At 31.9% G+C, this 55,513-nt stretch overlaps 7 protein-coding genes across 12 annotated transcripts; 4 read left to right on the forward strand and 3 right to left on the reverse strand.

The window, feature by feature from the left end:
• Window positions 1-1,405: 1,405 nt before the first annotated feature.
• On the forward strand, window positions 1,406-7,285 carry LOC107012615. 4 transcript variants are annotated; one of them, XR_003577545.1, is made up of 3 exons: window positions 1,407-3,944; window positions 5,129-6,277; window positions 6,423-6,538. XR_003577545.1 is itself a non-coding variant. In XM_027915865.1 (2 exons), the coding sequence occupies exons 1-2, from the start codon at window positions 1,736-1,738 to the stop codon at window positions 6,566-6,568; spliced, it is 2,355 nt and encodes a 784-aa protein (XP_027771666.1). In that variant the 5' UTR covers window positions 1,406-1,735; the 3' UTR covers window positions 6,569-7,285. The 4 variants fall into 4 exon arrangements, 3 of the variants coding, with proteins under 3 accessions (XP_027771666.1, XP_027771667.1, XP_015067979.1); XM_027915865.1 differs by lacking the exon at window positions 5,129-6,277 and having other exon boundaries at window positions 1,406-3,944; window positions 6,423-7,285; XM_027915866.1 differs by lacking the exons at window positions 5,129-6,277; window positions 6,423-6,538 and adding an exon at window positions 4,385-4,578.
• Window positions 7,286-10,506: 3,221 nt separating this feature from the next.
• Window positions 10,507-16,342, reverse strand: LOC107012133 (protein PPLZ12). Its single transcript, XM_015211876.2, has 5 exons — window positions 15,972-16,342; window positions 14,904-15,024; window positions 14,706-14,797; window positions 11,687-11,783; window positions 10,507-11,173 (listed from the first exon to the last, which is right to left on the reverse strand). The coding sequence occupies exons 1-5, from the start codon at window positions 16,164-16,166 to the stop codon at window positions 10,806-10,808; spliced, it is 873 nt and encodes a 290-aa protein (XP_015067362.1). The 5' UTR covers window positions 16,167-16,342; the 3' UTR covers window positions 10,507-10,805.
• Window positions 16,343-19,329: 2,987 nt separating this feature from the next.
• LOC107013093 (protein FATTY ACID EXPORT 3, chloroplastic-like) lies at window positions 19,330-20,997 on the reverse strand. The gene is made up of 2 exons (XM_027915251.1): window positions 20,899-20,997; window positions 19,330-19,770 (listed from the first exon to the last, which is right to left on the reverse strand). The coding sequence occupies exons 1-2, from the start codon at window positions 20,995-20,997 to the stop codon at window positions 19,330-19,332; spliced, it is 540 nt and encodes a 179-aa protein (XP_027771052.1).
• Window positions 20,998-27,528: 6,531 nt separating this feature from the next.
• On the forward strand, window positions 27,529-29,759 carry LOC107014797 (2-alkenal reductase (NADP(+)-dependent)-like). The gene is made up of 5 exons (XM_015214882.2): window positions 27,529-27,821; window positions 27,936-28,113; window positions 28,743-28,909; window positions 29,008-29,090; window positions 29,179-29,759. The coding sequence occupies exons 1-5, from the start codon at window positions 27,603-27,605 to the stop codon at window positions 29,555-29,557; spliced, it is 1,026 nt and encodes a 341-aa protein (XP_015070368.1). The 5' UTR covers window positions 27,529-27,602; the 3' UTR covers window positions 29,558-29,759.
• Window positions 29,760-31,242: 1,483 nt separating this feature from the next.
• LOC107012408 (rust resistance kinase Lr10) lies at window positions 31,243-36,151 on the forward strand. Of its 2 annotated transcripts, XR_003577499.1 has the most exons (5): window positions 31,243-32,146; window positions 32,947-32,967; window positions 33,170-33,202; window positions 33,344-34,573; window positions 35,943-36,151. XR_003577499.1 is itself a non-coding variant. In XM_015212247.2 (4 exons), exons 1-4 carry the CDS (start codon window positions 31,378-31,380, stop codon window positions 34,435-34,437), a joined length of 1,917 nt encoding a protein of 638 aa, XP_015067733.1. In that variant the 5' UTR covers window positions 31,243-31,377; the 3' UTR covers window positions 34,438-34,697. The 2 variants fall into 2 exon arrangements, 1 of the variants encoding a protein (XP_015067733.1); XM_015212247.2 differs by lacking the exon at window positions 35,943-36,151 and having other exon boundaries at window positions 33,344-34,697.
• A 3,990-nt stretch (window positions 36,152-40,141) lies between these two features.
• Window positions 40,142-42,784, forward strand: LOC107012856 (protein phosphatase 2C 51-like). Its single transcript, XM_015212807.2, has 3 exons — window positions 40,142-40,885; window positions 41,831-41,936; window positions 42,257-42,784. The coding sequence occupies exons 1-3, from the start codon at window positions 40,142-40,144 to the stop codon at window positions 42,598-42,600; spliced, it is 1,194 nt and encodes a 397-aa protein (XP_015068293.1). The 3' UTR covers window positions 42,601-42,784.
• A 166-nt stretch (window positions 42,785-42,950) lies between these two features.
• On the reverse strand, window positions 42,951-49,028 carry LOC107015092 (spermine synthase). 2 transcript variants are annotated; one of them, XM_015215260.2, is made up of 11 exons: window positions 48,762-49,028; window positions 48,425-48,667; window positions 48,286-48,330; window positions 47,465-47,541; window positions 47,240-47,362; window positions 45,053-45,157; window positions 44,899-44,971; window positions 44,639-44,710; window positions 43,998-44,190; window positions 43,712-43,841; window positions 42,951-43,333 (listed from the first exon to the last, which is right to left on the reverse strand). In XM_015215260.2, the coding sequence occupies exons 2-11, from the start codon at window positions 48,576-48,578 to the stop codon at window positions 43,235-43,237; spliced, it is 1,071 nt and encodes a 356-aa protein (XP_015070746.1). In that variant the 5' UTR covers window positions 48,579-48,667; window positions 48,762-49,028; the 3' UTR covers window positions 42,951-43,234. The 2 variants fall into 2 exon arrangements, with proteins under 2 accessions (XP_015070746.1, XP_015070747.1); XM_015215261.2 differs by having other exon boundaries at window positions 48,425-48,677.
• Window positions 49,029-55,513: the final 6,485 nt, after the last annotated feature.

Genomic DNA, 55,513 nt, shown 5'->3' on the forward strand with positions numbered 1-55,513 from the left:
TATACCACAATACAAGTCCATTTTGCATATAAAAAAGTACAAAAATATTAGGAAAAAATTTGTTGTATAATCCAAATTAGTATTACATAATCAAAATCAACCATATCATCACCAAGTCCAAATTACAAGATTTTCCCACAAAACACAATCTTTTATACACTATTTCTGACCCTAATCATAATTGAGTGCAAAAAAATAGAAATACAGTAAATACCTAAGCTGTCATTGGTGAATTTCATTTTTTTTATACATATAAATATAATAAAATTGGTCACAGTGTGTATCAGTCTCCAGTGTTGACCATAAGTGGAGGAGTCAATTTCCATTGGCTCAAACATTTTCTTGACCCCACCCTACTACTCTATGTTGACAAATTCTTTTAATTCCACTTAAACATCGTCTCTATTGAAAATCGATTAAATTTAAAAATTTAAAATTATTGGCTAAAATTATTTTTAAACTATATTTCAAATTTAAATTACACTCTTAAACTATTATTCTTAATATAAAACATTCTTTAAATATTTAAAAGTAAATAATTTTCATCCTACTACTTTAATTTATTAGAAAATTAACAGATCCACAAAAATAAAGTTATTCCTTTCTAATTATTATTCTTAGATACGCCAAAAATATTATCGTAAACTTTTTCAGTAATTGAGTTTAGCATTGTGAAAAATCTTTTAAATTGATTGTTTTTTCGTTTATTCTTCATGTAGTTTGATATTAAAAATATTATTAGTTGAAATATGTTTCTTCTCAATTGAATATGCTAGAAACGATGTTTGTTGAAAACTTTCGCTTGTAATAATGTAGAATGAAACTCAATTGCGTGACATAGTCAATATTTTGATTACTTCACTATCGAATTGATCCAAAAATTTATTTGATCTAAAAATACAATTTGACTATGAAAAAGTTAAGCTACAACTTCTTTCCGTTACTAAATGAGAAAGGAGCAGATCATGTACGTATACTCTCACAACTTCCAAACATTTTTTGTTTACGTTAGCAATAATGTCTAAGATTTTAAATATTTTTTTTCCAGAAACTTTTAATAGCAAGTAATGAAACTATGCGAAAAACTTTTGTTGATGGTCACAGATCAGCTCATGTTTTTTAGAATCCCTTATCTTTTTGACAATGTCTAACAAAATGATGAAAATTATTTATTTTTAAACACTTGAAGGATGTTTTCTGTTAAGAATGATACTTTAAAAATGAAGTTTAAATTTAAAATATAGTTGAATGATGTTTTTGGCCAAAAAACTCTTAAAAAAATAACAATAGATTATACCAACACTCAAATATTGAAAATGAATGAATACGTATCGCTCCGACGAAATCTATAAGAAAGGATTATTTAGGTAGATTTTTGGACACGCGCTTTTATGAGCACGTGGTACCAGGTTTAACACGCACCCCCCCTCTCTCTCTGCGCAGGTTGTCTTCTCAATTGTGAGCGACAAAAGTAGCATAATAAGACTCACTTTCTTTTTACTAACCAATACTACCATTCTTGCTCCCTTTTTTCCACAATTCTCCTGCAGATTCAGTTAAGCATTTTTACACACACATAATCTGCAATTTTACAGTCTCCGGTTGGATCGCCGGTTTCCGGTATGGAAACAATCGGCCGGAACCCACTTTGTTTTTCATCTAAAATTCTTTACACACAATTATAGTTAGATAATTGATAAACAAACCCAATATATATATATTTTTTTTGGTTGAAATGGCTGACATCAATGTTAACTCAGTGTTGACTTCGGGGGAAGATATGGCGGAGAAAGCATTGAGCAAGCGATATGAAGGGTTAGTTGCTGTCCGTACAAAAGCTATAAAAGGTAAAGGAGCTTGGTACTGGGCTCATCTGGAGCCTGTTTTGATTCAAAATCCGGAAACGAATCATCCAAAAGCAGTGAAACTTAAGTGCACTTTGTGTGATGCTGCGTTTTCGGCTTCAAATCCGTCACGGACTGCTACAGAGCATCTTAAAAGAGGTACTTGTCCCAATTTTGGGAGGCCCATTTCACAATTACCCCCTTTAGCTTCACCTACTTCGCAGAATAATCATCGCAAGAGAAGTTCACCACAAACTGGTACATGTTCATATTCGCAACAATTTGGAGTGGTGAACACTTCGCCGCGATTCTGCGGCGAAATGGGCTATTCACCACTCCAAACAGCTCAAGCAATTGTTACACATACGGGCTTGAATCAACAACATTTGATGTTGTCGGGTGGGAAAGAGGATTTGGATGCTTTAGCTATGTTGGAAGATAGTGTAAAGAGGCTTAAAAGTTTGAAAAGTTCACCTGGTCCAGCTTTGAATAAGGACCAGGTTGATTCAGCTTTCAATTTGCTGGCTGATTGGTTTTATGAGTCTTGTGGGACTGTGACACTTTCGAGTCTCGAGCATCCAAAATTCAAGGCTTTCCTTAGCCAAGTAGGCTTGCCTCAGGTGTCAAGAAAGGATTTTGTAGGAGAAAAACTTGATTCTAAGTTTGATGAAGCAAGAGTGGAGTCGGAAGCTAGGATTCGCGATGCAGCATTTTTTCAAGTTTCTTCAGATGGATGGGGGAGGGATATTTGTAAGTATGGGGAAGATACTGTGATTAAATTTATCATAAATCTTCCTAACGGTACTAATGTATTTCATAAGGCAGTGTATAAGGGCGGATTGGTGCCATCGGAGTATGCAGAGGAAGTTTTACGGGAAACTATTAAAGGGTTGTGTGGTAATGTTGTTCAAAGATGTGTGGGAATAGTTGGAGACAAGTATAAAAGTAAGGCATTGAGGAATTTGGAGTTACAAAATCATTGGATGGTGAATCTTTCATGCCAACTTCATGGATTTATTAGTTTGTTGAAGGACTTTGGTAGAGAGCTTCCACTTTTTAAAATTGTTACTGATAATTGCTTAAAAATTGCAAATCTTTTCAATAGCAAGTCCCAAATCAGAAATCATTTTAGGAAATTCAGGTCGCACGGTGTTGAGCTTGCAGGGTTGATTAGAGTTCCTTCAGCTGACTGCAATCTGTCTAAGAACTATGGTCCTGTTATTGCAATGTTGGAGGATATACTAAGTTATGCTCGAATACTGCAGTTAATAGTGCTGGATGATTCCTATAAGGTCTCATGCATAGAGGATCCTGTTGCTAAAGAAGTTGCTGAAATGATACAGGATGTTGGGTTTTGGAATGATGTGGAGGCTGTTCATTCACTAGTGAAGCTGATCAAGGAGATGACTGATGATATTGAGGTCCAGAGACCCTTAGTTGGTCAGTGTCTTCTTCTTTGGGAGGAGTTGAGAGCTAAAGTAAAGGACTGGTGTGCCAAATTTAGCATTGCTGAGGGACCTATTGAGAAGATAATCGATACACGGTTCAAGAAAAACTATCACCCTGCATGGTCAGCTGCATTTGTACTTGATCCATTATACTTAGTGAGGGATGCAAGTGGGAAGTATCTTCCACCATTTAAACGTCTCACACATGATCAAGAGAAGGACATAGACAAGCTAATAACACGGCTAGTACCACGGGAGGAAGCTCCCACTGCACTAATGGAGCTTATGAAATGGAGATCAGAAGGGCTCGACCCACTGTACGCTCAGGCTGTTCAAGTAAAGCAGCGAGATCCTGTAACAGGACGAATGAAAATTGCAAATCCTCAGAGTAGCAGGCTTGTATGGGAAACTTGCCTGAAAGAGTTCAAGTCGCTGGGGAAGGTTGCTGTTAGGCTTCTCTTCCTTCAGGCAACCTCATGTGGATTCAAATGTAATTGGTCCTTTATGAGATGGGTTTCTCTGCAAGGGCAATCGAGGGTTGGCATGGATAGAGCTCAAAGGATGATCTTCATTGCAGCTCACGCAAAACTTGAGAAACGGGATTTTTCCAGTGATGAGGAGAAGGATGCTGAGATGCTTACTACAGCAAATGGTGAGGATGACATGTTCAATGAAGTCTTTGTAGATGCACCCTCAGTTTAATTTATTTTCTTCATATCTCTTAACTCTTGTAGAATATTGATATTTAGGGTGTATAAATTCTTTTAATTTCACTTTTCTTGATTTGTTACTTCTAATAGACGGCTTTGGAGATATTGTTTGTAGACAATATGAGGAAACTGAGCATTGTAATTCTATCAATTGCCTATTGATGATATAATGACCTGTTATATGTGAAGCTAGAGGTACTTGGTCCTGAAGAAATATGCTCATGCTTGTTCGTAATCATAATATCTTACAGGCATAGAATGGTACTTTTTGTAATATCCTGCATAGTTTTTGTCTAATATCAAGTACTTTGGCAATGATTTGAGTCAAGTGTGTCCTAATTTATGTTCTAAAGCTGCATCTTGATGCTCATTCCATTTGCAGATAATGAGGGGAGTTTTGAAGTGCCTAACTTGTTCGAACGGCAGTGTCAGCAAAAAAATTTAGGAGGTTAACAAAAAAGTGAAAAAAGGCTTGTACTTTGTTTATAACTAGATCAGAATTTCACCATATTTATGTTCTACTTCACTTTTTAAGTCTTATCTGTGAATAGACTTACCTTGCCTGCTTTTAGTCAATTAAAATGTTACAGGAAAAAACAAAGGCAGAGACTAACTAATATTGTCACTTTTGTCGGCTGTCAGTTTATTTATTGACCTTAGCCCACGACATGTCAATATTTCTCATATTGAACCAGGTTCATTCATATAGGCGAGAGAACTTATAGCCATGCAATGCTTTCTCAGATGTAGTTGGCCAAAATACTAAAGCTTATCCCGAACTGTGTGTTTTGATTAATCTATACAAGAACTTGTGGATTCAGCTGTTATACTCCTTGCTCTTGCCATGTACTTTCTTAATTTCAACTTTGCTTTTGAATCTTCATCTGTTATCCAAAAGAAGTTGATATTCATGCTGATATTTGATCAAATGCAACATGAAGTTGATATCTCATTAAGTCAGCAATGTGAATTATCAGAACTTCGATATGTCACTTGGGAAATAGGGGGCAAGAACAAAGAACATTCGTAGTGTTTTGAGCTATTCATGGCTATCAAATCATTAACTTGTGCTTATTTTTATGCTTCTATTGGGTGGCTTTTAATACTTGTTATTGTACACATAAAGTTCGACCAAGTGGAAATGGGAAGCTACTTGAAGATGCGAGTGATATGAAGTACTAATTTCCATTGGTAAGAAATTTAAATGTTGGAAGACATGTGTGGAATAGTTGTCTGAATTTGTTGTCCTTTTCTCTAGTCAAGTTTCTCTTCATTAATTGTTGCATGAAAAATCGGGTAAGCATTTATGAGATCAGTCAACCTAAGAACAGTCCGGAAGCAGATCCTTGTAGCCAGAAGAATGACTCCAGAGCATCTGCTTTTAGAGTCCCACAGACGTTGCATCAAGAGGAAGGTTAGAGGGAAAGTTATTTGTTTCTTTCGATTTTCTAAAGTATTTAATTGTTTATTTTATTCCCATCAGCCAAGACTGTTTAAAAAGCTTTAGGCTAACTATTTCTTTAAGTATCATGACCATCTATCTACTCTCATACAAGGTGGTACTTTGTTGAAAATTTTACACCAGATTCTTAATTTGAAAGTTAAAAGTTTTTTCTTAGTGCTTGGTTATTTCACCTGATTGGAAAAAGCTACTTTGAGCAAACTGTAAGCAAGGGGCTGTCGGCATTATGGATTGCATATTATAGCTGAAAAGATTTTTCAACGAATTTCAACTGTCTTCTGGCTCTACTTTGCTGCCTATAACATTGACTACTAATATAATTTGGTATGTATGGAGGCATGATGTTTTTTTTTTTCATGTTGTCATTCACGTGCACCATTCATAATTACACTTCAGATAATAGGACTTCACTAAGTTTTGGTTCAAGTATTCGTCTTAAACTGGTAACTGTTATAACTGCTTATAGATTTCTAAGGAATACCTATAATTTATGACTTGCATGCTGATGTACTTGCTCCATAGCTGACTTAACAAATTCTGGTCTTGGAAACCTCTATGAAATGATTGTTAATATATAACTACGCTGAAATTGGATACATTAACCATCATTTGATTCCTTTTCTTGTGGCTGAATTCTTGACAATCTTAACATGACATAGTACCCTACAGGTAAAAATTTCCAATCTACGGGACATGTTTATGATTATTCTTTAACATCTTAGTGTGCAATAGTACAGGAGATGGTGAAAAAGTGGTGAGATGAAACATACAGAAGGTAGGGCACTGCTGCATATGGGTTGTATGATTTATTTGGTATGCAGTGCTCATTATTGTGTTAAAGTTTTGCTGCTTTTATTTTCGGAATCTTCAATCATTCCTTTTCTACAGTGTTAGCCTGTTTACATTCTATACAAAAAAAATTCTGTTGCAAATACAAATTAATTCCTTGATCTTTCAGGACAAAAAAATTGTACAGCATACACGAAAAAGAGAGGCGGGAAGGGCCAAAAAGAGGAAACGAAATTAAAAAGCCGATTTTTCTGGAGGATGATATTGTTACTGCTAGTTCACTTGTCTATAGAATTTGCTATAGGTATTAATTGATGGAGGGACACGAGGAATGTGCTGATAACGCTAACTACTAATAGACTGCTCAACCAACTAGAGGAATTGAAAAGGCCTTTTCACTCGTATGGTATGTTTTTCGATTTCATAGTTCATTGTTGGCATGTTCCTGTTTTTAAAAAAGGTTGAAACAGAATGATTATTATCAACAGGACACCAGTCTTTTTCTACCAGAATCTACACACTTTCAAATCTCCCTCATTATTACCATTCTCTCTTTTCATTCTTGCCCACTTCATACGAATCTCGATCAAATTATTAAAAGCAAGCTCCAATTACATATACTTCTTTTGCTGTTATTTCATTGACTTGAACTGCTTACTTATTCCGCCTCCTTTTACTTAGCTAGGGAATGATGAGTTCTTGTTTTCAACTCGAATATTAGCTCAACGTATTCTTATGACCTTGTGACATACCGTTGAGTCTACTCTATAGTTATGTTACCATCTTCCTTGTGATCCATTCACATTGGCTATAAGTTAGTAGTAAATATAGAGAGTGATAGATGAAAATGATATCTTGTTTTTCTTATTTTGGAATGAGCTTTGCTCCTGTTGCATTCTAATTGGTGGACAATCTCTTTCTTTGTATAGCTAGGGAGTCTCCTTTTGCACCTTATGTGTAGACTTTTGCCTCTGGCCCCTCACTGTATTTTTCTTCCAAAAGTATAAATTATAACCACAGTGTCTTAGATCAGTTTATTTACTTCGATTAATCTACCAGCTTTTTACTGTCTATCGCACTTCCATTATGTCTTTTCCTAGATTATTTTTGTTTTGAGCATGAGGTCTATCGGAAACAACCTCTCTGTATCATCTTTTGAGGTAAAAGTAAGGTCTGTGTACACACTACCCCCTTCCCAGACCCCTCTGTGCGGGATTACACTGAATATATTGTTGTTGATTGATCTACCGGATTGTCCCTCTGCTCAGAGGCGGATCTCTAGTGCCATATACAAGCTCATAGAAACCTATAGTAGCTTTTGACAAAACTTTATATATGTATTAACTCTACAAACCTAGTTACTATCGTATATTAACTTGATATCGATGTAGGTACCTTCAACTTTCTCTTATATGACACACAGGGTTTCGAGAAGAACCACACACAACCTACTCTAACACTATTGACTGATTTCATGACTCAAACCACAATCGAAAAATGAATAGCTAGAGAAATGGGTTTTCTCTTCATTATACCTAATCACATCACATATAATTAATGATACTAGAAGAAAACATGTGTAGAAAAATATCTGTCAATCACTTATTATTATTGTATTATATGAAATCAATAAATGTGGTCCTAGGGAGCATCTTATCGTTGTTATTTTTGTGGTCCAAACTCATTAACTTGTTACATACACACATACTTAAAGTTAATGGTGTTATTTCAAGATTATGGTTTAGTCATCTTAATCTACAACAGTGAAAAATACACATTATTTTGAGTAGACTTTTTATGCATTAATGATTCCCACTTGAGTTAAACACAAGCAGCCAACTACTAATACATCTGATTAGACATTAATTGGTAGATTACTTCTCCCACTCACCCTTCTACTTTTGTTAATCTATTTTTTATACCCCTCCCACCCACAATCTTAATTTTACACAAAAAGGAGCAAACAGAAAACAATAATATACTCGGTGTATTCTAACCGAGTACGATATCTTAGGAGGATAGAACGTAGCATATGCAACAAAAAGGTTATTTTTAATAGACCCTACGATCAAAACAAAAAAAAGACGTATGAAAGTACAGTAGCAGATTAAATTATAAGAAACACAAATATCAAGAAAATTGAAAAATAAGAAGCTGTAAATATACTACTATGACTACTTAGTTATAAGGACATTAATCGTATAGACTAATATAGACATACACTCTTCGACCTATTAATCTTTTACCATAATTCTGTATACTCTATACTTTTTTATTTAAGATTATGGTCTCGATAAATCATAATTGTGGTATGTTATGTCTAATTGACTCACTAATGAAATCTTTAATTTAAATTTAGATGGGAAGCAGTTTTGTTGTAATTCAGTACAGTTTAACCATTGTCTGCCAATAGAGGAATAAATGATTAGTGCCATCAAATCTCTACTTATTATTATTATTATTATTATTATTATTATTATTATTATTATTATTACAGTGCACTGTAATTATAACAAAACCCTAATGTAATTATTATAATTTGGTTTATATTCTTGTGGTTCTATTATTACATTACATATCTTGTACGGTGAATAAAGTGACCACATACCTAAAACATATTATCATTTTCTATTATTACAGTCTAAAAAGTAACGCATTATCTACCATCACTTTTGGGTCCACAATTATTTATTATTATTATTATTATTAACATACTTTTCTACACCTTTTTTTAAAAAAAAAAAAAAGAGAAAAGAAAAAATTCTCCCTTTTTCCTCCATTTGTATATAGTCTACTGTCTACATATGGAAATATTCAATTTCTTCCTCAATAGCAATTTGTTTATTCTTTCAACCATAATTAAATACACCTTAGTATTCCATTGGTGTTAGTTTAGCGCGATATTATGGAATTGTTTGATTGGAAATAAATTATTTTATTATGTATATGAGATAATTTATCCCTGTTACTAAGATATAATGGTGAGATAAATAACACCTTCAATCAAACGCAGAATAAAGTAATCCTGCATTTTATTTATGAATTTAAACGATAGTTCGAAAATACATTTTTATAATGATGTTATTAAAAATATTTATTAGCTAGGTATAAAACCCTTTAGAAAGATTATGTGGACTAGAAATTCTACTACTTCCTTGTCAGACATATCAAAGTTGGAGGCCAATGGAACTCATGATTTATTTAGACTCAATATTATCGTAATTATAGTCGAGGATTTTTTGAAAATAACTTTTTTATCTCAATGAGTAGGAATAAAATCAATATAAATACTATCCTTTGCGATTCTTATATATAAAATTACAACAAGTATATTACTGTTATTAAATATTATCATGCATTGAGTTGTCACCGCGCTTCCATCCCTAGGGGTACGGTTGCATTTTCAATTCTTTTTCGGAACTAATTCCTCAAAGCACATATTTTAACTTTTGATATAGTATTCATATTAATTGATGTATAAAATTTCGAATGAATTTTCATTTTAAAATATAGGTAATAATGTCTAGATGTAATAGCTGGCAGATCATGGTGAAGGTACTAAGGTCAAAATCAGCAACATTAATGAGCATTGACGTAGTTATGTCAAAAGAATATTAGAATTGATCCAGAAAAATTTAACAGCACTGGCTGTTACCTACTTTTTTTTTCATCCATCTAATTTTATTTTTAATTTGTTTGAAATTTCAAATATTAACCAAACCAAACTAAACTTATAACATGTTTTGACCAACCTGTTCATGTCACAAAACAAAATTGAATACTGTGTGTGGGCTTTTTTTGCAGAAACAAATATAGATTCTCATATCTAACGTATTTTTACCCTCTTACAAGATGTATAGTCACTAGGGATCGACAATTGAATAGATTGGATTAAATTTGGACGAATCATAATCGAGTCAAGACCATTCAACCCAAATTTACTTAGGTCAAAATGGATACGATAATAGATTACATTACAGGTCATGATCCAACCCAATTTAATTTTTACTAAACTTAATTATTTTATTTGTTTCTTTAAAACTATTTTAGTAGCTAATAAAATCATTTTTTTCTATATTACGACTATATACAATTTACCAAATCAAAAAAAAAGTTTTAAAAAATATTTTCATAAATTTTTTCAATGAGTCAATTCGAATTATATATCAACCAAATTCTTAATGGGTTGAAATGAATTGAACTAATTAATGAACGAGTTAATAATCCACCCGAACTTAAATGGATTGAGCGAGTTAAGTGGACTGAGTTTGATTTGGCCCTCTTAATAGTCACTGTAGCACCTGAAAGTGAATATACAAATTACAGACATTTTCTGATATTCCTCCATTTTCTATTATTTTTTTTTTAAAAAAAATACTTCTTTATTTTTATTTTTGCTATACAACATCAAACAATGTTGCCAATGTCAATGCTCATGGCTAAAGAGAAAACAAAAACAATCCAAACCAAAACTATCAAACTCCAATTGTTCTTATTGTGTAACCTTCTTGTGTACAACAGACACAGGCTTCTGACCGTTAAACGAGCAGAACTATTCAGCGTCCTTTGCGCAAGCTGCTTCCATCAAACCATTACGTATCTGATCACCAATGTCGCGAACATGGCCAGGACCATGTGGTATGAAAACGGTTGTGTTCTTTGAAGAGTTCCCAAGGTCTTTGATGGTGTCAAAATATTGGGTGATCATTATAAGATCCATTACTTCTTTGGCAGAGGTCCCTTCTACTTTATGTGAGAAGTTTAAGATGTTTTCTCTCAAACCATCGGTAATTGCCTGCCTCTGCCTGGCAACACCAACCCCACCTAAATACTTGGCTTCAGCCTCAGCTTCTGCTTTCTTAACTTGGAGAATTTTATCTGCTTCGCCTTTGTATACACTAGCAAGCTGCATCCTTTGAGCTATAACACAAAATAAGATAAAATAGTGTATAGTTCAGTAAACTGTCACACACCAGATGCATCCTCAATCGGCACCTTGCTCAAAGATATATTCCAAGTTCCAAAATGTTCATTAGAACTTACCGAGGAATACAACAGATCAGTACCATCAATGCTTTATTTGTACACTAAATCAGAAGTAGAAACTAAGAATTATCAATACTCTTTTCGTACGCTAATTCAGAGGTCAAAAAGCAGAAATTTGAAGTACAGTCCATGCTATTTGCATACGAATTCCCCTTCAAATTCAAAGCATGCACTTCATAACTATGCTAATTCAGAAGTAGAAACTAGAAACCAAGATCACCAACACTCTATTTGTACACAAAATTCAGAAGTAGGAAAAATAGAAACATAAATACCATCGACACTCTATTTGTATACCAATATAAATAAATTCCCCTTCAAATCTTAAATCACGCATTTCTTAAACAAGAAATTTTATTCATATGCAAAACTACAGCAGTTTCTTACCTGCATTTATCTCATTCATAGCTCTTCTCACAGAAGCATCAGGAATAATGTCAACCATCAGTATGTGCTCAATATTATATCCATATGCACCCATCACCTGATACATAAATAAACTGAATAAGAGACTCTTAAGAAAAAAATATTTCCTATTCGAAATGGAGAAAGTTCCAAATCCTAGTAAACTATGTAACAAATAACAATTATTCAAATGATTCCTAAAGCTTTCTTAGGGAACAATTTCATGATATAAACTCTCTCTATTCCCAGTTTCTCCTTTTTGATAAGTCGGATTGAGATGGTATTTTTTCGTTTTGCGTGTTCTTCTACTTCCCTTTTTTGGGGCAGTTTCTTTTTTGTTTATTGGGGGGACAACAAACAGCTTCCAGTAAGTTCTACCTCAAATTCTACTCGATCAGTAAAAATAACAAAAAATAAGGTAAAAATTTATGCTAGAACAAGGTCAAGAATTTTCACTGATATACTAAAGAAAAGAGAAGAAGGAACTAGAACACACACAAGACCAAAGCTGAGAAGTTTCGCAATAACATCCTCTTATTTTTGAGTAAGGCAACAGAGGAATCCTTGTTTACCTTGAGGAATTTCCCTCCCCTTTTTGCGGGGTGGGGTAGGGGATGGAAGAACACTGTGTAGAGGGTGCTGCCTCATTTTTACAATTCTACTTGATTAATAAAATTAAAGAAAGAAATACTCCCTCAGCTTCATTTTACTTGACCCCTATACAAAAATTGATGTTTCAATACACTTGTCCATTTAGCAAATCAAGAGAGTTATATTACTGATTCCCCATATCACCCTTAATATAAATAAGGCCAAAGTCATACGCGGCCACTCAAACTTGTCCCGATTATTCATTTAGACACCTCAACTAGACGTACTACCTATTGAACACTTCAACCATTCTGAATTTGAACCATTTGAACATTTTTTCGAGAATAAACAAAAAATAGAGGATGTGTGAAATATACTCGCGCTGACATGTCAATTGGACCAATCAAATAATGACATGTGTTATTTTTTAATCCAAAAAATTATTTAAACATTATATTATAAAGAAAAAAAATAAAAATTATTTTAAAGTAAAAAAAATGAAAAAAAAAAGTAAAACCTAAACTTCCCTGCCTTCAACGGGAACAAAACGTACATTTCTCCATTAATGGCTACCCTCCCCTCCCTGTACAGTTCCATCTTTAACCCGACAATTTTTTTTTTCATCAGCTTTTTTTTAATTATAATTTTTTACTTCATCTCGTTTTTTAGGTAGAGAAAGATGGGGAAAAGAATCTCTTCGAAAAATTTATAAATGAAACAAAATGCTAAGAATTTTGAAACCATTCAAATGGTGAGGGAAGAAGATAACCACTGATACTAAGAATATTGAAATCATTAGAATGATGGGGGAAGAAGATAACCACTGGTGTATGGGTATGGGGGTTGGGCTGGGGTGGGGTGGGATTGATAGAAATAGGGAAGAAGAAGAAGACAAAAATAGGGAAGAAGAAGAAGACAACTGTTCTTCTTCTTTTTTGTTAATTTTTTTAAAAAAAATTAACTTAAGGGTATAAATTAAGAGGAAAAAAAATAATATTATTTTTAATAAATTAACGCGCTCAAGGAAAGTGAATTACACGTTTTTTGCCATGTCAGCATTTTGTGTCTAATAGGAATGACTTTTGAACAAATAAAGTGTTCAATTGGCACAAGGATTAGTTGAGGTGTCTAAATGAATTATGCGGACAACTTTGAGTGGCTGGAGATGACTTAGGCCTATAAATAACTACATAAAGTAGTGTAGTCAAATTTAGAGTTCCAAAGCATCATTAATAAGGTTAGCTTAGTAAAATACACCTCTAATTAAGCTTTTTAAGGAGTGTGTCAGGTCAACAGGGGCTAAGTAATATGAAACGGGAAGGAGTACAATTTTTTCTCTTAGAGACATTTTAGGAAATACCAAAATAGTATTGATGACAGAAGACCAATACCAGTTTTTTCCCCTAATATACTGGAAGGAAGAGGAGCAGAAAAGTCAATTTCCTTCAATTAGTAGAAGATGACTACTTGAACATAAAATTTCCAATTTAAAAATTCTGAGAGTATCTTCTCAAAAAAGGTTTATTGATAATGGTCAATTAACCATATATGCTTCTAGATAATGGGAGGAATACTTTTTGAGAAAAAAGAAAAGAAATTAAGATGAGCCCTACAAAGTGAGGCAGGAAATGATCTTGAGTTAGAAGCAAGTGTTACAACATCCCCAAGAAGGGAGGGGCAATCTAATATCTAACGATCCAAAATCCCAGTCTTCCATTTAAAATTGATCAGAAGTTTTGCACTATATGGATGGAAGTTTTAGCTTTTGGAATAGAGAAGGAAATCAGTCGGACACAAGGAGAGATGGAAGATTGTCCCAGCAAGCATTTAATGGACTATCTGGATGGAAAGGAACCAGAGATGCTTTGAAAATAAGAGCTGCTCACTGCAGAAACTGAAGATGAACTGTCTGGTCCTTTTCTTTTTTTTGGTGTAAACATGAATATCCTCTTCTTGAGGATATTCCTAGTATTCTAGATAAATTGTGATGTAGCAGTAGTTTTCTCTTCCCTATATTTTGGCTGTAAGTATTACTGGAATACTTCCTGAGTATCCCTTTGTGTTCATAATACAAGTACCTTTCTCAAAAAAAAAGTGTTGCACTTTGCATGATAAAATCTCAATTAAGAAACGAACAAGTGAAACTTTTGGGGAGCTGAAGTCATCCAAATGATAGCTTTTCACTGAAAAATCCAGGCTCCAACAGTTTGAAACAAGATAAGATTTGTTTGAATTTCATACACAACATATGAACAAACAAACTATTAGTTTTTTTTCCCATTGCTTTTGTTACCCCTCACCATCCTACCAAATTCACTCTCTTTCCTATGGATCAGGTTGTGTTCTAAATTTTAAAATGGAGAAAGTGAGATTTCATTTCCCGGCTGCCCACACAAAGACACAAATTTACCTTCTCAAGTTCCTCCAAAACAGCCTTAGCAACTTCATCCTTTTGCTCAAAAAGCTCATCCAAATTCATTTTGGGGACATGGGCTCGAACAACTAGAAGAATCAAGAACATTGAACGAGATTAGCATCGTGCAAGTGGCATGAATAAACAAGAGCAAAAATAAACTCACAAGAAGTAAAACCAAAAAAAACAAATTACCATCAAATACATAAGCCTGAATCTGCTCTGTAGGATTTTGCAACTCATAGAAAGCATCATCAGCATTTTGCCTGATCACTCTATATTGGATTGAGCACAGCAATTGAACAAAGACATTATCCTGAACAATAGCAAATTAGTTAATTTTCTCCAGGTGAAGAAACATATTGGCCCATTTCTGTCCTAAACTGCTACTGAATTCTCAAAAAGATACCAGTAGCTTTAGGGCAACGTAGATTAGATCAAAGGGCCTCACAATCAAAAGCTTTTTAATATCATTCATCATATTATAGAAAACTACTATTAGCTCAGCATCAATTTTATGTCAATTTTGTCTACTTCAAGGAGCATCTTATGAAACATCTCACTAGGAGGCCTGGGGAAATGATGCTTTAACTTTCTTAAGATAATTAGTTGACCAATTAATGTCGTCAAGACATGCCTAGAGGTTTAACAGAACAGTCCATAGAAAGAGAGGATGACTCTGACTGCAGTTTCTATTCCAATCCAAACGAGTAAGAAGAAGAAAAAAAACGCTTAGCGTATTAATCTAATCTCCGACTTTCTTCAGCAATATACCACCTTATAAAACATAATATTACAGGCAAGTTTTAATTTTGAAACTCTAACAGGCTAAAGTTCATTCATTTCCACAGAATTGAATTTGCTACATACAGTCTAAATGTAATTTCACTAAACAACCATCTTGAGTTTTTTTCCCTCTCACAATCCAATATTTCTTAGCTTTATCCACTCATTGGATATCATCCTAATAGGAATTGAGCTTGGTCTGTAGAAGGTCAAATCTTTTTACAATGACTTCATATTCCTTTTAACTATACATTAAGCTACTTTATTCATAGATTTTGTTTTGTTTAATTGATGTCAACTCGTATCAGCATCATAATCATGTTGTCCAATTACACAAAATGTAACCAGAAACTATAAGAAAACTAAATTATTCAAAATTAACCGATCGATCATTCAATTTTTGCACACACACAATGGAAAACAGTATGAGGGTTTTACTTTTTAGGGACGTAATCGGAATAATAAATAGTAGTATACCTTGGTTTTGGTCTCAATTTTGACATCAAGAGAATTGATCCTGGTGGAGAGAGTTCCAGAGAGGCATTCTCCGGCCAAGGGATTCCAGAAATTGAGCCCTGGTTCTGCTAATCTGTCAAAACGTCCCCATTTTTCCACCACACCAACGCTCGCCTGTTCTATGCAGCCGCAGAATACACAGTTAACATTCCCCATAGCTTTTCTCTGTATCACAAATTTCCGAATTAGGGTTTAAGGAATTTGATGTTGCTGATGAATTCAGGAACTCAACGCCCTTTTTGTATGGACAAACGTATAGGCGACGACCGCCATTAATTTCACACAAACAAACTTGTTCGCACGAAATATCTTTTTTTTTTACAAAAAAAAAAAAATTGATTTTTCAGACTTTGGAGTATTAATAAATTTTAGTAAACTTTGATTCTTATGAAGTTGTCAATAGATATTAAAAAAATTCCATCATTACAGTCTATTAATTTTAAAAATAAAATGATAGGTTTCAAAATAAATTTATACTACTTATAGTATCTATACAGGGTGAAAAATGTAGAATTAGGGGTGTTCGTGGTTCGATTTGAATTCGTTATTTGTTAAAATTAAAATCAAACTAATTTAAGTCGGTTTTTTAAAATTTTAAAATCAAATCTAACAAAAATTAATAGTCGGTTTGGTTATTAGCGGTTTGTTCTGGTTTTCTGGTCTTTTTATTTTGAAAGTAGTAAATTTTTGAAGACATAAGTATCTTGGTAGACACAAACACCTAGTACATGAACAATCCACAGATAAGCTACTGTTGATTCAATTAAGCAATTAAACAATACTCAAACTATCATTACACGAACAAAGAAATTCAATTAAGAGAAGATGTAACTATCTTATGAAAAGTATTTGATAGATAAAGATTGAAGTAATGAATTTTGATGAACTTGACTTGGTCTTATGATTGTAATAGATGGGCTAAAATTCACGTGTTGGACTTAAGAAAATGATAAAGTTAAAGATTTTAATTACTTAAAATTTAAAAAAATATTTATATTTTATTTGTGAATAATATATAAATAATTATAAAATTTATATATATAACATATCGGTTCGACTTGATTATTTTTGCAGTAAATTTTTAAAAAAATCAAAACCAAATCAAATAATATCGATTTTTTAAATGTAAAACCAAACCTAATCAAATTAAATTAAATATCAATTTTTCAACCGCTTTAATTCGATTTGATTTTTTGATGATAATCGTGAATGATGATAATCGTGAATAACCATACGCAGAATGAGCACATAAATAATGTATATTTTACTTATTTTTGGATGATATTATCATCTATTTTTATTTTCATTTTATATCTACTACTAGGTAGGGATGACCCGTACAAGTACGGGCCCAACATTAAACAAATTTTCTGAGCTAAATGCATAAAATAAGTTCCTGGCTACTTTATTTACATTGAATGTGTATCATTTATGTAGTGGTACATATTTATCGCTTATCACCCTGGCAAAAAGTACCTGTAAAAAAAGAGAGAAATATATAGGTTCAAAGTTGAATATTTAGTTAAACATATATGTAACCTCAAGAATAAAAGAGCACAAAGTAGTCTAATTCAAATGATGAAATCTCAAATATTTAGTAAATGTAGAAGGGTCATTGTACACAAGTAACACAAGTCTTTTGTACACAATAATGCAGATTATAGATCACCTAGCATAGTGCAGCATATGTACAAAATCTTGAAGAAAAATTATTTTCATATCCTACATATCAATGAACACAACAAAATAATAACCTCTGTATTGCAGCTTTATACATATGGTTTGATAGTGTGGCTTATAGTAAATCAACCAGTATGCTGAACAATATATACCAACCATCCAAACAGTATGCAGACAAAACAAGAGAAGACACCCTTTACTATTACAAGTGAAATTTACAGTCAATAGAGCAAAATCTGATGAAACATCATGATGACATGGAAAAACTATATGATAAATAATAAATAAAGCTCTTTTGGTTAGTCTTATAGAGGAAAACAACTCATACTATCAAAATATACAAAAGCCATAAAGGATAAGTGAAGCTCAACATGACAAAGGATTCACACATGACATATATATTTAAATATATCCCCTGCTTATCCTAGTTATTAAGTCTAGCTAATTTTCTACTTCTTTTTCAATTTATTTGTCTTATTTTCTTTTAGTTTGCTTTAAAAATAATCACTTTTTTCTATTTAGCAATTCTTATGTCCAACATTCTGTCAGACATGTTAGGTGCATTATACACATCTTTAGTTTGTGACTACAAGATTTAAAAGTTATGTGTCGTGTCAAGTCAAACTAAGACAAACAATTAAAATGGAGGCAACAAATTTAAAAAATTCAGAAAGAAATGAGTGAAGAGAAAGTATTATACTGGTGCAGACATGTTCATCCCAAAGCAGAAAGACATTTTTGGCTTAAAAGGTTTTCTTCCATGAAAAAAATGAAACATATCTGCGTAACTTCAATTTTTACGACACCAAATCTATACAACAAGATTTACAAAAGTTCAGAGCCTAATTTCTAGACATGTTGGTAAATTATGCTTATCTATTGAGAACAATATTCTTACCACAAACAATAGAGTCACTACTTTAGCAATTAATTACGATATTTGATAATAAAATTACAAAGAAAAGAGAAAAGAATGAAAATAAACTCTCAGTACAAAATTCAACAGGAATGATACACACAGCAAGCAGCAAGACAAAAAATTGTTGTTCCACGAGGTACGACTAAAGTCAAGTGAAAGCATACCTTATGCCAAGCATCGTTTCCATATGACAATTACATGCCAAATTCACAAGCAATTAGTGACACCCTTTGCTGAAATTGGTAATAATAAACTAATACATTGAAGATGCACCAAATAAATCAGAATCTTCTTGTAGGAGTTGCATATATGTGTTAGAAAGAGCACATGTGGAGTGGAGAGTAAATGAGGATATATAGTCTCTCAAATGCTAACCTGCCTGTCCCTTTAAAGCTAGTGAAGTCGAATCTCCACTTCTCCATGATCGTAAACTTGAGACGCTTAAGGCCAAAAGAGCACCTCCAAGTACAACACCAAATCTAAGGGCAGCAGTGCTTCCACTTAGCATGAAGTACAAAAAGCCACCAGCAGAAAGAAGAGTTCCTACAGAGCATGACCAAGGCAGCGAAAAAGCTAAAGGCTTCAAGACATTGCATGCTTCATTCCAAAGAACTTAAAACTAATAGTAACCCAAATAAAATAATGAAACAACTTATAAAGACAAAATTTAAAAACTACATGTCGAACAGTCCCTTACTACCACATTTGGAATGATAACTTCTACATACCTTCAGGTATTCCCACATAGAAGTCTTGCACTTTCGACACGTCATTCAATTCATCTGCAGAGGAAACAAATGTTTCAACAATATCCTTCACTGGTTCAGGTGATTTCTCAGCAGCAGTGGTTAAATATTCTTTACTCTCCTCACTAATTTCCTTTGCAATTATAGTCCAATCTTCTCTTGCCTTATCCGCTTGAATTTTTAATTTCTCAGAAGTTTCTTTCAAAATGATCATAGCTTTATCGGAATACACCTCATACGCTTCTTGTGACACAGCTTGCACCTTCATCGCTTGTTCTTTGAAGGAAGCTAGGGTCTGTTTCCAGGCTTCTTCTTGCGCTTCAGCCTCCTCCTTAAGATCATTATTGTCCTTCTCCAATTCAACATCTGAAGGCTTCTGAAAATATGAAATCCTTGACTCATTAACATGAAAGAACTATGCCTAGCATCATAATGATCAATATAGATCAACAAACATAGTCATACACACCGATTAAACATACTACTACTCCCTCAATAAAATCCTAATTTGATTGGCTTGAGTTTAAGAGTGAAATATTGGAATCGGTTATCATATTAAGCTTGCTTGGAAGTATTTGGACAAATAGCTTGAGATGTTAAAAAAAGTGGAATAGTTATACAAACATATGCCGCATCAAGTTTGATATACTAAAAAAACATTAATAGTTTAGTTTTGTTTGTTTTATATATCAAACTTGATGTAGCATGTTTTATTATTATTCTCAAGAAAAACGTAAAAACAGTTTATACTACTACAATATTTGGAGAAGAAAATATTTTCCATTTAAGAAAACGAGTCAATGATCTCTGGGGAGGACCAGAAAGGAGAAAAGGCCAACTTAATAACAAAGGGGATAGCATATTGAGCTCTGCTTAATTCTCAAAACACACTTGTTTTCTCTATACAATAACTAAATGTGTGTGTGTCGATAAAATAAAGATATATTCTTTCTATTCTCAACTGTCTATACCAGCCTACTCATTCAAAAAAAAGGTAAGAAATGTAAAGAAGTTGATTAAAAAAAAGACATCAGGTTGGTGTAACATAAAATAATGCTACCTCTGTCCCAAATGAAGTGGCAGGCTTCGAGGTTCGAGGGTCAGAGCATCTAAACTTTTATGTGAATTCAGCAGTTCATCCCTCAATCTTTTTCAGATGTAATTTACATATTTGAAGGTGCTATATATACTACAATGGTTATGTACAACTTTTTCGGTTTGACGTTGAACTGCCTACAAGCAAGTATAAGCTTGCAAACGAAACAATAACTTGTAATTCCCATTTTATAAGCTTCTCACCCTATACAAAATAAACTTAGGCTGACTCCTTTAATGTCTAGAAGGAGTCAAGCAAATCTAGAGTATCATCTAGGCATGATTCATCCTACACTAGAAGATTTTTTTGGATGATATATGATTCTCTTTGCAGCTACAAAGCAATGTGTAAGACACATTTTCACATCATGAGTCAGCCAAGAAGTATGCGGACATAAAATGAACTGAGACATGTTGCAGCTTAGCAGAAACATAGTGGTAGAAGAACATTCCAAGCCTGATGATCTGGACCAGAACATATTCCAAGAACTCGATGATGAGTAGTTTGAGGTTTATCAGTAACAATTGACAGTTTCTGCCCAACCATTTGATTGGAAAGTGTACTTTTCCCAACATTCGGCTTCCCAAGCACAAATTTTCATGTATCAGCTCTCATCATATACAATTACTTTCTCTTTGATCATACCATTGACACTCCACTTGATTAATAACAAGAGTAATAAGAGTTATTTCGAGAAGATCTTGAGTTTTTCAATAAAGAAATTGCTAACTCCAATAGCTCTAAGTTATTGACAACATTTTTCACCAGAACAGGCTAATGGATCTTTTAAAAAAAAACAAATGAGCCAATAGGAAAATACAAATGTAAGACAAGCAGAAGTTTAACAACTCATTGAAAACTCATTTTGTTGACAATTTATTTTTAAGACACAATAATAGTAAGTAATATTGCCAATTAATAGAGCTTTTGGGAGCACTTATATAGGTGAGATCTAATATTTTTCAGATATGTATATGAAGTCAAGTATCATAACCAATAGCATATGCAAATCATTGTACAATATTCACAACATACAGATCACTTATAGTCAGGTCGAAACTTCGTTAAATGTCATTTATACATCATTAGAATCATAGTTAGTGCACCTACACAAATTCATACATCATAATACATGAATATCTTTAAGACATCGACAACATAACAATTGTTTGAATGCATGTCATTCGAATCAACTATGACACATAAGCAAAAGAATAATTCCAAGTTTGATTAGATTAAAGCAACAACCCTTCATTTTAGACCAAATTGATGCTAGAACAGAAAAGTTTCTCCATAATAACCAACACAAACAGTTGCTATAAATGAATAAACTTACTTGAGTGGTCAACAAATCTATAGCAAAATGGTGTTGAAACATGTGTGTTGTAGGATACTCAATAATTGCCTCTAATAAGAGCCTTGTCTATCTCTCTGACTCTCATATTAGCAGCACGAACAATTTTGCAATAGGAGTGGCCAACTTCCCTGGCTAGATGTAGATTGACATCCTCCCCATGATCAAACGAAGCACCCATAATAATCGATTTTACAAAACAATACAATCTTCACCAAACCAAAATTCAGCTCAAAACCCATATCCCATCAACATAGATTCAAATAGAAATCATTCCTTTACACAAATAACAATAGATTTTCTTCTCAAGATTGATTGTTAAGTGTACATTCTTTAACTACAGTGAACTAACACTGACAATCTTCACCAAACCAAAATACAGTTCAAGATTCCGTACCCCAACAAGTAACATTCAAATAAAAATCATTCCTTTAAACAATAAACAAAAAAAAAAAACTATTTTTTAAAGATTGGTTGAAAAACTGACCTGTTTGAGAAGAAGGGTCTGTTCTTCAAGAGTCCTAATACCCCCTGTAACACTTACAAAATATATATCCATGGGAAGATCATTCACATTTCCATTCCTTATCATTGGCTTCTGATTTTGACACAAGTTAAGAACAAGAAAAAGAGACAAACATAAACAATATTGAGTAATCAAAGTACAAACCCATGATTTCTTCATCATTTTTCAATAAAACCCAAGATTCATTTTTTTTTTTGCAGATATAAACTAAAATCCCAGGAAACTTATGCAATAATGAGGAGGACTTGACACAACTCAGATTTTATCTAATGTAGGACAAAGAGCAAAATCGGAATAAAGGGCGTTAGAAACCATCAACGAACATACCCGTAGTTCAAATCTGGTATAAGTAGTTCCAGATCCTTGAATTTGCTAAGAAGACACATCGATAGTTCAAATTCTGGCATAAGTAGTTGCAGATCTTTAAATTTTCACACTGTAAATTAAAATATTTTCAAAAAGTTAATGCAATGATGTAAAAAGAACTCGAAGCGAAACCCACAACTGTATACTATTAAAATGAAGAAACCCAAAAAGTTAATTCCAATGGAAAACCAACATATACAAACAGAGGAAGTCCAAAAGAAGTATGATGGAAAAACAACTGGAATTAAGGAACCCAAAAAGTTAATTTCGACAAAGAACCATCTATGAACAGATAAGATTCAAAAGAATTATGATGAAGACAGACTAAATTAATTGTTGCATGTAATAAACAAAGCAAAAATCAGTAATTAAACAGGAAAAACACAACCACATAACAAAAATTGAAGATCAACACTAAAACCAACTGAAAAAGAAGAAAAAATCATCAATTTTGAGGAAAACAAAGAAGATCACAAAAAAACCAAAGAAACCATATGAAGAAGCTTACCTCAAACAGAATGCTGGAGAAAGGAGAACTTTTGATGTATCGGTAGTCTGCAATGATGTGTACACTGAAAGCACAACAACAGGACACGTAGCCAAAATGGAGTACTAAGAAGACTAAAATATCCTCAGACCTATGAAGCAGGCATGTTGAACTTGCCTTTTCTAATATAAGAGTAAAGTAATATTATAAAAGGCAGTTGAAGTGCCAAAACAGGTAACAGGTTAACATGTCTGCTTTCACACTTTAGTTTGTAAGCAAAATTATAAATAAATTGTCATGGATTGTTTCATATGTTTTTTTTTTTCCTAAATTGGACTTAACATGAGCTTACGAAAATAGAAAATAATGATTAAATTTTATAATTTAAATTAAAAAATTATATATAAAATGTATTAAAATATTATTTGGATTTATGAGTAGGTAAATATGCATGTAAGGTCATTTTTTAGTTATTTTGTGGTTCCGCTGTTTGATTTGTTGTCTTATTTCTGAGTTTTTGTATATTTAAAAATTACCTAAAGTTTTTATAAATAAAAATAATTAAAATATATGAAAAAAATTATTTGATTCTTAGAATTCTATCGGTGCTACGTAAATTGAAACAAAGAAAGTAATGTGTGTTATTTGAAAATGACACAAAAAGTATTATAAACCTCAATAACTGATATTTTAAAATATTTTCGAAAACATATATAAAAGAATTGCCCAATCTTAAAAATTTTATTTGTACCATATAAACTGGGACAAAAAAATGTATTATTTAAAAAGTACGTAAGAGATACTACAACTAATAATTAGCAACTTTAAATATTTAAAAGATATATAAAAAGATTGATTGACTTTCGAAATTCTATTAGTATCAAATAAATTGGGAAAGAAGAAGATAACGTATAATATTTAAAAATTACATAAACGATACTACAAATCATACTAATGAACCACTTAAGATATTTAGAAGACAAGTGAAATATTTGGTTGACTTTTAAAATTACGTTTATGTTGCATAAATTGAAATAGAGAAAATAATAAATATTATTTAAAAACGGCATTATCATTAATATAAATTGCACTAACTAAGAAATTAAAATATTCAAAAATTAAGATGACTCTCCAAATTTCATCCATTATCACATAAATTAAAGGGATAATTGTATATAATAGCAAACTAATAACCTAAAATAAATGGAGTAGCTACTGTTTGATTTAATTGTGCCTCATAACAAACATTTGCCAAAGTTTGTCAGTCGCCTTTTTTTTCCAAAACTCTCGCTCGCCACTCTCCCATTCTCGCTCGCCACTCTCCCTCTGCTCGCCTCTCTCGCTTTATACAACAGAAGTATATAAATTGTGTTTCTGTTTTGTATAAAGCGAAAGAAAATTGTATATACACATCCAAAAACATATATCTTCGTGCTATACACTTAATTATACAATTTACAAACATTTTACTTCGATTCAATTGTATACAAATGCAATTTTTTTAATACAAATATTGCAGCGAAAAAGACCAATGAATTATACAATTGCGAATTATACAACATAAGTGTGTTTCTGTTTTTGTATAAAGCGAGAGAAAAACATATATCTTCTTCCTATACACTTATAATTATACAATATACAAACATTTTACTTCGATTCAATTGTATGCAAAGCAAAATTTATACACATATTGCAACGAAATAGACCAGCGAATTATACAATTTAGGCTAGCGAATCATACAATTGTATATGTATAGCGAGGCCAGCGAGTATGCATAGTAGAGTGTAATACCCTCCCATATTTTGGAGTATTTAACTAGTCTGTCAAAGATTTACAAATTTAATTTTATCTCCTTATGTCATCCATTGATGGGATGTTGAAATGAGTAATTATACCAATGATATTCATTAGACTAAAGTTAGAAGCCAAAGTGAGCTTTGAAACAAAATTTTAGTTGAAGGTTTTTTTTATAGGGAAATATTTTGAATAATATCACATGTGATCTAATTTAGAACAGATATATTCCATTACATAAAGAAGGTCTATTAAAAGAGACAAATTAACTTGTCAAATAGATAGGAGTGGTTCTAAGTTTTAAAATTTAGGTAGAAGTGATAAATAATATATATTAGATCAAAATATGTTTTTCACAATAGTCTCAAATTTTTAATTTTTACACTTTAGTCCAACAATTGTTGTAGTTCTCGAGATAACTTCTTTAGACGTCAGACAACTGTCTTAATTGTTGGGACAACTTCTTTAGTCCTTTGACAACTTCAATAATTGTCCAGACAACTACGAAAGATATTATTAGTTTAGTCCTTTTATTAATATTAAAATAATAAAGCAAAGAAAAATAAAATGACCTACTTGTCTTATTCTTTTAATTGAAAACTTGTGAGGTACTTTTAGCTCGAGTTAGATGTCATACTACCTACCAAATTATAAGTTTATGAATTTATTTTTCAACCCATTAAATTGTTCGTTAATATAAGTTGTAGAGAGATAATTCACGTTTTTGTGTGACTTCACAACATTGGCATGTGAGGTGGCCTTTAGGTTGGTGGAGTCGGATATATATTGGATTTTTCTTGTTAGAGATTTAAATTCTTTTATAAAAATTTTGTTTCAAGAGCAGAAAATATAGCATACGATTAAAATTCACTTTCATAAATGTTAGTGATTTTGGTTCATATGGAAAATTTTAATCTTATGCTCCATATATATATATATATATATATATATATATATATAATTTTAAACCAAAAGCATACCAATATAATTCTAGAAAATAGAGGATAAATTTGAACTTTTCCTAGATTAAAAGCACTCACGTGATTTTATTGAAGGTGAAATATAATACTCTTTTTGTCTCATATTAGATGGGCACTTTCAGCTTTACACGGTAATTAAGAAATTATTAGTACATTGAAAAACTTTACCATTTTTTCCTTTGTTTATATCAATGCACATTAAAATGAGTCTTTAAAATTTGCTTAAACTTTCAAAGGTCATATTAATTGTAAGGTAAAATAAGAAAATAAATAATTAATTCTATCCTAATTTAGTGAGTGATCAAATAATATAGAAAAACATTTCTAGTAAGATGCCTATCTAATATGGGATAAATAGACTATATTGAATAATATAAGGACTAAAATACAATATAACATAAATTTATAGACAATAATAGACGTGAAAAGTTGTTAGCCATCAATTACTTTTGCCTATCTGTCTTAGTAAGCACAGGCCACAGCCATAACCTCAGGTTTATGAACATAGATAGGAATGAAAGTTTAGGTATGAATATAATTTAGATGTGTTTTGAAACTTATCTCAAATGTATATGAGTAAAGAGAATTAAAGTTAACAATTACTTTTATCATTAATTGGTTAGTATCGATCTATGGTACTTGAAAGATTTTTTACTCACGCTATACTTGTTGCATTCTTATGAGCAAGTTCGGATGTTACTATTAGCAAAACACATAGAAGTGTTTAGACAAGTCATGTTATTTTTAGATAGTCGATCTGTTCTTCCAGATTTTTATATTTATTTTTAGGCTTAAATATTCACGATTCATATCATTAGGTTTTTGGGGGTGTTTTTGTTATATTTTTACATATGTATTATCATTATTGTCGTAGACTTTTGGGGGTGTTGAATGTACGTATCATTATGACTTAAATTTTTTGATTCGTGACAAATTAACATCAAATTCCAAGGTGTACTATGTGTCTTGTGAGTCTTGAGATATGTCTAGTAGAGTGTAGCACCCCTCCCATATTATGGAATATTTAATTAGTTTGTCAAATATTTACAAATTTAATTTTATCTCTTTATATCACCCATTGATGGGATGTTGGGAGAGTGGTGGTAAATGAGTGATTATACCAATGAATATTCATTAGACTAAAAGTTAGAAGCCAAAGTGAGCTTTGAAACAAATTTTTAGTTGAAGGTTTTTTTTTTTTTTTATAGGGAAATATTTTAAAAAATATTTTAAATAATATCACATGTGATCTAACTTATAACAGATATATCCCATTATATAAAAGAGTTAAATGTCATATTACCTACCAAATTATAAATTCATGAATTTACTTTTCAACACATTAAATTAAATTTTTGCGTGATTTTTACAACATTGGCATGTGATTTGTGAGGTGGCCCTAGTTTGATGGAGTTAATATATATTTGACTCGTTTTTTTCGAAATTTATTTTATTTTATATCAACTTCGTTCGAAGAGCGAAAAATAGAGCATAAGAGTATAATATTTGATAATACAAGGACTAAAAACACAATATATCATAATTTGATAGACAATAATAGAAGTGCAAAGTTGTTAGCCATTAGCTACTCTTTGCCTTATCTGTTTTTGTCATCACAGCCATAACCAGAGATTAAAAAAAAAATGGGAGAAGAAGTGAGGAACAAACAGATTATTCTAAAACATCATGTAACTGGTAACGTTAAGGAATGTGATATGGAATTGAAGACGATTCAATTGAATGTTCCAGAAGGATCCAATGCTCTGCTTTTGAAAAATCTTTACTTGTCATGTGATCCTTATATGCGCCCTCGTATGAGTAAAACCGAGGGTAGTTATGTTGCACCTTTCACTCCTGACGCTGTAAGTATTCCCATGAGATTTTTTAAAAATCTAATTATGTTAATCATGTACTGATCGATGGGAATTGACTTGATCTGTGTGTGATTAGTTTTTTTTTTCTTCTGTTATATATAGCCTATCATGGGAATCGGAGTGGCTAAAGTTATGGAGTCTGGTGATTCGAACTTTCAAAAAGGTGATTTAGTTTGGGGAATGACTGGATGGGAGGAGTATAGTGTTGTAACAACTAGTCAGTCATTTTTCAAAATTCATGACAAGGATGTGCCTCTTTCCTACTATACCGGAATCCTCGGTGAGTTTCTCTGTTAATATAATCCTTATCGCGGAAAATGCAATTCTTTGAATCGAACAGGAAAAGTCATTATTACAACAAATTGATCATTGTAAAGTTGATACCAGACCTCTGTTTCTTACATTGAATGCTTATTAGTAGGCGAGGAGGCGGGTTGTATGATCATGTTGTGAAACGCGAATATTTTAGCTTTATTGCTTCTCTCATGAAAACTGTATTTGTGGTGCTTCGAAAGGTAGAACAAGTCATTCCCTTCATTAGTTCATGAAATGGATGGATAACTATAATTTTTGAAATGTTGAAAAATGGACTTTCAGTCATCTATAGAATTGATTGTGGTTAGATGTTTTAAAGTTTATGTTAGGTCCCTAATTGGTGGTTGTAATTGTGCTTAAACTCGTTTTATACTTTATTTGTGGTTGCATCTGAAACTCTGAATTCCCCTTCCCTTGTTGAGGGTCTATCCTCCCTACCCTCACAAGGTAGAGGTACGATCTACGTACACTCTATCTTCTCCAGACCCCACCTTATGAAATTATACTAGGTGTGTATGAATGAACGGGAAGCAAGTAGAATCCTGTATCAAAAGTGTGTGTTTATGAATGGATATATCGTCAATTGTATTGCAGGGATGCCTGGGATGACAGCGTATGCTGGTTTTTATGAGGTTTGCTCCCCGAAGAAGGGAGAAACTGTCTTTGTATCAGCTGCTTCTGGAGCAGTTGGTCAACTTGTAGGGCAATTTGCAAAGATGATGGGTTGCTATGTTGTTGGTAGTGCTGGAAGCAAAGAAAAGGTAAGCTCTGTCGCGTTGCTATGCTAATTAAAAGACCATGAGGTTTGACTCTATTGTCATCGAGCTTAATCTATATCTCATTGTATTCGTTATTAAAGGTTGATCTTTTGAAGAACAAGTTTGGTTTTGACGAAGCTTTTAACTACAAAGAGGAGCGAAATTTAGATGCAACTTTGAAGAGGTTAGTAATCTTACTTCCCACTAGAAAGAACTCTTAACTATACTGCAAACTTTTTCCATGAGTACATGACATTCTTCGTTATCTTTAGGTACTTCCCTGATGGAATTGACATCTACTTTGAGAACGTTGGAGGGAAGATGCTTGATGCAGTTCTTGTTAATATGAAAGTTCATGGGCGTATTTGTGTGTGTGGAATGATCTCGCAATACAACCTTGAGCAGACGGAAGGGGTGCACAACCTGTTCTGCCTCATAGCAAAACGAATCCGCATGGAAGGATTTGTTGTTATTGACTACTATCATCTCTACCCTAAATATTTGGAAATGATCATTCCACAAATAAAGGATGGTAAGATTGTGTACGTTGAAGACGTAGCTGAAGGTCTCGAAAACGCTCCCAGTGCTCTAGTTGGTCTCTTCTCTGGTCGCAATGTTGGGAAGCAAGTTGTGATGGTTTCAAGTGAATGAATTTACACAAGTGTTAGTGTACTCTTGGATCACATAAAGCTCCTGTTTTAATTTTTGAAACTTTTCCCTCCATCTACTTGTGAAATGTATTCATGCTACATATCAGCATAGTTTTTAATGAATTGAGCTAATAAATAGACGGATCATTAACCCATCTAAACTCGAACGATTGGGCGGGTTGGGTTTGATTTAGCTATCCCTAGTTATAGTATTAAGCATGTTATACATGTGCAACACACTTGTTTAAGAACTAGACCGGATTGCAATGGTAGAAAAAAGAAATTAGTCTATACTATATTTTACTATAGTATCATTTTTTATTTTTTTTTATATATAACAAATACAAAACTACACCATAAAGTTTGAATAGATCATATTGCAATGATGGAAACAATTTAAAATATTTCAGAAAAAATAAAATATATATCAGATTACAATATCAGAGTATGTGACACAATTAGAGATTGCCCCTTATGTTTGAGGTACTTAAAAATAATCACTTAAATATGTTTATGAGTGATTTAGTCATTAAAGTTTGTCAATAGTGAACGTTATCGTCTGATATTTTAACAATTCTTTATTTAACTAAAACTATGAATGACCTAATTTGACTTGGCACAGAGTTTAAGAGTATAAAGAAGACTTTAAATCTTGTGGTTCTAAATTAAAGTTATGTCAAATATACAAAATTGCCCTTTGATCTTGTGGCCTTAAACATATCACATGAAAAGTTGTTACCAAAAAAAAAGAGGTCATTCTTTTTTAAACATACTAAAAAGAAAATGAGGTCATTCTTTTTGAAACGAACGTAGTATTATTTTAGTACTCCTTCCGTCCGAAATTGTTTGTCATGTTGCGCTTATTGAAAGTCAATTTGACTAATTTTCAAAGGTAAACTAGATCATATTAATTCGATATTTAAAAAAAAAATAGATCTTCTAAAACTACATGAAAAGTACTATAAATTACTATTTTTTGCTTATTAATATGATGAAAAAATACATCTTAAAATGTTAGTCAAAGTTTTTATAGTTTGACTCTAAAAATAGAAACCATGACAAACAATTCCCTTCCGATTGAGGTCTGATCCCGAGCATTGTGGTAAGACTGGATATGAACTCGATTGCCAGAACAACGAAACCATTACAAGTCGCGTAAATTCTACATCCAGGAAACTTCTCAATTAGGCTACTCGATCCCAGCTCAGAACGAAAATTGCTCTGTTTTTCCAGAACACAGGGCAAGTTATGATGCCATGACTAGCCTAATCTTCGTGTACTCAAAAAAAATGGTGAACTATAGCACACAAAAATCTACAAAATGGAGGGTTACCTGCTGTTGGGCTCGTTTGATCTTAAAATGAGTTTTGACTGTCAGGGCTAACAGACTCTATAGCCAAGGTCTTAACAGACGTCCATGAAATTTTTTTGACAAAATTAACGTTGAAATTTCGGATCACCAAAAAAGATGGTGAAGTATAACACACGAAAATTGGCAAATTAAGGGTTTATCTGCTCTGAGACTCGTTTGACCTTGAAAATAGATCGTTTTGACCGTTAGAGCCAACTGACTTCACGACTAACGTTTTAACCGACATTATCTAACATATACAACAATACAATCTATCCAAATATTATATTCATTCAATACACTACGATACTAGGAAGAAAGTATGAATAGCAAAATGGAATGAGTCATTTCCTCACACGCTTCCCGGTCAAACTCTTCCCCACACACCCACAAGAAAAAGAATTGATCGAACTTTGACTTTTTGCCAGATTTTGGATAATTAGCTTGTTAATTGCAGGCCTGCTCCTCTGATGAAATGGTTGCTCCATAGTGTATTTGCAGATAACATGTTTGTAAGAATTTCTGTTGTTGTATTACTTGTATTTTGCACAATAACATCCGAAGCCCAAAACAGTAGTGTGTGTTCTTCTTCTTGTGGTGATATTCATAACATCAACTTCCCTTTTCGATTGAAATCTGATCCTGGAAATTGTGGAGATTCAAGATTCGAGCTTGATTGCCAGAACAACCGTACAGTCATTACTTTTGATTCGAGAAAATACAACGTACTCGAAATCAACTATGATGAGTTCTTGATCAGAGCAATTGACCCTGGTTTGGAGCAGAAAAACAGTAACTGTACTTCTTCTCCCAATTATCACACCACAAGTTATCCTTTCTCCTCAACTTTTGACTTTGGCATATCAATCATTCCCATTATCTATGTCAATTGTTCGGCCACTGCGAATTCTTCTCGATATGTTGAGACTACTTTCTGTGGATCACAGAGCCAGAGCCATACCTATGTCGCCATAGGAGAGGGCATGTTGATTTCGGATTTGGTTGCGAGTTGCAGAGTGGAAATGGTGGGCTGGGTTTCGGCTCGTGGCCTTTCGGGGGATAATACTTCTCTTTCGAGCATTGAAGATGCCCTGAGTTATGGATTTGAACTTTCTTGGAAACGCACCTTCTTGTGCAGAGAATGTGAAGCGAGTCAAGGCAACTGTTTTGCTGAAGGTGACGGTTATACTTGCAGCCACCGCTGCTACGATGACACGGGGTTTGATCTTCCCCTCCCTTGTAAGTCAAAATTCACTTTACATTTCACTATGTTGAACTCATTCATACCCCCTTGTAGGACAGCCTTACCACTAGGTAGAGGGGAACTCAGGATTTAAAGACTTTTCGAACTAGATGTGAACCCTTGTCTCACGAATGGTTTCTCTAGCTTGTACCGACAACACAAAAAAGGCACTCATTTGCTTCTCTTGGGTGCACTTTTAATTATATTCTAGTTTTTTTTCAGTTTCGCAAGATAGATATACATGATTTTTTCGAAGTTAATGGCTGCAAGTGCACCCTACTAACAAGTATGTCTCCGCCACTGTGAAAACTTACCACCTTTCCTCATACTCCACTTGTGGGACTACGCTGGGTACGTTGTTTGTTGTACTATGTTCAACTAGGAATACTTTTTCGAGTTATCTGTTTTAACAAAATCAATCCCCATATATGGAGGTTGAAGATATGGTTTGTTCAGATTCTAAATGGTGGTAAAATTATTGAAATATGGTTATTTGGAGAACAGAAATATCACTTTAAGTGGTGTAACTGGCATCCGAGCAATTTAACTGTACTTGCAAGTTTCAAAGGTGTCATGATTTAAAACAGATTAGGTTGTCAATTAGAGCAGATCGAAGATGTGTCATGGTTCTCTATGGGGTCTGTTCTATGAAGTTATAAGAAAATTTGGGATCTCTTATGTATTCAACTTCTCCCCTGGGCCCTCTCTTTATGCTTATCAGTTTCAATTCTCCGCAACTTATTTTGAGATGTAGCATCTGTATTTTACTCATATTCCTATATTTGGACAAATGCAGGTAGCATCCACTACTATGGCGGTACGTATTTGAGACACTGGAGTGCAATAACTTCATTACACTAAACATTTTATTGAAAGGAGATTGTTAAAGCAATATGTTTACCATTTTTAGAATCCGCGTTCATTGCCACCTATATAGCTGTAAGCTATTTTTTCAAGACTTGAATGATTTTACATCCTCTTAACTTGATTTTTCCTTTGTGATTTACCTGTTTTGACAGTTCTTACTATAATGTACGGTGGAATAAGTATAGGTGAGTCTTCTTATCTTACTCAAGGATAAGCATTCTTGCTCAGAGTTCTGATAATAATTAGCTTTTGAAGCTTTACTCAAACCCGTTTACCCCTATGAAAAGATGTGGTTGACTTCCATTTTTATTTTTGAAATTATGCAGTCTCAATTCTAGGGTTACGACTTCTCTTTGGATTGGTTTTCCTGACTGCATTAATAGTGTATAAATTGAGAAGGCGACACTTATCTATGTATCAATCAATTGAAGACTTCCTGCAAGTCCAGAGCAACCTCTTGCCGATTAAATACTCCTACTCTGAGATTAAAAATATGACTAACAAGTTCAAGGAGAAACTAGGCGAAGGAGCGTATGGAACTGTCTTTAAAGGAAAGCTGCGTAGTGGTCCTTTTGTTGCAGTGAAGATGATGCACCAATCTATGGCGAGTGGGGGAGAATTTATCAGTGAAGTTTCCACAATTGGAAGAATACACCATGTTAACATCGTGCAGCTCGTTGGATTCTGCGTAGAGGGATCAAAACGTGCTTTGGTTTATGAGTTCATGCTCAATGGTTCTTTGGACAAGTACATATCTCCGCAAGAAAAAACTGTTTCCTTGAGTTACAAGCAAATGTTCGACATATCTCTTGGAGTGGCCTCTGGCATAGACTACCTACATCGGGGCTGCGATATGCAGATCTTACATTTTGATATTAAGCCTCACAACATTCTTCTTGATGAAAATTTCAATCCCAAAATATCTGACTTTGGGCTTGCGAAACTGTACTCCTCAGATGATAGTATTGTGAGTCTAACTGCAGCTAGAGGGACTATGGGCTACATGGCTCCGGAGCTGTTTTATAAAAATATTGGAGGAGTGTCATACAAAGCAGATGTGTATAGCTATGGCATGTTATTGATGGAAATGGCAGGCAGAAGGAAGAACATGAACCCATTTGAGGACCATTTAAGCCAAATTTACTTTCCTACCTGGATTTACGACCAGTTTAATGAAGGAAATGATATAGAGATACAGGATGCAAGCGAGGAAGACCGGAGACTTGTCAAGAAGATGATGATTGTGGCTTTGTGGTGCATACAAATGAAGCCTGCTGATCGCCCTGCCATGAACAAAGTAGTTGAAATGCTTGAAGGAGATGTTGGACTCCTACAGATGCCCCCAAGACCTTTTATAGCTCCTCGTGATCAGATTGCTGGAGATAGCGTTGAAACAATAGGAGTTTCGAGTGATGTATAGGTGGTTGGTTACTCACTCTTGTGCAAAACTATGGTCATAACTCATAATTCACTTGATTTCTGATGTCCAATATCTATCAGAAGAGCTCAATCAATCTCTAGCCACAAGTAGCCATTTCCTCCTTGGTTTTAATATGGTAAGAGTTTGAGCATATTATGGTGCTTTAGTAGAGTGTGTATATTAGTTTATATGCATATTGGTGTTTATAAATTACTGGAAAAGGTTATATTATAAAAATCAAACAAGGAAATTGTGGTAAATCTGGCTAAGATGACCATGGAGTCTAATTAGCTAAAGTAAGAAAGACAATGTAGGCATTAAAATTTTGTGGGACTCTACAAGATGCGTTCAATTCGAGTTGGAACTCTACAAATTGTGTTCTAACTCAAATAAGAATTCTTGGAGGCTACTCAACTCTAAACCCTAGTTTATGCCTATATAAAGAGTACTAAATTCTCTTTGGCATAACACATATATTGGACCCTAAACTTGGCTTCAAATTTTAACTTTGACCTCAAACTTTCATAATGCACAAACAAGCACTTTAAGTATCCAACTTTTAAATTAAAAAAAAATACATGAGTCCTACATGACACAATACACTACATAGACATGTAGGACGTGTGTGTTTATTTGTTCAACTTTATACAAGTTTAGGTGTCTATTTGTGCACATCCAAAGTTGAAGGGCGTAAATGTAATTTGAAGCCAAGTTAAAGAGCACATTTATGTATTATGTCATTCTCTTAATAGGCATCTTGGAAATTTCATAAAGAGATCAAGATCTCGAATACTCCGCAAATTGATGGATTATTCATATAGAGAGGTCAAATCTAAATCATCCTAGTTCGAGAAATACGCCACTAACGGCCCTCGAATCATTGATAAATCTTAAGAGAGTAGAATCAAGGATCAACAGAATTGTACCCCAATCTATCTTGATTAATAAATCATGTTTCGTGTGATTTATTTATTTTCCATATGTTTAAAATTTGTTGTAAACAGACAAAACATACAGTTACATTAAAAAATACAGTATAATTCTCTATCGAAAGCAGATTCAAATGAACCGACCCCTCTAGATACGCCTCTACTGGTAAGAAATGAACCGACCCCTCTAGGTACACAGTGATAAGTTGTTGAATTTTTCAATTATGGCAACTGATAAATCATTGAAAGCGACGTTTGTGGGAATGTTCACAAGTCAATTGAAGTATAAACTTCATCACTATATAAAACCATATCAATATCTTTCTGTATATTCAATTAACAAAATGTCGATAAAAAAATCAATTCTTGCTAGTGTTTTTCTATTTGTTACATTCATAACAAACTCTGTAGCACAGAGTTCTACAACTTATGATCAATGTGCCCCATTTTACTACTGCGGTGATGATCCAGTATTTCGTAAGCCTCAATTATCCCGATTTAATTTCATTCATGCTCATTCAACTTTGAGTTTATCACGTAAAATCGACTATTTTTTTTTTTTTGAAAATCTGGCAGGTGTGATTATGGTGATAAAATATGTTGTGGGATTCTCAATCTTGATTGCAGTAGTGGTGTGGCAGTGGAAAAGACGTAATTTGAACACATGGAATGATAATTTGATGAATAGAGTATCCTTCTCCAACGAACAAAACTATTAACTTTTACTACTGTTTCAATTTTTACTTTATTTTTTAATAATAATAAAAGATTCAATTTTCCCATCATTTTAACTCTAAAAAAAATGAGATTTGTGGTGTTGTAATTTTATCTTTATATTTCTTTGTTCAAGCAATGAAATGTCTATCCACAATAACTTTCATTCATTTTTATGAGTGTGAGACCTGATATATTGAGTCATTTTTCTTTTTTTAAAAAAAATAAGTAATTTAAACTAACTGAAAATCAAATGTGAAGGGCTTGAAAAAATTGGAAGTGAAATCGGAAAGTGAAGTGAGTAGAGACCGGGAAGACTGGACCGGAAAAGATCACATATGGAGGCGTATTTAAGATTTTGAAACGATGAGTGTACTATTAAAAAATGGTAAATTTAAAATACTAATTTTTATCGATTTGATATTTAGGTTTTTATCACTGAAAATTTTTAAAATTCTTTTGGTATCTAACCAAACCACTTAGAGATGTGTTACTCAGTTTTAGAGGGAAAATAAGTCGAGATAAATAAAAGATTCATATTTCTAGCCTCACTTAGAGAAATGCACTCAATCATCATCACTTAGGTTCAAATGAGTTCGGTCAAAAATAAGCTCAAAATTGTGACCATAAGTTTAAAAGAACAAGATCGAAATAAGCTAAAAATTGAATTTAATTATAATCCGTCCAGTTCTATGGAAGAAGCTCCTTTCCAATAATGAATCTCTCCATTTCCTCGGATTATCTATCTCATACATGTCTCATATTGAATAATTTTGAGGAGATTTTACGTAAATTTGATCGACTTGAAAGTTAATTACTAGTATATATTTTAGTTTATAATACTATGTATCTTACTAAATTTTAGGTGTTTTTAGATATGCTCAGATAAATACATTTCAGATACATGGGATCAAGTTTAGATGTAATTAATTTTATATACATTGTATTCAAGTGAATTCATATGTATCTAGAATATATAGTAAACTAGGTTCGCCTCTTTCCCATCTTGCGCGTCACTCTCCCGTGAATTTAGTATCCCATATACAAGAAACACGTGTCCTCTAAGTAGTCAATATTTTTGTCCACCAAACGGCAGAAGGTTTAGATAGTTTCACCAGAAACCTTAGCAACTAGAAGACGCCACTTGTCCTATCTCTACATCCTACTGGTCCCACATACCCACGCAAAATAAATGTCGATCTTAATAAAAACTTAATGTTGTACTCCTTCGTCTATTATTATTTGTCATAATTTTTATTTTTAATTTATAGTACTTTTCATATAGTTTATGAATATTAAATTTTTTATTTAAAATATCGAATTAATATAATATAATTTAACTTTGCATATTAATCGAATTAACTTTTAAAGAGCACAACATGACGAATAAAAAGTGAAGGGAGGGAGTATGTTATATTTAACTTTGTGTAAACTATCCTAATTAAAATTTCTCTTGAATAAACACAATTAAAATGATAAAATATAAAATAAAATTTGATAGAGTGTATAAAAAAATAGTGTTGAACAATGGATATAAAATTAGTATTAAATATAATGTAGAGAAAAGACATAAAGTCACCATTGATGTTGTCTCGCATTTGCAAAAAAACACCTTATCTTTGCAACTGTCCTATTACCACGAAACAAGTTTGAACATATATTATTATACTATTTTTCGATCAGCCCGAAATTTTAAGATTCAAGTATGTTCACACACCAATCATTATATGACACATGTTAATTTAATTTAAAATGTATTTTTTATTTTAAGTTTTTTCTTTATCTTTTTTTTAAAAAAAAAACTTTATTTCTCTCTTGCCTTTTTACTTTTAATTTTGATTTATCTTAAATTTCACTTCATCTCCCGCCTCTCACTTTCAAGTGATTCATTCCTCCATTATTCTTTTTTTCTTCACTTTCTACACCACATGTCAAATTTAGATTGAAATTAAAGAAAAAAATGTTAAAAAGTAACTTAACAAATAAAAATGAATAGAATGATATATTTGTATTAAAAGATGACCAAGAATAAAATGTAATGTCATACTAACAAAAATCCATCAAGAATAAATAATTCTAGAAACATATTTCTATATATGAAGTGAATGATGATCAAAGGTAAAAATACAACTTCATGCAAACAAAAATCTACCAAAAAATATAAACAAGAAAATTAAATAGTTCTAAAAATATCTTTAATTATTCTTATTAGTATTACCTCATTTCTGTTTATTTCTTCATTTCTTATGAGTTTTTGTGATATCTATTTATTATTTATATACATATAAGTAAATAAATTATTATTAAGCTTAGCTCTTAATAATTATATATCAAGTATAATATTGGTGGAATCAATCAAAATCAAAATCAAAATATAGATGTATATTTATAATTTTGTGATCTTAAATATGTTATATAAAAAAATAAAAAATCTGAAGTTATTTTCTTTTTGAAATGAAATTAAAAAATAAGTTCATATGAATCGAAAAGGAGCGAGTCGAATATTAAAAATGAAATATAATGATTTGAAAACCTTAATTCTTCGTTTTAATTTCTAATTTGTTACATATTTAAAAATTACATAAAAAAGGAAGCTTAAAAACGCAATGTGACAATTTAAGATATTTTTAGAAAAATATAGTAAAAAAGACAATGAAATTTGGTTGACTCATTTATTTTTATCGAAAGAAAAAAAGTTGCATGTATTATTTGAAAATAACGCAAGAACTAAAAGTATTATGAATCACAGTAAAATAACAACTAAAAATATGGGAGAACCATATAAGAAATTTCATTGATTTTCCTAAAATCACTTGTATCAAATAAAATGAAATAAATAGAGTAATATATATTATTCGAAAATGACATAAAAGGTATATAAATTAACAATTAAAAATATTTTTAAAAAAAGAACACATAAAAGATTTAGTTTGCTTTTTCGAATCTCATTTATGTCACATAATTGAGAAAAAAAATTAACATACGTTGGGCTTGTGCTGGCGCGGACACCTGATATCTAGTCTTTTCAAAATTGTTTAGTAGGGTAATAGGACGATTGCAAAGTTAAAGTGTTTTTTTGAAAATTCGGGATAACTTCAATATTGACTTTATGTCTTTTCTCTATAATGTATTAGTAATCTAGCTATTAATTATGTTAATATTATTTATTATTCGCATTTGATGTATTAAAATAATATACATCACATAAATTTTTTAAAAATTACTCTCTCCGTCCAAAATTATTTGGCAGGTATACTAAAAATAGATGTCTAAGATTAATTGTCAATTTAAACAATCAAGAAATAATTAGTTATTTTTTGTTTATTTTGTTCAATTGAAAAGTTATGTAGACTTATATTTTTGTTATAGTAAGGTTATATTAATCAAATCACATATTTTATTAATTTTTCTTGTGGAAGGTACATAATCTTAGCCTGACAAATAATTATGACAAATAATTATGAACGAAAAAAGTATTTAGTTGCAATACACGCATTAATAACCTTGATACTATTCATATACCTAAGTTCAAAAGAAGGGTACCGTACCAAACAAGATATTATTTTTTGATAATTAAATAAGAAATAAATTTTATTTATTTATTTTGGTATAATTTATATATTACATTGACAATTCAAAAAATTCGAATACTGATATATGTATAACTAATCTTTATATAAATTTATTCGTAATGATTTTTTACATTATCAATATTTACATAATTTTAATTAACTATTATAAAAGAAACAAATAATTAATAATCACATAAAATATTTTCGCCACGTATTTTCTTCTTGCTTCATCCATACCGCCCACGTGTTTCAGTCCTCGTCCTACTCATCATTGCGTTTTCATCTTTGGAACTCAACCAGCCGCTTCATCATCGTCACGTGGCATAAATCAATCATCCTATTTCTATCCAACGGTTCATTTTTTCTTTACACTTTTGTTTAATGGTTCAATTCTCTATTACTTTCTCTCTTTTTGGACCGAATTACGCAAAATATCTTATACTACTTCCGGTATAATCTTCGCAATGCAGTCATCGTCTTCACATTAAAATGATTGATAACGTTAAAGGTATGCCGCCGGCAAACGAGAAAGGTTGCCGGTTAACGGCGTTGATAGATTCCGGTGGATTAGCAGAAGTAGATCTGACTGAGAAGGAGCAAAATTCTACTCGCCGTAGGCGATTGGATGGACGTTTGTTGAAATCGACGACTGAGCTACCGGAAAATTTCAATGTCTTCGCCGATGATTACAGGCATTGTAAGAAGAAAAAAAGTACTGTAACTGATACTGATGATCATCAAGTTCAACTAGCGTTATCTAGTGAAGTGAAAAAAGTAAGGGAGAGCTTGGTGACGTGCTGTTCACATGGATCGATATCGTTGATCGGCCGGAGAAGGGAAATGGAAGATGCGGTGGCGATTTATCCGTGTTTTTTCAGTGAAGGCGGCGGCGGCAGCAGCAGGAGGTATGATTATTTTGGTGTTTACGACGGGCATGGAGGGTCACGTGTAGCGAACGTGTGCCGTGACTTTTTGCACCGTTTAGTGATACAGCAAGTTTCGGAAGGAGAAGATTATGATGGGAAGAGTATTAATTGGGAGAGAGTTATGACGGAGAGTTTCCGTAAAATGGACGAAAAGGTGAACAAGGAAGGGGCGGAGATGGCGACGATAGGATCAACGGCGGTGGTAGCGGTGGTGGGAGTGGAGGAATTTGTTGTTGCGAATTGTGGAGATTCAAGAGCTGTGCTTTCACGTGCTGGAGTTGCCGTACCTTTGTCTATTGATCATAAGGTACACGATTTTTTTTAACTTCCCTTTATTATTCTTAATCTAAATTGTGTTAAGATTAATTCAACTTATTAAAATTTAGATGAAAAATATTATTAGTTGTCATTGTTTCTTATATTGATGAAAAAAATACGTGAGATTAATCAAAATTTATGCCGGATTAACAAGTAAAGGTAAACCTAAAATTTGCAGAATTATTCTGTCGTTCACACTATTCGAACAGATTTCACGAACACTTAATATTTTCTCCGTCCGTTTGCAATTTATTAGTTCTACTTTCCTTCTTTTATCTATGTAAGAAAGAATGTATTTTTTTTTCCAATTCTTTAATTCCTATTTTTAAATATCACGAGATTAAAAGATATTTTGTTACAATTTATATAATATTTTTAGTATAAAATCGTAAGATCGAATTTTTTTTATTTTTATTTTGTGTCAAGTGAAAATCAAACGTACACTTTTCTAAAAGATATGGCTGCGAATAATGTCAAAGGATTAGCCCTACTCAAACACGAACAAAGACGTATCGTTATGATTTTACTTTATATTTTTTTCGTTGTAAATCCTCCTATATAACCACGGGGCCTGGCAACTTTGGCATGCCTTTTATTTAACATCCTTAGATATGACAGTTTGTATGCTGTTAATGCAATGATCTTAACTCGCCAAAGGTCTAATGTTGTATGGGTCGTTCATCATATAATTAAACTGGCAACGAGTAATGATATGATCAGTATTCAGTGATTGATGTAGCCTTTAGCGCTGCGGGTGATCAATGCTAAGACCATCAAATTAAAATCCTGGATTTGCGTGTAGATCTGATAGGGATGAATTAACTTGGTTAAAAAAACTTCTCTCGACATTTTCTACATTTGATAGTGCCAAGTAGGTTGTCTTTGATTTTGAAATGGAATGCTTTCTGTTGACGGAGTTCCTGTATGGGCGCAGCCTGACAGACCTGATGAGCTGGATAGAATTGAAAATTCAGGTGGGAAAGTCATAAATTGGAATGGACAAAGAGTCTTAGGAGTTCTTGCTACTTCAAGATCGATAGGTACGTCGAAGACTCAGCTTACTACACTTGCAGGTCTTTCCCTCATTCATTCTCATCTTTGTCGAGGCAACCAACGGAAATGGATATGACAAATCAGATCATTATTGATAAACTAGCTGCTGGAAATTGGAATGATATTGTGCAACATTATTATGTAGCCTGACCAGTCCGTTACAATCTCCAATTGAATTAGATCTAGTCCTTGTGTAATCATTTTGTGGACATGACGAACACATTAGTAATTAACTTACTTGTTCGTGGCAGAGCTGATCGGAGTACCTTGGATCATGCTTCTTATGATACCTTATTGATTGATGCAGGTGATATGTACCTCAAACCGTACGTGATACCAGATCCTGAAGTGATAGTTAGCAAAAGAAGTGATGAAGATGAGTTCTTAATACTCGCGAGTGATGGTCTATGGGATGTCATTCCAAATGATGTTGCGTGTGACGTTACAAGAAGAAGCTTGAATGGTCAGACATTCAGAAGGTGCGACCAACAAACCAAATCCTATAAGAGAGATGAAGGCGTCAAAGAAAGTCTCGCAGCACGCGCAGCTTCCTTCCTCGCAGAGTTAGCAATTGCTCGGGGTAGTAGGGATAACATCAGTGTAATTGTCGTCGATTTGAATACATCTGTACGTTCATCCATTGATAGTTAAGCTTCCCATACAAATGAACAATTTTTACGGATGGATCTTTCCTTTTGATTGTCTGCAGCAATACCATTACTGCCTTGCTTGCTTGTTTTCTTTGTGAAGTTTATGGTTCATTTAGACTGTTATTGGCCTTGGAATGATTTTTGACTGACAGGTTAGTTGCTGTAATGGAAGGTCTTTGAAGTTACCAACCTCAACCATACATTTTTTTACTAACACGATTGACGGATTCATAATTTTTTTTTGTTTCGTATTTGTACTGTTTCAACTTCCAGATTCCTTAATGAAACGTGATAACCAGCAAACATATATTTACAGTTTATCGTAAGAACGTAAATATTCATTACCAAGCATTTTTCAGAAAGAGTAATATATATGCCAATGCGTCATGACATAGTTTATTCGAGTTTCAATATAAACTAAGAGGAGTACCATACAATAGATATAGCAGTACTGAAACCTGCATATTACATGCTAATGGCTTCAATGTCAAATACCAAATACAAACCACACAGATAAAATAGCCACATCTACATTTCCTGCTGCTACGCGTGTGACAAGTGGGAAGGATATGGTTGAGTTTACTCCAGCAGCAAGGAAAAGAAATGGGTAATAATTTCATAGATAATGCAACTTCTTAAATCTCGACTCCACTCCCTGCGGAACGTGGGCTATCACGGAGACCGCTCACCTCCCTCCTTAAAAAGCATGGCAATGCAAAAGCAGCTTCATGCATCTGTTAAAAGAACAAGATACTCTGTTAGAAGAAAAATGACAGCTTTTCTTGGTTGAATTGAAGTGCACTTGTGGACTTCAAATTCCAGGTAGTAAGGTAAAAACAAATATAGTTCAAATGGTAGAAAAGGCACTCTTATCGAATTGCAGATGATAAGCTTGTACAATTTGTCTCTGTACATTTGAAACACTCATAATCTCAAATTGTATCTAAAACTTAACATTTTATCCCAGATTATTGATACAAAACACGAAGAAGACAAGTAAATATTGATGAATACCACACGCTCAGTCAACACAGCATAAACAAAATCAGAGAATGTTTATTGGTGATGTTATGAGTAGCTTTATGAAATTGCTTATTAATAGAACAAGTTACCTCAGAATTGTAAAACTTGAGTTCCCGCTGAGGCTGAAGAGCGCCCTCCAACTTCTCAATAGGATTAACAGGGTGCTTAAAATCAACAAATGGTCCCTCAGTTGAGCACAGAAGAAACCCAATAACGCCACTGCATAATACGTAAAGCAACAATCCTCAATAACAATTAAGTGGAAGCATGTTTGACAATACCTCTTTAACCTTCAACCGCACAACTGAGGAAAAACAAATAAATAAAATGGTACATTAACTTGCAAGGCTGTTGCTGTTAATTCCTGAATTATACCTAGGATATGTAGGAACACTGGCCCATGCATAATGAACAGAACTAAATGTTTCACGGCAAATTGAGATCATATCCTGAATAAGATGAGTATGAAGCCACATGCTCTCTGCCATGTTGCAAAGTACACCGCCAGGCCTTAATGCCCTGGCTATCTTTGCAAAGAATGGTCCTTCAACAAGCTCTATTGCAGGACCTGTAATGAAAGACATTTGAGAAGAATTAAACTAAAGCTCATTGAATTGAAAAATTACTAGATGCTGCAAAACCCATCTATTAGGAGTGTGAGTTACAAAACCAAAAAACAAAAACTATTCCTACTCCAAACAAGAGAAGATACTAAACAGTCAATATCTACACTGGACAAGAACATCCAACAGAAACAGTAAAAATCAAACAAAAGAAGTGATGTGCTCTCCAACAAAAGACATGGATATCTACCCAGAAATGCATTCAGTTTCCAATCCTTAAAAATCAGTGAACTATAGGCTCTATCTTCAACAAACAAAATCTGCCCTATTTGGACAGGGGATTGCCTCACTGTGGATGGCAGGATGCTGTATGGAAAGTCGATAAATGACTATTACGTTGCTAAAACTTTTCAAAGCAAGGATTCATAAAATTAAAAGATGCATCCGACTTACCTACAGGATCTGATGAATCAACTATGATAGCATCATACTTCCCTTCAGGTGTGTTCTTCAGAAATTCAACAGCTGTCAAAAATCATTCAGAAAGTCATATATAGCTTTATCTCAAAAAAAAAGTCATACAGCTCAACTAGTGAAACGGGGAAATTAAATTTCAGCCTCCCAAGCTAAAAATCCAAAGTAGAAAAAATCTTTTTGAATTGATGCGAAGACTCATACTAATAAGATCAAGCGACACATGAAAGTGTTCATACCATCACCAACATGAAGATTGACACGAGGATCCTCAAAGCCAATAGCCAAATCTGGAAAATACTTTTTACTGACCTGCAACACAGGAAAATACAACATATTTAATATGAAAATCAACAAAAGCACCAATTCATGTATCTTCGATCTATTACTCACATCTATAACCATTTTATCAATCTCACAAATATCAATCAGCTCCACAGAGCTGTGTCGAGAAATTTCCCTTAGAACTCCACCATCACCACCCCCAACAACCAGAACCTGCATTTGTAGGTCAAAATAGATTAGACAGCGAACAAATGAATGGTAAAACTGAGAAGAAAAAAAACCCAAGCCAAAACAGATTAATATAAAAGATGAGGCATTCAAACAATAAGGTCCAATATATATATATATATATATATATGTGAGGCTTATCATATCTTCATAATGAGCTTATCATAGACTCAAATCTTTCTAATTTTGTCTTGGATGCCCAGGCAAAGAATAAAATCAGGATTATGAAAAGAAATGAAGATAACTCTTTTTCTCTCCCTTGTAACAAATGAGAAAACCCACACTCCCACAGCAGCTGTAAAAGACAGCAGCATTTCAGACTTGGCCTTTTGAGCAATTAATTAAAATTGATCAACTATCACCTATATCAGATTCCACCTAAAAACAAGCAGACAGAGATAACAAGCAGGTAGTGCCACCATTCTAGTGATTATTCACAACGCATATTTGAAGTTCAAAATCTGCAGATAAAACTGAAAACTGGTAAACCAATGCTGACAAGTGATTAAAACCCATAAATCAATGAAGATTTGGTACTTTACAGATGCTTAACAAGTAAAGAAACTGGTAGATGAAAATTTTAGTTCCACCAACATCCACACACATCAAATTCTCATCCACTACAAACGGGTTCTGCAGAAATAATAGCCGAATACTTAGATGATTGAGCTTCCTCTGTGTATATCCTTCAAAACTAGGACATTTCTTAGTTTCAAGTTCAAAGTAATTACATGTAATCATGTTAGAAGAGATACTGCTTAATGCAGTCCACCAAGTTTTCAAAGGTAATCCTCCTAGTTCCTAATGCACATCCACTAAATGATTATTCAGATTCCTTCATGCCATAGACCTATCAGGGGCTTTAATCTTAACATTGGGTGATTCACATTTTTCAGTACCCCCACAATATTGAATTCATGAAAAGAAAATTGACAAAAATAAATGTGTGCATGTCCTGCTTCATCTCCCTCTGTTAATAGCAACATAGTCAAATACCCTCCATTCAACCAGTTTAGATATTGATGTCCTTGTATGTGGAAATGATAGTGACATACAGCAAACAGAGTAAAAGCGACAATTTTTGAAAACATGTTTGGCCTAGTGGTTGGGAGGCTAAAATCATTTTTTTGAGAAAACGACAATTTTTGAAAGTTAAAATGTTTGGTCAATCAGTAAAACTGTTTTTAGATACAAGTAAAAGCGGTTTTATGGGGTTGGGAAGAAGCAAAAAAATTTCTTCTTCTTAAAAAAAGCAAAAAAGAAAATCATTTTTCAAAACAAGAGTACCCTACCATTTATACATGTTTTTACCAATATATCCCTTGTTAATTAATTATCATATCTCATAAATTTGATTCTTTATTTTATCATACAATTTATATATTATTATTTTATGTTTTAATTTGTGGAATAATTATTTAATTTATTTGGCTTAATATTTTTAATTATATTTAAATCATTATGCTAATATGATATCAATAATTAATATTTTCTTCGATTTAGCTACATATAATATTGAACAAAATTTGCAATGTGTACTTTCTGTCTTTTCTCGTAATTTGACTCTCAAAAATACTTTTTAAAATCGATTAACCAAACATGATTTGCTTATCAAAATCATTTTTCAAATGAATTAGATAGACACAAGTTGTTTTTTCAAAATGCACTTTTGGAAGCTATTTTAATAAAATGCTACAAAAAATAAGCAATTTTTATCCACTTGACAAGCAAACTCTAACAAAGAAATGATTTATCAGTCCACACATGTAAACCTCAAAAGGTTGGGGGAGAAGTGGACCATCCATGATGATGAAATCTTAAAGGGTGAGTGTTTGGTTGGTTCCATCACATAGTTTTATCTTTTCTTGATTGACTTACATATAAAAATCCAGGTCTCAGCTTGTCACACACACAAACACATATCAATCCAGTTCTCAAGCACATAAGATTCACTCTCTTCCAGTAAATTCTGATTCCAAAACAAGAAAGCAAATCCTAGAACCTTTGTGATCATTGGGAGTGAAACAAAGGGAGCAAAATCTGTAAAGCCAAATTTTACATGGTTACCTTCTTAGGAGATTTGATTGAACAAAGAGGAAGATGGGCTATCATCTCCTGATAGGCACATTCATCTTTCTCAGTCAACTGAACAATGCCATCTAGCACTAGAACTTTTCCATAGGATGCAGACTGCAAGTACAAATACACAAATAAGGCAGATGATAAAATAGCTTGAGAGAAATTTCTAGCTAGATTTATAGCACAAAACTACAATAGAACAAGATCCTGAACCTCAAAAACCAAAACCTCCTGGAATTCTGACTTTCCCTTGAATAAAACCTTTTCTACTTTCAGGGAATGTGCTTCTCCTGTAAAAAGACGCAATGAAGAAAAATCTTTTCTTAGTAAACATTCATGAAAAAGGGTATAAGATAAAGGAAATCGTTGAGTACTTTAATATCAAAAAGGAGTCATACACTTGGAAATATCAGTCAAACTTTATGCTTTAACTTGGGGTTTAAACTAGCAAACCAAATTACAGGAATCTGATACAGCACAAAGCTCAATTTTTCTCCTACTTCTACCAGAAGCATCATTTTGTGCTACTTCAACACACATATTGGAAATGCAGGGCTCAAGGAAACAAGAGCACAAGCCAAGCCACTCACCCTAAAATTTCACAATTTACTTTGCAATAGGGCACTCTGTATCATCTCCTAAATATAGTATAACTAAATAAGGCAGTTGCAGCTGACAGAAGCTCTTCTGTTCACACAACTAAGAAAAAAAGGTCCTAATGTCCCAATCATCTCCAAAAAAATCTACTTTTGACATGTGATTGAGTATACAAAATCACTAAGATCATCTAAAGTGTTAAGATTAACACAATAACAAAAAGATAATGATTTCATGTTTTTATCCAACTTTTCTGAAAATATTTCAACATATTAGTTTGACACTGCTAACAGAAAATGTTGAAGTTCAAAAATTAATCAACTTTTGATTACTCTTTGGAACAAATTACAAGTATCAGCCCTGGGTAAATAGAGGTTGTTTCTGATCGACCCTCGGTTTATTAGTAAAATATAACAAAGGAACAAGCAAATTCTAACCTGGCCACATTGGATTGTTGAAGTACAGTACCTTCTCTTTTCCATCTGCAATTTTAGGAACAACAACAAACAGGTCAACCATAACATCTAAACCCTGAACACACCAGTCAAATAAAACGAAAAATATTCGATTATTTACCAAATGATGTAGGAGTTTGAGAGAACCATCCAGAAACAACAGTAGAGTGACAATTGGCTTCAAGTTCAGGATCAATTACCCTAGCCTTCAAGCAACATTTAGGAATACCAACTTTGTTTGAACCATTAACACCATTATTCTCCTTCCCATCCATAGTCCTCCGGCTGTCCAAACCTCTTCCTTCTTCGAGCTCCGTAAATTATAATCTTATTGGAATCCAGCCTCCAACAACCTCACGATATCCTACAGTCATCTTCAATCATCAAACAACAACACAAATACAAACACAATTATCTCCCTAATCCAACAATTAGTACCAAAACAAAAGAGTACTCACTTTAGGCAAAAATTGAAACTCCACACAAAGATTAGAGAACTAAACCAAGTATTAATAAGCAAATGGAACCCAAATCAAACACTTTCCAACTGGGAACTCCACTCTTACTTAACCAAAATACAATAAAAGCAGCGTTGAATTAACGCAGAACCAACACTTCGCAAAAAAAAAATCAAAAAGAAGAAGGAATCCGAGAGAGAAAGAGAAGAAAAAAAAACGTTACAGGCAAAAAGCTTTGGTTTGGACGAATCAATGCGTTACCGCTTCCAAATTAGGTCTTTATATTACGTTATGATATAATTATTTTAATTATATTATTCTTCTATTGTATTGTTACTATACCTATCATGTCTGTTTTAATTGTTAATTTATTGTACTGTATTGTTAAATTTCGTTATTACGTAACAATGAAAACTCCGGAACAACCAATTTGATGTATTTCCATTGTTACTCAATTTCTTTTTTCAATTATATCTTTACATAATATTTCAAAATAATATTTTACCCTTTACATTAATTATTTAAATTTAATCAAACCTCCTATCCTAAAATAATTAAGTAAAAATTTATAAATCACAATACAGTACGATACAATCAAAACAAACAATTAAAATGTTACTAAACAACAAGAAACAATACAATCTACCCAAACATTGTATCTATCATACAATACAGTACAATAGAGTGGATCCACTCGCTCGTTTCATTTTACGTGACTCCTAAATTAGCTCACCAATATTTTTTACACAAAAATTTTTTACACAAAATATTTTCTAAAATAACAAGTATGGGATATTAGCAAAAAATGAGAAATAAAATTTAAAATAGTTGGATCTAATGCGGATAGCGGTACCCGTTTACGATTCTTTTCAATATCCACGTGTGATAAAAAATGAGACAGATCATCCAATTGTAGAAATAAAATAATATTATTATTTAAGCCAAAACAAACACGGTCGAATCAAATTAAAATATAATCAAAACAAATTTTATTTTAATATAATAAAATAATATAAGCCGTACATCATGCCATAAACTAATTATAATCGTGGCAAACGAATGACTGACTATATGTATATTTTATTAGAATATGTCAGCTTTTTTATTTGAAACATTCTTAAGAAAAAAAAAACTATTTATATTTGTATTTTTCTTTTATTGACTAAGCCTTTGTTTCTGGTATATCATTTTATATCGAATAATAATAAAGAAATATTAATATATTCATTTTCGTAGATCTTTTTCATAATTCTAAAAGAACATCGATTACAAATTGATCCATGGTGTAAGTTTGAATATTTATCTCATTTTTGTTATTAATAAATAATTTCAATTATTATTTAAATTTAAATTAGTATACATCACATATATAATTGTGTTAATATTTATTATATTTTGGTACTTAATATATACGGTGCACGTATTTACATATCAGATACGTACACATTTAATACATGATCCAAAATATATGGTGATGTATCGAATTCATTTATCAGTTTTGTATTAGGTGTCTTTGGTCATGTAACGAAATTACCGTCTACGATGTACTTGATGTCTGTTTTTTTCCTCAAACTCCAATTCAGCTGCAAGTGTTGATTTCCTATTCACAAAACGAAATACTTTCATTAACAACGATCTCATTATTTTTGTATCATTCATATCTTACTTCAGATTTCTGAATGTCTCAGCAAAAGCAATATATTCATGATGTATCTTCCTTAAATTTGTGAGAAGTTTAAATCAAAGTTTGAACAATTTTGATTTGACGTGGAGTTTAGAAAAAAAAATACAAACTTATCAATCTTGTGATCTTAAATTAAAGTTTTGTCAAATATATCAAGATTTTGTTTAATCTTATAACTTTAAATATGCCCACACATTAAAATATGTTAATGAATCAAAAAAAAAAAGAGAATAAATCATTTTTTTATAGACTAACAGAAAAGAAGATGATTCCTTTTTAGATGGAAAAAAATAATATATTAAAAGTAATAATAAATAAAAAATGAGAATATATTATTGAAATCATAGACGAAACAGAATCAGATTCATGATTATGGAATAATTACATCTGTTAATCAAATTTATGGTTCTCCGGCTCATGCGGAATGACCCACACGTTTTTTTTTTTTAAAAAAAAAAAGAGAAATATTTTCCTAATTTGAAAATTTTTAAAAAATACATAATAATTAGTTTATTTATATATAATTATTATTATTGGCTCAGATTAGAAACAAAAATTAATCTTCTTGGGTAGATACTCTCTACTCAATATTTAAAATCTTCCGTATATTTTCAAGCACGCCACATAAATAAATTAATATTTGAGATATGTCGCATCGTTTAATTATATACATTAGTCTCAATTGAAATAGACCTATTGAGAACGAAAAAAATTCTCAAATTCTTGGAAAAAAGTATCTAAACATATATTTAGATGCTCAATTATAGCAAATCGTAATTTAAATATGTAAATAAAATATAATAACAGACTTTAAAAAGTTAACAATATATATATAATCATTTTATGTTTATAATAATAAAAAATTACATTTTCTTGTTTTCAATTTTTGTTTATAGAAAATATCTGAAAATAAATTTGAGGAAATAAACATTAAAATCATTTTTTTTTCTCTCGTCTACCTACCACAATAGTCCTTACTTCTCACATGTGAATAAGAAAAAAAATATCAAGAAAAGGGGTAGGTATTTGACACTTCACATGTGAAAAAGAAGAGGAAAAAGAAGAATCTAGAAGAGGGTAGGTTCTTAACAAATCGACATAAACTATTTAATTATTTGAGGTCGTTTTATCGCGGGATAAGAAATAAGTTGTCGATATATCCTTTGTTCAATAATAATTTTTTATTATTGATTTGATATATTCCTTAAAAAATAACTAATAATACGGGTAATATTACTGTATTACTTTTTGCTTTATTAAATTTAATGTTGTACATGAGAAGAATGTATTAGATGATATATAGTTTTTAATAGCAAGGCTAAAATAAATAATAGTGATGATTATTTATACGATATCTGATAGATAAATAGAAAATAAGTTATTTATATGTAAAATTAATGCGACGTTTGATTGATAATTTAAAAATTCGCGTAACTCTTACTAGCTACCAATCTACTTTTCATGAAAGTCAACAAATATTTACTGTTTTCAAAAAAAAAAAATCTATTTCTTTTGAATTTGAAGTTGTATTTTGAAAATTGAAAAACAATTAAAATTCGATTTTTTAAAACTTTTTTCATTTTGTTATATTTTTCCTTTTTTTTTCAAATATCTAAAAAACAAATAATCAAACATAATTCGAGTATTAAAAATAAAATAAAATGAATAATATTATTTAATTTTCATGTTATTGAATTATTGGAGGGGCAATTTCTTTGGATTTTTCTCCTTAGGACCTACTATATTATTGATTAACTTCTTCAAATTTATTCTTTTTACTTTTTTGACTTCTTTTTATAAGAAAATAATATTTTGGTGAAGGTATGGCACACATGACAACTACCAATATAATCTTTTTTTATGTCTCAAAAAAGCAACAAAGAGACTATTTTTCTGAGTCCGGAGCCTAAAAGATGAAAAATGTTAACAAAAATATTAAAACGGTATATGAAATTTTTTTAATCAAAACGGCAAAATCACTCACTAAGTAGCGATTTTGTCCACCAGAAAAAGTAAAATCGCTGCTATAATAGCGATTTGTTGAATTTGATAAAAAAAAAATTAAACAAAATCGCTCCCAAAGGAGCGCTTTTCAAAATATATAAAAAAAATTTATAATATTTTTAATATGTCGCAGCTGAGGCAGCGATTTGAGTTTCGATTTTTTGTTATTATTATTTTTTGCTTCTTTTTTTTAGAAAAAGTTTAAATCAAAAAAAAATTTAAAAAAATTAAATCACAACGATTTTTAATTATTATTTATTTTTTAAAATCAAACCGTTGCCTCAAAAAAAAATTAAGCGATTTGATTTTAAAAAACAAATAAATAAATTTAATTAAAAATCATTGCCTTAGCAGCGAGTTGATTTTAATTTATTTTTTTTATTTAAACTTTTTTTAAGAAAGAAGCAAAAAATAATAATTAAGAACGTAAGTCGCTGTCTCGGCAGCGACATATTAAAAAATAGAATTTTTTTTTTAAAAAAATAAATTAACAAATCGCTGCTATTGCAGCGATTTTACTTTTTTCAGCGGACAAATCGCTACTTCGTAAGCGATTTTGCCGTTTTAGTTAAAAAAAAATTTCATATACCGTTTTAGAATTTTTGTTAATATTTTTCACCCTTTAGGCTTCGGACTTCTATTTTCCTCTCCGATGTGTAAGAAACTCACATCCTAATAAATACCACATGAAGTGTGTAATCACCCATATTTTAATGGACATTTTGGTAGTTTGATAAGATGATAAGTTATTTATGTATTAAATTTTGTATAAAATTAATATAATATTTAATTGATAATTAAAAAACACACATAACTAATATATATTTAAAGTTATGAAAGAATATACTTTTTATTTTACGCAAGATAAAAAATGAAATAATTCATAACTAATATATGCATAAAATAATACATAGAATTCACTCATAATTAATTCATGCATTACATATATCTGCATAACTCTAACTAACTATCAAACGAACTATAATTATATTATACATGGTATAAGTTATTGAAGCTGACCCCTCTTCATACTCCAATATATCGTAATCATATTTCGATTTAAAACTATTCTTTCACAATTACCTTTGTATTTAACGAAAGAGTTACGTGGTTGCCACGTATGTATTGAAATGCCACATGGACCTCCACATGTGCATGCCAACACACCCACCTTCACATAGAAACCCTAATTTCACTCATTTTCTCACATTTCATCCTTTCACCAACCCTAGTTTCACCCCCTTTCCCTCATATACATATATAAAATAAAAATGTGAACATCTGATTTGCATGTTTTCCTTGTTTAATATTTTATATTATGACATGATTCTGTTCATATTACATACCTATTTTTCTACATAGTGCATGCAATTGACGCATTTATTTAAGGAAAAATTATTAAAATATACGTTTAATATATCCTTTATTTTCTAATATCTCCTTCTATTTTTTAAAAAATTTTAAATTTTTTTATTTTTTTTAATGTATTCGAGCTAACATATTAATTTATTCGAGCCAATATTTAATGTATCTGAGCTACATATTATGCATTCGGTTTATTTTATAATGTATTTGAGCTAGTTTTTAATGTATCCGAGCTAGTTTTAACGTATCTGAGCTATATATTATGTATCCAGTTTATGTCATAACGTATTCGAGATACTCTTTGATGTATCCGAGCTATATATAAATGTATTCGATTTGTGTTACTTTTTAAGGAATTAATATAATTACAAACTAGAGAGGGATAAATTGTAATTTCATTTTAAAACGATGTGATTCCTAAGGTTTAGCCGTTATGTAGTTTCCCTTAGATTAGTTGATGTTATTTAAGTTCCTCTCCAGAAAATTTTGAGATTGCTTAGAGAAAATTTAAATAAATTGAAATTAAAAAGAATAAATTAATTCATTGAAGTAGATGAATTAAATACACATGATATCTTAATTATGAGCGGATTGAATAATATATTTGTTTATGTTAATACATTATCTTATCAACATTAACTTGGACCGTCTAATTCGCCATATAACTTAAATTCATTTCTATTAGTTACATTTTAAAATATTTATATTTCTAAAAATATTCTAGTTTGAAATATCTCAAATATTTATAATAAAAGAAATATTTAAACAAAAGGTATGTACGTATAAGATCATAAATTTCAAAAAATAATAATTGAAACTCCATTGCTAGTAGATTTTACTTACCTAATGTTTTTAAAATTTTAATATTTTTTGAAATTCTAAATTTGACAACTATTAAACTTTATGTAGTTATTTAACTAAGGTTTATATGAAAGAAAAAAATTTTCTGATTTGCTAAAATAGATAAATAAAATGAAATCTTTATTTTTAATACAAAAATCAAATAAAATGAAACAGTGGGAGTAATATTAATTAGGATGTACGTATATTCGATAATTTTTTATTTTTTGTATTATGGATAATTTTATAAATAATGGTATATTTAATTATGTATTTATAATTAATACTTCTTTTGAGTTCATTGGTTGAAGTTGTAATTATATCTCTCATCGTTGCGAGTTCAAGCCCGCCATTTACTGGCATTGTGATTTTCCATTGATTCTTTATCAATGACCTAGTAAAAATAAGTGGATTTTAGAAAGGAAAAAACATGTTATGCTCCTAAGTCCTATTTTTAATCTTGAATTCGTCTCTGCATATGTTTATAATTCTTGTTCATTATATTTTGTCTAACTTTTACTATTAATTATCGAAAAAAGGTTCTGATATACTCCTCAAATTTATCATTTAGAGTTGATCTATTTTTTGTTATGAAAGTGGTTCTTATATATTTCTATTGTTATATAATTGTCTCACATATATAGAGCTTTTTTTCTCTAAAGAAAGTGAAAAAATAATTTAGTTTAATTTTTTAATAATTTTTTTCAAAAAAAATATAAGAATTATGGGGTATATTTGATCCTCTACACACGTTTTTTTTGTTTGAACGACTAATTTAAATTTATTATTTAATGATCAAATTTATTTGTGTTTCACTAATTTCATTGTAGAATTTATATAGATGCCTCCCCCCCCCCCC

The sequence above is a fragment of the Solanum pennellii genome, chromosome 3 (assembly GCF_001406875.1).
Source record: "Solanum pennellii chromosome 3, SPENNV200".
Taxonomy (NCBI): Eukaryota; Viridiplantae; Streptophyta; class Magnoliopsida; order Solanales; family Solanaceae; genus Solanum; species Solanum pennellii.

Excerpts from the sequence above, each read along its gene's own strand:
- LOC107012408 (XM_015212247.2), top strand. The coding sequence starts at position 31,378 with ATGAAATGGTTGCTCCATAGTGTATTTGCAGATAACATGTTTGTAAGA. Across the intron at positions 32,147-32,946 it reads GTTTGATCTTCCCCTCCCTT|GTAGCATCCACTACTATGGC; the intron begins GTAAGTCAAAAT and ends GGACAAATGCAG. Across the intron at positions 33,203-33,343 it reads GTACGGTGGAATAAGTATAG|TCTCAATTCTAGGGTTACGA; the intron begins GTGAGTCTTCTT and ends GAAATTATGCAG.
- LOC107012615 (XM_027915865.1), top strand. The coding sequence starts at position 1,736 with ATGGCTGACATCAATGTTAACTCAGTGTTGACTTCGGGGGAAGATATG. Across the intron at positions 3,945-6,422 it reads GATGCTTACTACAGCAAATG|GACAAAAAAATTGTACAGCA; the intron begins GTGAGGATGACA and ends TTGATCTTTCAG.
- LOC107012133 (XM_015211876.2), bottom strand. The coding sequence starts at position 16,166 with ATGGGGAATGTTAACTGTGTATTCTGCGGCTGCATAGAACAGGCGAGC. Across the intron at positions 15,025-15,971 it reads AAATTGAGACCAAAACCAAG|GATAATGTCTTTGTTCAATT; the intron begins GTATACTACTAT and ends GCTATTGTTCAG. Across the intron at positions 11,784-14,705 it reads TTTTGGAGGAACTTGAGAAG|GTGATGGGTGCATATGGATA; the intron begins GTAAATTTGTGT and ends TTTATGTATCAG.
- LOC107012856 (XM_015212807.2), top strand. The coding sequence starts at position 40,142 with ATGATTGATAACGTTAAAGGTATGCCGCCGGCAAACGAGAAAGGTTGC. Across the intron at positions 40,886-41,830 it reads CTTTGTCTATTGATCATAAG|CCTGACAGACCTGATGAGCT; the intron begins GTACACGATTTT and ends GTATGGGCGCAG. Across the intron at positions 41,937-42,256 it reads TGCTACTTCAAGATCGATAG|GTGATATGTACCTCAAACCG; the intron begins GTACGTCGAAGA and ends TGATTGATGCAG.
- LOC107013093 (XM_027915251.1), bottom strand. The coding sequence starts at position 20,997 with ATGGTTGGGCAGAAACTGTCAATTGTTACTGATAAACCTCAAACTACT. Across the intron at positions 19,771-20,898 it reads CAGATCATCAGGCTTGGAAT|TTCTTTCATGTTAATGAGTC; the intron begins GTTCTTCTACCA and ends TGCTAGGCATAG.
- LOC107014797 (XM_015214882.2), top strand. The coding sequence starts at position 27,603 with ATGGGAGAAGAAGTGAGGAACAAACAGATTATTCTAAAACATCATGTA. Across the intron at positions 27,822-27,935 it reads CACCTTTCACTCCTGACGCT|CCTATCATGGGAATCGGAGT; the intron begins GTAAGTATTCCC and ends TGTTATATATAG. Across the intron at positions 28,910-29,007 it reads GTGCTGGAAGCAAAGAAAAG|GTTGATCTTTTGAAGAACAA; the intron begins GTAAGCTCTGTC and ends TCGTTATTAAAG.
- LOC107015092 (XM_015215260.2), bottom strand. The coding sequence starts at position 48,578 with ATGGATGGGAAGGAGAATAATGGTGTTAATGGTTCAAACAAAGTTGGT. Across the intron at positions 48,331-48,424 it reads TCAAACTCCTACATCATTTG|ATGGAAAAGAGAAGGTACTG; the intron begins GTAAATAATCGA and ends CTAAAATTGCAG. Across the intron at positions 44,191-44,638 it reads TGATTCATCAGATCCTGTAG|GTCCTGCAATAGAGCTTGTT; the intron begins GTAAGTCGGATG and ends CTTTCATTACAG.